The sequence below is a fragment of the Siphateles boraxobius genome, unplaced genomic scaffold (genome assembly GCF_051911475.1).
Source record: "Siphateles boraxobius isolate OS27281-9 unplaced genomic scaffold, OSU_SipBor_1 47, whole genome shotgun sequence".
Taxonomy (NCBI): domain Eukaryota; kingdom Metazoa; phylum Chordata; class Actinopteri; order Cypriniformes; family Leuciscidae; genus Siphateles; species Siphateles boraxobius.
In genome coordinates this window covers 1,793,179-1,865,267 of record NW_027509108.1, presented here as the reverse complement: position 1 = coordinate 1,865,267, position 72,089 = coordinate 1,793,179, and the positions used below count along the sequence as shown (strand labels likewise).

The window sequence follows — 72,089 nt, the reverse complement described above, 5'->3', positions numbered from 1 at the left end:
TTCAGAATAACATTTTTGTAAAGATAAGAAAAGAAAAAGTAAATTTAGTAAGATCACAGTAAATGTGGAGCAGGATGACTAATTAACAAGCCCTTTGCATCCTAGGGTGAGAGCCTACTAAAAAACTAGCCACCTAGCGAAAACGACGCGTGAGATCATAACTAATATCCAAAACACAAATATAGTTCATTGATGTTGAACAGGGAGCATCATTCCAGCAGCGGTTAACTGTAGGGTGAAATAATGAAATCAGTTACTCTGATCATTACAGTGTTGTTAGAATCAATGGTGTTCAACTTAAGGCACTTGGTGAAATCCAAATGAGTCATTAACGTTATCGTATGATATAAAATAGGATTGCGAATTATAAATTGAAATTAAATTTTAAGTAAATAAATGTTGTAAATTGAAAGTGCACTCACAGGTCCAGTTGATCTCTAAACAGTTCTCAGGAACAACAGCATTGTTTGGTTCTCCAGAGCACCAGTTGGTATAGTCATACACCGTTCCATCACTCCACAACCACTCTCCGTCCTAATAAGTCAAGAGAATGAATCCAAAAAGTGCACTATAGACAGACTTTAATCAAAGGCAAAGTTTCTAATGAAGATAGTTTGACTTAAAAGCTGAACTTCATTAAAGCAGAAACTTCAGTTTAGACAAACAAATAGGGATGTTTAGGGCGCACATTCGCACAATTCAACTTACTTGTTCACCATCATGAGCACCAACCCAAGTTCTTGTGGAAGAAGGCAACAGACTCAGCAGGAAATCATTCTCTGGTTGATCATGCACAGATGCGAGATTCCCACCAAGACTTTGACAGTTTCTCTGAAGAGACAGATTTTTTGTCATTTCAAAATCTAAAGTCATTTATGCTTTCTGCCAAAAAGATTAAACATTTTAGTCATTCGGAAACAAAGTCTGCACTAATCGATTATTTGCTCGGTATCAGTTTTCTGTTGCATTTACTTGCAGAAGAGAATTTCACTTTTAATGTAAGTGGGGATGTTTCTTTTTAAAAGTCTTTAATCTTTAACATTTAAATTATTCATTGGATTCAGCAAACTATTTTTATTTTTAAATACAAGCAATTAATACAGCTGTAATTAGATCTAGTATTACTCGGTTGACCCAGTTTTAACCCACACTTAAACTAACCATACCATCAAACCTGTCCCGAACCTTACCTATATCCCACATTAATAGCAGCAAAAGTGTTTTACATCAACAACACGTACATTGTACCAAACTATTTATTTGGATGTAGTTAAAGACACATAATATAAAGAGTTGCCCAAATAATTTTGTTGTAGTCAAGTCACATTTAAATAGCACTTTTTTACAGTTCAGAATGTTTCAAAAGCAGTTTTACAGAGATAAAGGGAAAAAAAATGCAACAGTTGGTTTTCAGAAGAAAATAGCATTACAGTCCAGCTTACGGAAATTCTGTGTGGTTTCATTTTTTTTGTGAAAAGTTATTAATTCGAATACATCCGCTCTGGGGAAAACCCATGATGCAACTAATACATTACCTCTGCTGTGATCCAGGTAACCGACTGAGAGAAGTACTTGAAGCACCGGAGTCCAAAATCTGTCCATTCAAGAGGACATCCTTCTGAATCATTTGTGGATCCAGTAACGTTACCTAAATGTTATGGGGATTTTGTATTTACAGCAAAAGGTGTTTTTATTTTATGCAGCTCATTTCAAAATTGTGTGATTATATGCCAAAAACTACTTTGACACTGAAAATACTTCATTAATCATGCAAATATTAGTACATGGAATCTTGCACATTCCCAAAATGCAGTTAAACTATCAATGGTTTTTATAATGAAATGTTTTGGTTACCTTCTGCATTCCCCATGGAGAAGATAACGAAAAGCAGAAGACGACTTCTCAGCATTGCCATGATGAACCTGAAAACGAACCTAAAAATGAATAATTATGTAAAGTTAAATGTCTGCATTGAAATGCTGCACACTGTGGATTCTCAATGCATTTTAAAAACACAGCAAATTGTAATCAGTAGATTTCTGTTCCAAAAACTCACCTTGCTTTTCAGATTGTAGCCTTCAGATTCTCAGAAAAAGTTTTCGTGAAGTTTCAGAAAGACCTCTGTGTTTATAGCCTACTTTATTTAGTGGGCCTCATTTATCAATCTAACGTAGATCCGAGATCCAAATCATCTTACGACAGGGTTCACGTGTGATTCATGAAACATTCAAATACAGCCAATCCCATCGTACGAATAATCGGCCGTTGATAAATGTGGCTACTGAAAACAATCGTCATTTGAATATCACGCCCATACAAATTCACGGTTTAGAAGCGTAACTTCCTCATTATCTCCACCTGGGATGAACACGCAGCGCCAGCTGAAGCTTGGGCTTTGATCCTATAGGATGGTAAAGGTATTTTATGACGTCCCAATGTGATCACACCTCAGTCCAGTAGATGGCGGTAATGCACAATGATTGCAAGCTTCCAAATAAGTTACCGAAGAAGAAGAAGAAGAAGATTATCTTCTTTAACATACATTTATTTTATAATATTCGGTGACGAAGAGGCTAAAAAAATAAGGAAGCGGTATTTATCTTACCCAATCTTTCCTAAGGCAAAAGAAGTGACATTTAAAATATTGAATGACATATATCCATCTAATTACTTTTTACATGAAAGATTCAATTGGGATAATAATTCATGTGGATTTTGTGAGAACCACTATAAAACCAAACCAATCTCTGTTACCTTAAATTATTAATTATATGTTTATCTCTGTAAAGCTGCTTTGAAACAATCTACATTGTTAAAAGCGCTATATAAATGAGGATGACTTGACTATACTTCCTTCTCTTTGCAGATCCTTGGCATTGTCATCCCCATTTATATTCCCTGGGTACCACTTTTGCTATTTTACTTTATATTATTTTTGTGGTAACACTTTACAATAAGATTCATTAGTTAACATTATTTAATACATTAACTAATATGAACTAACGATGAGGAATACATTTGTTACAGTATTAGTTAATCTTTGTTAATGTTAGTTACATTGTTTGTTCATGTTAGTTCACAGTGCATTAACTAATGTTAACAAATACAACCTTTGATTTTAATAATGTATTAGTAAATGTTGAAGTTAATATTAACTAAGATTAATAAATGCTGTAAAAGTATTGCTCATTCTTAGTTCATGTTAACTAAGGTAGTTAACTAATGAACCTTATTGTAAAGTGTTACCATTTTTGTTTTGCTGTTTATTATTCTCTAACTCTTACTCTAGTCCTCCATCTCTCTCACCTATTTTTTGTTGTTGTTTACTTTATAACTCAAAGGCTCTTTTAAGAGCCACCCGACTTTTTTATTGTACTCGTGTTTTGTTTAAATAAATTTATAAATGAAATAATGAAAAAGGGAAGAAAAAAATTGAAATACACATCTAAATTAAATGAATGAAAAAAAATCATAAATGAAATAATGTGGGAATCATGTTTTAAAAATTGGCAAAATAGGGATGAATTAAAAAAAACATCTGTCAATGACTTGCTGACGTGCACGAAAACCAGCCATGTATTTTGCAGACCTCCTTCCCTGATCTTTGAACGCCGCTGGTTGCAGTTAGTTTGCAATGTCCTCCCTGATGTTTTGTTTTTCCTTATTTATGGTGTCCTTTAAATCTTTTAAAAAAATAAAGTCTTTGTTTCGCTCTATCTCCTCTAAAAGGACATTAATTTTACCTTTTTGAAAGGTATCTTCTCTTGTTTTTTTTCTAGTTTTTTTTTCAGCCATTGTGTCAGTGCCTCCGCCTGTATAGATGCTTTAGACTTGTCTTGATTTCTAATCCACAACAAATGACGATTTTTAGGTTAAACGTTCAGTACGGTTCAATATAAGGTTATATTTCAGCACTTCGCGAATGGACAGCGAAAAAAAAGTGATCATTGCTTGTCACGTGACACAGCGCAACCACAACACAGCGCTGAATGAATGATGATCTGCTTTTATGTAATTTTCCCTTTTTTATTAAAAATATTCACAAATGTATTAGCTATAGCATGAAACACTGATATTCCGATTGTCAAATATGTGCAAGTGGAAGTGTTTTGTTGTTTAAACACCTTTATAACGATCGCGTTAGTTGAGCTGTATGCGCGATGGGCGGCGCCTTGTTAGTTTGTTTCACAGTTCAGAGAATCAGATCTGTTGGATTTACACGTCAATTCCTCCACTTCTCACGAAATGCATGAAAGTAAGTGGCCGGTGAACTAGGAGAAGAATAGGGTCAAATGTAAAGCTACTTACACCATGTGTATCTGATATGAATAAAACGTGTTGTCTTATTATAATGTAAAGGATTATTATTGCCGCTTCCATAAACATCAGTGTGTGTTACAAACTCAAAATCATTGTTTTGCTAGTACTTGTGTGTATTTAAATGTGTCACAAACACTGGTGATTATGTGGAAAGGTCTTTTTAAAGCATTATACCTCACTTTCAACCCAAGAAGTCCCTAAGGGACATTTAAGGAACACCCAGGTTCAGTCATGTGACAATGTGTGCATTTTTGTTGCCATGGTAACATTTCCAAAAAGGTGGCCTGTCTGGTGTGCACATGTTGCAGTGTCAGCAATTTTTTAAAACACTTTTTTTTGTTATTAAAGGTATGTTTCAACCCATGCAACAATTCTAATGTTTTAATATCATATCCTAGATTACACTCTCAGAAAAAAGGTACGAAAGCTGTCACTGGGGCTGTACCTTTTCAAAAGGAACACTTTAGTACCTAAAGGGTGCATATTGGTACCTTAATGGTACATATTAGCACCTAAAATCAGAGGTGGGTAATCCAGGGGTCAGAAAGTAAAAGTCCTGCCATAGTTTATTCCACCCATGAACTCAGTCAGCTGATTTCACTAATTAGTTATATCTCCTGTCTGAATTAGCAAATCCAGGTCAAGTGATTGGAACAAAATACTAAGGAGGACTTTTACTTTCTGAACCTGGACTTTACACCTCTGCATAGCAATGCCACATGTCAGCCAAGAGCAAAGAAATAAACCAGAACTGGACCTTATTGTAGCCAATAATAAACAACTCCACAAACAGCATTACCAGCTTCACTTATTACTAACCAGACTGACTTTATTTCTGTCAGACGTCTACACAAGTTTTTTATTGAGAATTAACAGAGGTTTAACTCTGTTTTTCATTTGAAGTCACCATAACAGTGATTCGTGTTTCCATTAGTTGGGCTCTTAACTCTTATTGTATATTTTGGGTTTTTTTCGCTGCTGTGACAGTGTGTTTGTCAAACACATTTGGAGCAGCAAAGAAAGCAAAAGTAAAATGAGATCAGGTGATGATGGTTACCTGTTGATGGTTTTATAATCTTCATGAAACAGACTGATTCACTGAGATATTTTAATCTAACAATTATTTTTTTCACATCACATAACTTGTGTTACTGCAGCATGAGATAAAGCAATAATATAACAATAAGTTAGAAGACCTTAACTAACATGAGCACAAAAAAGTCAGTTTATAATGACACACACAGACATAAACAATCAGCGTATAAATCTCAACAATGGTGACAATCAAAAGTACTATGCTGCAATGCGTGCTGGATACCACCATAGTACAAAACTCCCAGCATGCATTGCAACATGAATAAATTATGCTGAATTGTCCTATAATTTTGTTTGATTCTAAATATTTGCTATTATTTTTTTCTGTTGTTTTTGTTGTGAATTAGTAGCTTTTCAGTGATGTTCTGAATTAATCTGTTTATCTAAATATTTGTGACTGTCACCATTGTTGAGATTCATGTGCTGATTGTTGATATCTGTGTGTGTCAGCGTAAGCCAAATTTTTTTTTAATTCATTTTTGGTAAAATGTCTAAACTGAATGTTACATTGCTGGACCTCTTGCAGCAGTAATACAGGGTTTGTGATGTGATTATATTAGTCGAACAAGATAATTGTTAGATTATAAAAATCTCAGTATATGAGTCTACTTCATGATGATTATTAAACCATTATTAGGTAACCATCATCACCTGATCTTATTTCACTTTAGCTTCCTTTGCTGTTGCAGATGTGTTTAACAAACACACTGTCACAGCAACCAAAAAAGACAAAAGTATATAAAAAGAGTTAAGAGCCCAACTAATGGAAACACTAATCACTGTTATGGTGACTTCAAATGAAACAGAGTTAAACCTCTGTTAATTCTCAATAAGAACTTCTGTAGAAGTCTGACAGAAATAAAGTAAATCCGGCTAGTAATAAGGGAAGCTGGTAATGCTGTTTGTGTAGTTGTTTAATCCTCCTCTGCTGAGATCTTCACAGATTTAATGTCTTCTTTTCTCTTCCAGTTGATTTCATCTAAGGCTGTAGCTGAAATTACTCCACATTTAATATACACATACTGTATGTTTTGGCTACGATAAGGTCCAGTTCTGGTTTATTTCTTTGCTCTTGGCTGACATGTGGCATTGCTATGCAGAGGTGTAAAGTCCAGGTTTAGAAAGTAAAGTAGTATTAGTATTTTATTCCAATCACCTGGATTTGCTAATTCATACAGGAGATGGAACTAATTAGTGAAATCAGCTCATGGGTGGAATAAACATATGGCAGGACTTTTACTTTCTGACCCCTGGATTACCCACCTCTGATTTCAGGTGCTAATATGTACCATTAAGGTACCAATATGCACCCTTTAGGTACTAAAATGTACCTTTTGAAAAGGTACAGCCCCAGTGACAGCTTCCGTACCCTTTTTTCTGAGAGTGTACACTTGACCTGATCAAGGGGGGGGTGCACCTGGAAGTTTCTCAGAATACAATAGTGGTCAAATACTGAAACTTGAGTCTTATATCTTTTTAATGATGTATAGTTTGTCAAGGTAATAACTTTAATTCTGATAGTAACTTTCAGGGCCGGCGCTAGCCATTTGGGTGCCCTAAGCACCCAAATGTTTACCTCTTCTCTTCTGACCCGCAGTTAGAGCAAAGAGAGACTTGGCGATCGAAGAACAATTAGGAATAAAGTGTTGATAGTAAAAAATCATTCCTAAAAATGACTTGATTCTCCGCGCTGATGGAGTGCAACCATCTTCCTCCATAAGTTGCATCTTGGACATGTTGGAAATAACATCCAACTTCGTGAAGTCCACAGAGACACCATGGCCAGAAATAATATGGCCCAAGAATTTCACTGAATCACGCTATAAATGACACTTTTTGAGACTCAGTTTCAGGAGATGTAACCTAAGCCGCTGAAAAACCATCTCAAGCCTGCTCAAAGCCTCTTGCTATGTGGACGCAAACACAAGTAAATCGTCCAAATAGCAGAGTAAGCTGGTAAAGTTCATATATGCAAAAATGCTAAGCATCATCCGCATGAACGAAGCTGGACTGTTGCACAAGCCTTGAGGCATGTGTTATACTCATGTAGTCTCATAGGAGTAATTAAAGCGGTGTATTTTTCGTCTTGTTCATGCATGGGCAAATTGTAAAATCCGGAGGTCAAGTCCAAAGTGCTGAAGTAATTGTTACCTCCTAAAGCAGCAAGGCAGTCGGACTGGTGAGGGAGTGGGTGAGCATCTTTGAGTGTTCTCGCATTAAGCCACCTGAAGTCCGTACAGATGCGGAGGCTTCCATCCTTCTTCCACACAAGTACCAATGGCGACGCATATTCGCTGATAGATTTTCGAATTATCCCTTGCTCCTCCATTTCGTTTAACACCTGACGCAACTTCTGGTAGTGAGCAGGAGGGATCCTCCGATATGGCAACCGGAAAGGCCTCTCATCTGTAAGTTGGATGCGATGTTCAAAATCCTTAGCCTCACCACAGTCTAAGGGATGCTTAGAGAACACATCATTGTAATTTACCAACAACTGTACAAGTTTCTTTTTGGATGCCTCAGTGACTTTGCAGAAACCGATGTCAATTCCACTTAACCCAACATCTTGCAATCTCAAATCTGAAGCACAATTTGGAGTAGCTTGCATCTCTGAACTAACTTCCTTCATCTTTCCAGTACCCTGGATAACTGGGAAATCTTCTACAGCCGAACAAGGAGAAACATCTGCCAATTTCCAATTCTTCCTCAGAGTGACAGGTTGGTCAGACACATTGGTTATTTTCATAGGTACCCACCTATCACCCCACATGGATGTTATCACACGAGCTACCATGATGTTCCTAGGCATAGTTTTGGAGGTACACAGCAAAATCCCCATTGTTAAATGAACACTCCTGGTGTACATATAGGTCCAACTACAGGGTGTTAAAAATGAACACTGAAGCAGTGTTGAAGTTAATGAGATAATTAAGTGATTAATTAAGTGATGATTGGCCATTAGTGGTGACACCTAATGTTAATAAGCAGAATCATTGAAGGAAAGAGAAAAAACAAGAATGGAATAAAGAGAAACACAATAACTACTGACTTCGAACCTTTACACTTTATTGCACCTATTATTACCAGTGTGACTTTATTTCTGTCATACATCTACAAAAAGTTATTGAGAATCAACAGAAGTTTAGACGGCAATGTTCTATGGAATTTTTCATTTCAAGCCACCATTATGGTGGTCAGTGTTTGTTTTAGTTGGGCTCTTGAACCTTTTCAGTTTTCATTGTTAGTTTTTCTCTGGCTGCTCCAACATTGTGTTTATAAAGCACATTTGTTATTCCATGAGAAACCTGCTAACAATATGTTGTGATGATGAAATTATCATCATGTAATGACCTGATTCACTGATGTCATTCAGAGTCTAAATGTTTGACTATTTGATTGATGTTGAGGTTTAGTATTGGTGATTGTAGCCCTGACATTCTACAGTTTGAGATCCAACAGCAATATGAACAATTTTGAACAATCTTTGTGCACTGGAGCTCTTGTGTTTAGACACACAAAATCAAGAATAAGCATATGAATCACAACAATGGTGACACACAGATCAACTCTGAACATCACAAAACAAGCTATTAAAGTCATAACAAAACAATCGCCAAAAAAACATGCAAACAGGAAAAACAATGAAAATTACAGGACAATTCAGCTGTATAATTTATTCATACTGCAATGCATGATGGGAGCCATGGATGCATTTTGATTGGTAGCTCCCATCATGCACTGCAATATGAATCTTTCGTGTGATTGTCACCATTGTTGAGATTCATATGTAGATTCTTTATATCTGTGTGTGACTTTAAAACCTTCAGATTATTAAAGCACTGCTGGAATTAACCACTATAATGAATATAACTTTTATATAACCAGTTTATAATGCTGGTTGAGTGAATCAGGACACTACAGGACTGTAATTTCATAATTTAAACATAACGATCATGACCTGGGCTGTGTTTCCCAAAAGCATTTTAAGCCTAATTTGATTGTAGAACGATAGCAACAAAAGCTTTGTACGATTAAATTAAGCTTATGGATGCTTTCAGGAAATACAGCCCATGTCATGGTTTCTCTTGCAGTAACACATGTGTTTTATAAACACAGAGTTGGAGCAGGAAGAGAAAAACAATTTTAAAAAGCAAGAAGTCCAGAGTCCAACTAAAGCAAACACTGATCACCATAATGGTGACATGAAACGAAACATTCCATAAAGCATTACCATCTAAACTTCTGTTCAATATAAATAAGAATGTGTGTAGATCTATGACAGAAATACACTGGTAATAATAAGTACAATAATGTGTAATGGCTTCGAAGTCAGTATTTCTTGTGTTTCTCTTTTTTCTGTTCTTGTTGTTTCTCTTTCCTTCAATGATTCCTCTTATTAACATTAGGTGTCACCACTAATGGCCAATCATCACTTAATTAATCACTTAATTATCTCATTAACTTCAACACTGCCTCAGTGTTCGTTTTTAACACCCTGTAGTTGGACCTATATGTACACCGAGAGTGTACATATGTACACTGGGGATTTTGCTGTGTAGTTGGTTCAATGAGAATGGTGCTCCCAAGGGACAATGGAGTGTTGCTAGGCAGTCTTCCCCACACTAAATGCTCTTGTCTAGCAGCAAGAGTGACAGAATGATGGAGCTTTACTGTTCCAATTTTGCTAGGGATCTCATCATGTCGCCAGCGTTTGAGATATGACATTACATCCAAAAAGCGTTCACTGTCCGGGGATAACTGTGTAGCACGTTGCGATATAAAGTCCCAATACTCATCTGTGTTCTTCATTCAATTCACAATATGTTTTATCAAGTTGCTGCCAAGAATTAAATCATCATGTTGTCCTGGAACAACGAGAACTGGAACTCGACAGCTGATACCATACACTTTCATACCAACTTCGTACAAACATTTAGGCTGTGTGGTCCTACCCCCAACACAGACAAGAACGATATTCTCAGGTAGTGATTTTTTGTCCAAGACAACATTTTCAGCCAACAACTTTCGTTCAGCTGTCTCACTGAGGGTACAAGACATGGAGCCAGTGTCAAGCATTCCTCTCATATGGAACTGTTCATTTAAAATCACAGAAGTATAGAAAAGCTCGTCAAAAACCTTTATTGTCTGCATGTTTTGTGCGTATATCACGCAAGTACCATCAAATGCTGTACGGCATGCATTCTCATACTGCAGCTCCAGATCACTTATGAGGGTTTGATCATCACCCACACATCCCCTCTCCAAATGTGGGTCTAATGGTTTAAAGGACCAGATCCTCGTGGTGAGTAGTTTACCTCCAGACTGTCATGACTATTCCACTTTGGGCACTCTCTTTTCCTGTGTTCATGTTCGAAACAGAACAAGCACAAACCGTTTCTTCTACAATGTGCAACTGTAGAGTGGTCCATGCCTCTACACACTTTGCAAGACGTCCTGCTCACATTCCCATAGACAAATGAATCTACAGGTACAGAGGGGGCTTGCATGCTTTGTTTCAGCACACGATCAACCAAACTAAGGGACTGAGTGCAGCTGTCACCTGTCTCACCTGATGGTGTAACTGGCAACCCACCTTGACCTGCTGGCACGTTCGGCTCATTTCCAGGTGTTCCATCATCTGAATTTGTCATTTGGGCATTGGTAGCTACAGTCTTGGCAAAGGCAGAACGATTGGACTGCGCCTTTATTTGTGCTCTTTTCTCAGCCTGATATTCATCAAGACGTTCTTGTATTTCAGCCGCCGTCCACTTATCAGCAGACTTAAACCTCAAAATAACAGACAAAGATTGATCAGGGCAATGTTTAACAAACATTTGTGTCACCTCACAGGTAGGATCCTTAATACTTCTGCCCTGCCTTCTCAAACACTCGTCAGCAACATCAACAGCTTTATTAAGTCGAATCCAATATTCCATTGCATTCTCTCCTACTACAGGTAAAGTGCCATAAAAGTCAGCAAGCGGCATATATGAATATGTCAACTGCTGAAGTGTTGTTTGGGTATGCCTGTGATAATTCTTGGGTTCGTTTCAGGCTTCACACTCAAAAAAATGATGTGTTGGCTTTACTTAACTTTTCTATGTAAACAGGTTCCACAGGTTCCACATAACTGGGTTTCGTTAAACAAACAAAATTTGTTCATGTAACCAACATCATGGAAGTCATTTTAAGCGATCCAATTAAACTCTGAGCTGAGTGTTAAATGAACACTGAAGCAGTGTTAAAGTTAATGAGATACTTAAGTGAATAACTGAGTGATGATTGAGCATTATTTAAGACACCTGATGGTAAGAAGCAGAATCACTGAAGGAGAAAACCGGAATTTAAAGTCACCATTATGGTGATCAGTGTTTGTTTTAGTTGGGCTCTTGACCCCCACTTATTTACTTTATATTTATATAATACAGTATGTGAGCTGAGCAATAATTTATAGAGAAAACACATTAGACAAGCAGAACGCAAGTACGACTTATGACGTCACGGATATGCTAATTGACGTATGATGTCATTTAGCGACTTTTAAGGAAGGCCTTAGCTACTTTCCTTTAAAAAATAGTTGGCAACACTGCGGCACCAATGTGACCGGTCTTCATTTAGCTCTGTATTGTGTCGATAGATGAACGAGACCGGGCAACAGAAATTACTCAGGCCAGATTTTATTCTGCATGAATAAAAGGAAAGATCCAGAACAAGCTCGAGTCTATGGCTTTCTCTCACCGTTCAGCCTCTCTTCAGTCGCATTTACCGCAAACTGCAAAACATTTTACACTTTTAACATCTTTATAAACATGTATTTCAGTTTCTCATATAATCAAATCGTGTTTGTTCAACAGATTTCATAAAAAAATTAAGCATTTTACATAAATTCAAAACAATATTAACAAAAGCATGAAAGAGAATATACCTGCATGAATAAAAGGAAAGATTCAGAACAAGCTCGAGTCTGTGGCTTTCTCTCACCAATCAGCCTGTCAGTGAAAGTCATTATTTTAGCCTTCAGAGCTTGCACACTCATGCTTAATAAATTATCTCCGAAAATACATTTATAACTCATCACATCATTCACACAAACTTCATACATGTTTGAATAAGATTAAAGTGCATTTTATAACAAAATTAGATGTTGTATTACAATAAACAAAGCTCATATTAAACTTTTTAGACGGAGCATCTATTCAACTCACCTCTCTTCAGTCGCATTTACCGCAAACTGAAGGAGAGCAACCGGAACCGGAACATGAGTCTTAAAGAAACCACGCACCGTATTTAACAATACTGCAAAATGACCGTATAACCATAGAACCATGACATCTCAATTAATAGAAATCAAAATTAGAAGAATGAATTAAATAATACAAAATTCTTATGAAAGAATTCAAAAGAATAATGAAAGAAATCCAACAAATGATAAAAAAGGGAGATATTTTGAGTGAAATTAATAAATACATATAACACCCGTTACATCAGGCTATGGCAGACGTCATTTAACCTATTGTAAGTCGATGTACCATCACAAGGGTCTTGGAAATATATTATGAAGGTTGAAAAACTACATAGTGTTACTTTAACCTCCTTTCTGAAACAGGCCCCTGGCTAGCCTAAACCGGTTTATAGGCCCCAGGCCTTATTCTCTTACAGTGCTGTTGTGTTTTCTGTTGTGTTTGTAACTGTGCAAACACAACAGAAACTGTATTTCTTCCATTTTGTCTATGCATGATGACTCATATGCACTTTAAGTACAATTTTAATATATTCATAGCTGGATCCACCACAACTAAAAGTGAAATAACAGGATTTTCTTGTTTATGGGCAAGTCGTGCTTTATTTGAACAATGGAGGGAGAGGGCTCGTTTAATTAGTGCAGTCACGTGATCACACTGTTCATTTTCCTGCTCTCCAAATCTCAGTTTGTTTTATTCCATTCAGCCAGAGAAAGAAGTCGAAATCCAAATGAAAAACTTCACAGGAAAATGACTGGAGCTCATACAACTAACTAAATTAAAATATTGATTTATTCATTTGAAACTTGAAAACATCAGCTACATTCAAATATTTTTTTTTTAATATCCATAAACATAAAACACTGACATAAAACATTAAACAGTAGATTTAGAAGAGGAAGACAAATATATAGTTCTTAAGTAAATAAATAGAAATGTAACTCTTTATTCTTTTTTAAGAAGAAAAATACATCTCATCTCTGAAGTTGTATAGTATTATGCAGAGTTTACACATTACAATGATTTTGTTTCTTTAAAAGTTTTTATAGATTTGGCTTGTTATCCCCACATTTGTGTATTTCTACCTGTTTTTGGGAGACACATTTATATACCTTTGGTCTGACACTTAACCTTTAAAATGGATTTAACTTATTTTTACATTTCAAACCTATTCATTGGAGTATAGCTACTTGCCAGACTAACATAACAAAGCACTAAAACAGAGTAAACATCAGTTGGGCATGGCCCAAAACATAAAGTAGTTCTGCAAGATATTTGTCTTTAGGTGTCAAAATGCAGCCAATGTGTGACGCTGCCATATTGATTTTGTTTTTTTACAGTATGAGTTAGTGTAGAGACACTTCCTGAGTCCGTCTCACACACAAACACAGAGACTCTGAACGAAAAGCACAAACTGCGAGAGACATGATGGCATCAGCATATAAAGGTCAGTCTAATTTAAATAACCTATTGTGGTACAGCTAGTTTAATACCATACTGAGAAATTAATCATATACTGTGCTTTTTGTTGCTAATAATTGACAGCATTAAAAAGTAAATCAGAAAGTAAATAGTGAAGACCCAGCTAACAGCTTATTTTGTTATAAGAACGTTCTCCAAATATTCAGTGTTGGTTCTGGGAAGGTGAAAAATGTCCAGTTTTCTTGACGTTAGAGGAACGTGTTTTAAAAGGTATAATGTTCCTCAAACGTTCTTTAAACGTAATTTTCGATTAAAAATTCAACATGATAGTAATGTTGATTTCTAACAATCCAAGAACATAAAACTGTCCAGTTTCCTGAATGTTACTACACAGCAAAAACTCAAGAGTGTTAAAGACTCAAGAGTGTTAAAGTATTAAAATATGAGTGTTAAATTAACACTAAAGAGTGTTAAAGTTAATGTGCTATTTAAATGATCGATTGAGTGATGATTGAGTATTATTGAAGACACCTGATGATAACAAGCAGAATCACTGAAGAAGAAAAAATCACATTTTAGTCACCATTATGGAGATCAGTGTTTGATTTAGTTGGGCAGTTGACCTTTAAATGTTTTACTTTAGATTTTGTTTGGCTGCTGAACATTAATCATGACAGCCAAATGAACAAAGAGAAAAGGTCATCTGCTGGTGTTGGTTATGTTTTAACATAATCATTATTTCACAATCATTTGACCTGAATCGCTGAACCCATTCAGTCCTAATCTCTGACTTAGATGTATATTGGTCATTACAGCATCACAGTGATTTAACAGCATAAAATCCAGATTTTACAATATAATCCTAAAGATTTCTTAAAAGTTGTTCAGATCAAAAGTCAATGAAAATGGAAGTTTGTTTGGACACACAGACATCAATAATCAGCCTGAGATTCTCAACAATGGTAACAATAATAAAGCATGTTGCAGTGCATTCTGGGTGCCACCAATCAAACTCATTGATAGCTCCCAGTAGGGCTGGGCGATATATCGCACGATATTGTTATGCGCATCTCGTCAGTAAAGCCGGTTCCTTGTTAGTAGTAAATTGCATTCACCTGCTTTCAGATGGAGCGGCATTTACTACAAAGAGCCGTAGTTAACTGACAAGCTGAGCCATATCGCATCAATATCACAGACGTATCGCCAGCGATAATTAATGCGATATGGCTCAGCTTGTCAGTTAACTACGGCTCTTTGTACACAGCAAAAACTCCAGTGTTAAATTAACACTCCTGGGAGTGTATATGAGTCCACTCAAGAGTGTTGAAGTTAATGAGATAATTAAGTGATTAATTGAGTGAAGATTGAGCATTATTGAAGACACCTGAAGTATCACTGAAGGAGAAAATCTCAAATTGTAAGCCACCGTTATGGTGATCATTGGTTGCTTTAGTTGGGCTCTTGACCCTTATATTATTAACTTTAGATTTTGTTTGGCTGATGTATCTGAGTTATAACTGCCAGATAAACAAAGAAAAAAGGGATCAGATGGTATTGGTTAAATTATGACAATCATCATTTGAACTTTATGATTTTGATTTATGTTGTTGGTTTCAGCATAACTGTGATTCTGAAAAAAATATCCAGAATTTTAGCTATAATAAAAAGTATTTCTTAAAAGTTGTTTCTAAAAAAAAATCTTTCTTGTAGGCACTCACAGACTTCAACATTCAGTCTATGCATCTCAACAATGGTGACGAGCAGAATATTCAATTAGGAAAAGTAAATTACATAGAAAATTCAGATCATAATTTATTCATATCGCAATGCTTTATTATTGTCACCATTGTTGAGATTCACAGGCTGATTATTGATTTCTGTGTTTCTAAATAAATTTATTTGAAAGTGTTTTGATCAGAACAATGTTTATTAAATATTTTTGATTATAAGAAATGTAACTATATTCATATATGCTGTAAAATCAAAAAGTTTTGCCAACAAGTTATACCAAACTATTGCAATAAGATTAATTTTCAGATCACAGCATGATTATGCCAGAACACAACCAACACTATGAGATCACACTTTTTTTTGTTCTTTTGACTGTTATAAATAAATAACAGCAGACAAACAAATTTAAAGTGAATGTATAAAGGTTAAGAGCCCAACTAAAGCAAACACTTATCGCCATAACGGTGGCTTACAATTTGAGATTTTCTCCAGTGATTCTGCTTGTTAAGTGTAGGCCTACAACTCTTAGCGGTGGATCACTCGGCTCGTGAGTTGATGAAGAACGCAGCCAGCTGCGAGAACTTAACATCAGGTGTCTTCAATAATGCTCAAACATCACTAAATTAATCACTTAATTATCTCATTAACTTTAACACTCTTGAGTGTTAATTTAACACTGGAGTTTGTGCTGTGTAGTAAATGCCGCACCATCTGAAAGCAGGTGAAGGCGATTTACTACTAATCAAGGAACCGGCTTTACTGATGAGATGCGCATAACAATATCTTGCGAAATATCGCCCAGCCCTAGCTCCCAGCATGCATTGCGGTATGAATGAATTATGATCTGAATTGTCTTAGTAATTTCCTTTTCCTAGTCGAACAATCTTTTTGTTACCATTGTTGAGATTCATACACTGATTCTATATGTCTGTGTGTGCCTGAAAGAAAGAACTTTTTTTTTTTTATCAGAACAACTTTTAAGAAATCATTTAGATTATATTGAACAATCTGGCATTTATACTGTTTAATCTCTTTGATGCTGTAATGACCAATACACATTCAAATGAGAGATTAGGACTGCTTGAGTTCAGTGATTCAGGTCAAATGATTGTGAAAAAATGATTATGTTAAAACATAACACCATCAGGTCTCCTTTTCTCTTTGTTTATCTGGCTGTCATAACTCAGGTACACCAGCCAAACAAAAATCTAAAGTTTAACATATAAAGGTCAACTGCCCAACTAAAGCAAACTCTAATCTCCATAATGGTGACTAAAATGTGATTTTTCTCCTTCAGTGATTCTGTTATCATCAGGTGTCTTCAATAATGCTCAATCATCACTCAATCAATAACTTAAATAGCACATTAACTTTAACACTCTTCAGTGTTAATTTAACACTCATATTTTAACACTTTAACACTCTTGAGTCTTTAACACTCTTGAGTTGTTGCTGTGTAGTAACATTCAGGAAACTGGTTATTTTTATGTTCTTGGACTGATAGAAATCAAGATTACTATCATGTTCAATTTTCTATAGAAAATTACGTTTAAAGAACCTTTGAGGAACATTATACCTTTTAAAACACGTTCCTCTAACGTCAAGAAAACTGGACACTTTTCACGTTCCCAGAACCATCACTGAATATTTGGAGAACGTTCTTATAACAAAACTCTGTTAGCTGGGGATAATCTACATTAGCATCTAGTCGCCATGTTACAACCTTAAATTCTTCTATTCAGTACTACTAATTAATTTTATAAAATGTAATTGTATTCAAGTACAGAGTATCATGATTAAAATACAGCATGATGTTACCAAAATAATGATGAGGAATTGTCATCTGTCTTCTATGCCAAGTTTGAATAACCATCCTTAAACTAAAGGAATGCAACACGACCTGTTAGCGGCTCAAAAAGTTAATTTAGCATCATTCACAAGGTTTGTATTCATACGTCAGTTCTCACAATGTAACATAACCAGAATATCTAAAAATGAATAGTGTCATTATTACATTTATGACACTGTTGATATTTCTAGTGTTTACATGGATGTAAGTGTTGGCTGCTCATCTTTTTCCTGCAACTTGGAGAATAAAAAATGATCATTAACTTTCCACGGCGTAATCATGATCTTACAGATGTGATGCTCTAATTGTGTAAAGGCTGATGATCAATGAAGGCAATGTGATGTACATCAATCAGAAAGTGTAGGTGATGTTCATCAGCTTCATCATTTAAAGCCCCGATGTTACCCACCAAGCCATTAAAAGCCACTTCAGAGCTGGTGGGTAAAGCGTATTCAGCAGTTTCTTTTCAGAAGTTTCTTCCTCGCCAGTCTAATGTCCCTGACACTACCGTTATTAAAAAGGAGCAGTCTCGGTCTTCTACGAGCTCCTCGCAGCACAGAATGCAACAAAAACAAAGCGTCGCCACGTGGGCTCCTCCAAAATCGGGGGGGCCTGGGTGGCGGTCCCAGTCAAAGCCGATTAGAGGCAGGCAAGATCTGATGACTGTCTTCGTCTCTAAGAAAGCTTAGACAAAGAAGAAGTCCTGACCCCAAGGCTATCAGGCTTCTGAGGGTGGTCCCCCCTTGGGGAGACACGGATTTGAGAATGGGGGGCACCCTCTGGGGGGCAACTCTCTGAGGAGAGGGGGTGTATGTTGCGACTATATCTGCTTACCACACTCCTCTGGGTGGTGCATCAATGGGGAGAGATCCTCTTATTACTCGTTTGCTTCGTGGCACCCTGAGGGTGAGGCCTGCACTGCGCTTTAGAGCACAGGCTTGGTATTTGGCCGTTGCTTTGGAGGGCCTGTCTTTGGCTCCCTTCGAGCCAATTGAAGAGGTTTCAGAAAAGGTCATTACACTAAAAACTTTATTTCTCATTGCTATTTCCTCTATCTAGAGAATTGGAGATTTGCAAGCCTTATCGGTTGCTCCTTTGTGCCTGGAATTTGCACAGGGTATGGTGAAAGCCTTTCTTCACCCTAGGCCGGGTTATATTCCTAAGGTCCCAATCGTGCTGCAGGCCTTCTGTCCTCCACCTTTTACTACACCAGATCAGGAAAAAACTTAATCTGCTGTGCCCGGTTCGGGCTTTGGATGCTTATGTTCACAGAGCTGCCCTGTGACGAAATTCGGACCAACTGTCTGTTTCGGGTCACCTAGAAAAGGTTACCCTGCTTCCAAGCAGGTAATGTGAAGTGCACAGCAAAATCCCTAGTGTTAAATGAACACTCCTGGGGCCTCATGTATCAATCTTGCGTACGCACAAAAACTTTGCTTATGCCAGCATTCACGCTCACGGTCGGATGTACTTACAGTGAAATTAACTTGAGAATGTGCGTTCCTCCACGCCAATTTCATGTCTGGCGTACGTACATTTCTAATAGTTTTTGTCCGTTGACGTCTCTTACAGGCAATGAAGTTAAGTTGCAAACATTACACAACGAATTGTTCTACAAGTCTATCGCACTTCCACCTGTGGGAAGCATTGCAATTAATTTGCAATTTATAAAATAATTTGCATATATTGTCACATGAGCCTTATGGGAATATTCTATCAACTATGCAATTAAGTAAGAACATATAAAAGCATATGCAAATTGATACAACCCTTAGTCTATGGCAATGGCAGCTTTGGCCTTATTAGAGGACATTGCTAATGGCAGAATCCGAAGAGAACGAGTTTTTAGGGACCACAATGATTTTCTGGCCCAGGATGAGGACTTGCTTATCAGCCGTTTCAGATTTCCAAGGGCTATCCTCTTGGAGCTCTGTGCGGAGTTGGGTCCGAATCTAAAGAGAGAGACAGCGAGGAGCCACGCAATACCCGTTCCCTTGCAGGTGCTGACAACACTTGGTTTCCTGGCAACTGGTTCTTTCCAAAGGGAACTGGCAGACCGCTCAGGAATAAGCTAGTCGTCTTTGAGCCGCGCAATGCCAGCGGTATGGGTCGGGATCATCCGCATGTCTACCTGGTAAATAAGGTTCCCATATGATGCAGTTGACCAGCCAAACATTAAAACGCAATTTGCAGCGATAGCCGGTTTTTCTAATTTAATCGTACCGATCGACTGCACACACATTAAGGCGCCATCTGAAGACAAAGACTTGCGTTGAATTCATACTAAAACATTGCATACGGACAAAGCTGCGTACGCACATTAAAAATCAGCTGTATGAATCTCTCCGTACGAAGGATCCCACGCATATTCTCTTTGTACATCCCAATTAACGTAAAAATGAGCGCACATGCACGAGCACAACGCCCCACCCAGTCTCCTCCCTTAATTAAATACATTTAAATATGGTAATGAGTCCACTTTGGTAAAAGAAAGGAGTAAGAAAATGGCTAAAGCAAGCGGCAAGAAGCGAAACTTTACAGAAAGTGAATTGGAGGTGCTACTATCGGAGGTAGAAACGAGAAAAAAATATTTGGAACTTTGTCCTCCGGAATTAATAACAAAAGGAAAAAATATGAGTGGGAGAGTTTGGCTGATGCCGTCAATGCGTTGGGATCTGAAAGTCGCACTGTAAATGACCTTAAAAAGAAATGGTCTGATATAAAGGTGGACGTTAAATGGAGAACTGCTGCGCACCGACAAAGTGTGTGCAGAACAGACAGTGGTAAAGGGGTCGATGAACTTACACCTTTTGAGCAGAGAGTTGCCTCAATTATGGGTGAAACTTTACTCTCTGGAGTAGTATCTGCTGCTGTGGGAGACTTGGATTTACTACAGGACTGGCACGAAGGTAACCAATATTATCTCCACATTTATTGAATGTAAATGTTTCCGATTCACATATGCAAATTCTTACATGAGGCCCCCGGTGTACATATAGGTCCAACTACAAGATGTTAAAAATGAACACTGAAGCAGTGTTGAAGTTAATGAGATAATTCAGTGATTAAGTGATGATTGGCCATTAGTGGTGACACCTGATGTTAATAAGCAGAATCATTGAAGGAAAGAGAAACAACAAGAATGGAAAAAAGAGAAACACAAGAACTACTGACTTCGAACCTTTACACATTATTGCACTTATTATTACCAGTGTGACTTTATTTCTGTCATACATCTACAAAAAGTTATTGAGAATCAACAGAAGTTTAGACGGCAATGTTTTATGGAATTTTTCATTTCTGGCCACCATTATGGTGGTCTGTGTTTGTTTTAGTTGGGCTCTTGAACCTTTTCATTTTTTTTGATAGTTTTTCTCTGGCTGCTCCAACAATGTGTTTATAAAGCAAATAAACAGCGGTGAGATTCTACAGTTTGAGATCCAACAGCAGTATGAACAATTTTGAAAAATCTTTGTGCACTGGAGCTCTTTGTTTAGACACGCAAACATCAAGAATCAGCATATGAATCACAACAATGGTGACAATAAACAAACTAGTGACACACAGATCAACTTTGAACATCAGAAAACAAGCTATTAAAGTCATAACAAAACAATAGCAAAAAAAACATGCAAACAGGAAAAACAATGAAAATTACAGGACAATTCAGCTGTATAATTTATTCATACTGCAATGCATGATGGGAGCCATGGATGCATTTTGATTGATGACTCCCATCATGCACTGCAATATGAATCTTTCGTGTGATTGTCACCATTGTTGAGATTCACACGTAGATTCTTGATATCTGTGTGAGATTTTAAAACCTTCAGATTATTAAAGCACTGCTGGAATTAGCTACTGTAATGAATAAAACCTTTGTATAATCAGTTTATAATGCTGGTTGAGTGAATCAGGACACTACAGGCATGTAATTTCATAATTTAAACATGACCATCATGACCTGGGCTGTGTGTCCCAAAAGCATTTTAAGCCTAACTTGATCATAGAACAATAGCAACAACAGGTCTATACGATCATATTAGGCTTATGGATGCTTTCAGGAAACACAGCCCATGTCATGGTTTCTCTTGCAGTGACACATGTGCTTTATAAACATAGAGTTGGAGCAGCCATAGAAAAACTAATGTCAAAAAGCAAAGAGTCCAGAGCCCAACTAAAGCAAACACTGATCGCCATAATGGTGACATGAAACAAAACATTCCATAAAGCATTACCATCTAAACTTCTGTTCAATATATATAAGAATGTGTGTAGATGTATGACAGAAATACACTGGTAATAATAAGTACAATAATGTGTAATGGCTCGAAGTCAGTATTTCTTCTGTTTCTCTTTTTTCTGTGCTTGTTGTTTCTCTTTCCTTCAATGATTCTTCTTATTAACATTAGGTGTCACCACTAATGGCCAATCATCACTTAATTAATCACTTAATTATCTCATTAACTTCAACACTGCTTCAGTGTTCATTTTTAACACCCTGTAGTTGGACCTATATGTACACCGAGAGTGTACATATGTACACTGGAGATTTTGCTGTGTGGGTAGTCGAGGCTATCTCACTTGCTTATGAAGCGGCCGGTCAGCCTTCACCTTTGTCTGTCCGGGCCCATTCTACCAGGAGTATGGCTGCCTCTAAGGCTTTTATTATCGGGGTTTCCCTCCATGACATCTGTGATGTGGCAGGCTGGTCCTCACCGCATACATTTGTTAGATTTTATGACTTGGATCTTGGCTCCACTCCAGGGTCTAGGGTGCTTTCTTCTTAGTGTGCGCAGTGACTTCACACAGAACAGGCCTTTGTTATTATGGCGTAGTGGGTATGGGGTTTCCACCACGTCTCAACGCAGCTCGAGTTCCCTTGAGAGGGAACGTATCAGGTTACGTATGGTTACGTATGTCCCTCCATGAGAGGGAACGAGATGCTGCGTCGCCCTGCCATACTCTCTGCTTGCTTGTGATCGACTTGCTTCGGCTTTTCAGAAGCTAGCGCGGTCTGTTTGCAGGTGTGCTTTATAGTTTCATGGTTAGTGACGTCCCCCTTGACGTCTCGTCTTTCCATTGGACTGATTATACACATGCTTCACGACGCAATCACGCAGGGCTCGCAGGGTCTCGTTCCCTCTCAGGGAACCAGGGTTACATACGTAACATGAGACGTTTGTCTTACATCATATTACTGACGTGATACTCCTTCCAGTGGCGCTGCTCGGCTGGCGACCCGGACACGTGCACTGTCAGTTTGTTGTTCGGGTCGGATTTGGTCTTCATTGTTTAATGTTTTTAAACGTTTTAATGTGTTAGTGTTAAAGTGCTGATCCTAATGAAGGCATTTTTGGTAAAATTCCTACTACTGACTTTGATTGGAGGAAGGATCCTTGCTCTGAATCGTGTAACATCTGCACACTTTGTTGCTGTGTCATCTTTCAGCTATACCAGAGCAGAATTGCTCCTTCTGATGCCTGAAAGAACATTGCCTCCCACGGATTTACCTGTTGATATCAGGAGGAAGAGCACATTTTCAGCGCGAGCCACAAAAAGAGGGAAGAGAGGAGGAATTCGTCTCGGTCTTCGGAACCGTGGTGATAAACCTCCTCTTCGGTCTGTGATTTCTAAGCAATGTGCGGTCCTTAAAGAATAAAATTGAGGAGCTACGCGTGATCACAAGGACATGGCAGGAGTATCGTGGGACATGGGAGGAGTATCGTGAGTCCTGCTTGATGGTGTTCACGGAGACATGGCTTCATCGGGACATCCCTTGCTCTTTGGTTGAATTGGATGGGTTTTCGCTTGTTCATGCAGACAGTAGGGCTGGGCGATATATCGCACGATATGGTTATGCGCATCTCGTCAGTAAAGCCGGTTCCTTGATTAGTAGTAAATCGCCTTCACCTGCTTTCAAATGGAGCGGCATTTACTACAAAGAGCCGTAGTTAACTGACAAGCTGAGCCATATCGCATCAATATCGCGGACGTATCGCCAGCGATAATTAATGCGATATGGCTCAGCTTGTCAGTTAACTACGGCTCTTTGTACACAGCAAAAACTCCAGTGTTAAATTAACACTCCTGGGAGTGTATATGAGTCCCCTCAAGAGTGTTGAAGTTAATGAGATAATTAAGTGATTAATTGAGTAATGATTGAGCATTATTGAAGACACCTAAAGCAGAATCACTGAAGGAGAAAAACTCAAATTGTAAGCCACCGTTATGGCGATCATTGGTTGCTTTAGTTGGTCTCTTGACCATTACATAATTAACTTTAGATTTTGTTTGGCTGTTGTATCTGAGTTATAACTGCCAGATGAACAAAGAAAAAAGTGATCTGATGGTGTTGGTTATATTATGACATTCGGCATTTGAACTTTATGATTCTGATTTATGATGGTGACGATCAGAATATTCAATTAGGAAAAGTAAATTACATAGAAAATTCAGATCATAATTTATTCATATCGCAATGCATGATGGGAGCCATTAATGAGTTGTGATTGGTGGCAGCCACTGCAACATGCATTATTAATGTCACCATTGTTGAGATTCACAGGCTGATTATTGATGTCTGTGTTTCTAAATAAATTTATTTGAAAGTGTTTTGATCAGAACAATGTTTATTAAATATTTTGGATTATAAGAAACATACCTATATTCATATATGCTGTAGAATAAAAAGTTGTTGCCAACAAGATAATCCAAACTATCTCAATAAGATTCATTGTCAGATCACAGCATGATTATGCCAGAACACAACCAACACTATATCAGATCACACTTTTTTTTTGTTCATTTTGACTGTTATAAATAAATAACAGCAGGCAAAACAAATGTAAAGTGAATATTTAAAGGTTAAGACCCCAACTAAAGCAAACACTTATCGTCATAACGGTGGCTTACAATTTGAGATTTTCTCCTTCAGTGATTTTGCTTGTTAACAATAGGTCTCTTCAATAATGCTCAAACATCACTAAATTAATCACTTAATTATCTCATTAACTTTAACCCCTTGAGCCGCAGGGATCCCTGGTGATCCCGAATTTTACATTCAAAAAAATTGTGCATTGTTTTTGAGCTGCTTTATCTCTCTATTAGTAATTGCTAGAGCAATTCTGAGTTTTTCACAGTAAACTGTCAAGTGTTAGCTTTTAAATGATACCTTGGTTTTGTGTATAGTCAGAAGGACTCCTTAGCAACAACCATTTTATTATGGGTATGTCATTTTGCACTCGATTGCCAAAAAGGGGGGCGACTGGTAAGGGGTTTTAACACTCTTGAGTGTTAATTTAAAACTGGAGTTTGTGCTGTGTAGTAAATGCCGCACCATCTGAAAGCAGGTGAAGGCGATTTACTACTAATCAAGGAACCGGCTTTACTGACGAGATGCGCATAACAATGTGAATACTTATTATTGACTTTAGTTCAGCGTTTAATACACTGATTCCCATGTTGTTGACCACAAAGGCTTAAGGAGATAGTTCACCCCAAAATGAAAATTCTGTCAGTAATTACTCTCCCTCATGTTGTTCCAACCCCGTAAGACTTTCATTGATCTTCGGAACACAAATTAAGATATTTTTGATTAAATCTGAGAGCTGGATCACTCCTCCATAGGCTTCTAAGGGATTGAAAGTTGACAGCCCCGAAAAGTTATTAAAGAAATCGTTCAAATAGTCCAAGTGACTACAGTGGCTCAATCTTAAGTTTAACAAGTGTCGAGAATACTTTTTGAGCACAAAAAAAAATAAAAAAAATAACGACTTTATTTATTTATTCATTTCCTTCTCTGTCGGCCTCGAGATTTCACGTAGTGTAATAGCGTAGTGCTTCTGTGTTGCACACGTAGGCTCACTATTGGCTGACGCTGGTGATGTGTGTGATGTTTTTTCTGTTTTTTTTATTTATTTGTGATGTATTAAAAAAAAGAGTCATTGTAATTAATTGCTGTGGTTTCACGGTGGTGGTAATGTAACACTTTTGATTGAGTATTAAACTCTAAACGAGTGAAAATGAATTAGTGAATTAGTGATCCTTAGTAAATGAACAGGCAATATGATTTTGTCATTATAATTATTATAACCGCAAGTATTCATAAACTGTCTGTGTACACAAATGTGACTTGCAAAAACACAGTTCAAGCTGCAAAAGAAAAACTCCTGTTATAGCATCAGAACCCTAACTAAAGCAAACACTGATCTCTATAATGGTAACTTCAAACCAAACATTTTCAATTAAACATCTCAATAACAACTTCTGTAGATGTATGACAGAAATAAAGCCATACTGGTTATTAATAAGTGTAATAATGTGTAATGGCTGGAAGTCAGTAGTAGGTCTTGTGTTTTTCTATTTTCTGTTCTTGTTGTTTCTCTTTCCTTCAGTGATTCTGCTTGTTAACAGCAGGTGTTCATCACTAATGCTCAACAATCAATTACATATTCACTTAATTATCTCACTGAAACACTGTCAATGTTACTTTTTACTCTTTGTAGTGTGGATTTGCCTGTGGGGTTGAAAGGGTTGACAGTGTAAGATAAAAAGACACACCCACAAAATGTATTTCAACAGCAATAAACTGTAAGTCATATCAACAAATCTTGTTTTTTGGGTCACTATTGTGCTGAAGAGTAGAGCCTGTGCTTCAGTCCAGGAGAAGATCTCCAAACATTGATGATACGCTGCATGTTGCTTTATTTAAAAGGCAGTGACTGTGTAGTTGCTGGTCCAATGAAATTTCTTTATTTACAAAAGTTTTATTATGGTTTCAAATGAACTAAGTTCACAGTAATACTTTGCTCACGTTATTAATACATTTTAGTTAAAGGGATGGTAAAACACTATTTCACTTTTCTAACTTTAGCTAGTGTGTAATGTTGCTGTTTGAGCATAAACAACATCTTAAACAAAGTTGTTGTATAGGAGTACATTTGTGAGTCAGCTCAAACTTTAGCATCCTTTGCGCATGCAATAAAATGTCACTCTGTGTGCATCTCACAACAGTTCCTATACGAGCGATTTATAGATTATCATGACAGAATATCCTAATTGAAGATAGTTAACTCCACATCAGCAAAATAAATTCATCAACTAACCATTCAGAGACGTCCTGTTGCATTCTACATGTTGTCACTTCTTCTTGAGTCTCTCCACCTTTGTCTGACTCTGATTTAACATTAAAGGCAGAACAGTTTCTCTGTTTTTTAGTGTGTCTCTGCGTGAGGTAATCGCAGCTACTAACACACAAGAGCTCTTGAAACCCCGCCCTCTCATTTGCATTTAAAGGGCCAGGCACAAAACGGTGCGTTTTTGCAAACCCTCAAAATGTGACAACTTTAACATGCTATATAAAAATATCTGTGGGGTATTTTGTGCTAAAACTTTTAATTACAGTTTTGCCAGTATTTTACTGTAAAAAACCTGGTAAGGTCTAACAGTGCACAAAGGGTCAACAAAATGCGTTTTGTACAAAAACAAAATTAACATCTCAGCACATGAGTAAATAAATGGTTCTGGTGAAATAGCTAAAAATACATGGGTATGAAAAGCAGGCATGTTTAATCATCTAGAGCTCCAGCTAATGACATGAACTGTTTGACAGGTGATGCACATGATCTGAGGATTGAGATGCTGGGAGTCTGTGGAGCTGGAAAGAGTTCAACAGGAAATGCAATACTGGGTCGAGAGGCATTTAAAGAGAGCAGAACCAGAGAGAGTGAGAAACAGAGAGGAAGAGTAGAAGACAGAAACATCTCCATCATCGACACTCCAGGATTCTTCAACACTGAACTGACTGATGAAGAGATGAAGAATGAAATGATGAAGAGTCTGTACCTCTGTTATCCTGGTCCTCACGTCTTCCTGCTCATCATAAACCTGGGAAACTTTGAGGAGGAGCAGAGGAACATCGTGGAGCAAATTCAGGAGATGTTTGGAGCTCAAGCTTTGAAGTTTACAATGATTCTGTTTATTGGAAGAGAAAAAATAACAATTAGAAAATGGAAGCTCGTTATGGATAGTAGAAAGTTTCAGAACCTCATCAAACACTGCAGAGGTAAATATTATGAGCTCAACAGTAAAAGTGAGATTCTTGCAACTCACATCTCAAAGCTTCTAGAGAAGATTGATGAAATCGTCAAACAGAATGATGGCCAGCATTATGACATTTCCATTTACTTAAGAAATCCACTAAAGAGCATAAAAGAAAAGATAACACAAGAGAAAGAAACGAAAGTGCAAGAGACAAAACAAGAGCAGATAGAAATAGTGCGGGAGACGATTCACGTGCACAGTGTAAAGGAAAAGAGCACAAAACATTGTGTGACTAAAAAGAAGGATTCTTTTTCAAAAATAGTGACAAAAATTGAGAGAACTGAATTATATGAAGACAGATTCTCCAGAGTCCTACACGAAAACAGGAATGACGAAGAGGAGGCAGTAAAACAATCAGTAAAATCACAGAGAAACTCTTTTGAAAATATGGGAGAAACAAATACAGTCCAGAACCCAGCAAAATATTGGAAAACAAGCGGAACAGGAAAATGGGACCAGAAGAAACAACATACAGCAAGAGAACAACATCCAACCCAAGCAGGTGAGAACTTGTACTTTATTACACTTTTCCCAAATATCATGACATGTTTCTTGAAAAGTAAATGAAACTTAATCTCTTATTTGTCTGCTCTAAAACTCAGTGTCACAGTCCATACAGAAGAGACATATGAAACTTGGAAAGCACACATATCTCAGGATCGTGATGGTTGGTAAAACTGGAGCTGGAAAGAGCGCAACAGGAAACACCATCCTGGGACGAAAGGAGTTTAAAGAAGAATTTTCTACTGAATCTGTGACTGAGAAATGCCAACAACATCAGCAGACGGTAGAGGGTCGAAACATCTCAGTGATCGACACTCCAGGACTGTGTGACACATCAATCAGTGAAGAACAACTGAAGAATGAATTAGTGAAGTGTGTAGAGATGTCTGTTCCTGGTCCACATGTGTTTCTGCTGGTCATCAGACTGGACGACAGATTCACAAAAGAACAGCAAAACACAATGAAATGGATTCAGGAGAACTTTGGAGAAGAAGCTGCTCAATACACCATCATTCTGTTCACTAGAGGAGATCAGTTAGATACGTCTATAGAGGAGTTTCTGACAAAAAACAAGCAGATTAATGAGCTAGTTAGAAAGTGTAATGGAGGTTATCATGTGTTCAATAACACAGATGAAGAAAATCGATCACAGGTCACTGAACTGCTGGAGAAGATAGAGAAAATGGTGATGGAGAATGGAGGACAGCACTACACTAATGAGATGTACAAGGAAGCTCAGAGGAAAAAAGAGGAAGTAGAGAAAAGGGAGAGAGAGGAAGAAGAGAGAAATAAGGAAGAAGAAGAAAAACAGATAAGGAATGATGAAAGAATGAATAATATTAAAGTTGTGGCATTAGTGGGAACAGGAGTGGCAGTGTGTGCAGGAGCAGCAGTTGCTGGAGGAACACTAAGTCCAGCTTTAATCTCAGGAGCAGCAGTTGCTGGAGTAGCTGGATTAGCTAGAGGACTGGCCTCTGCTGTTAAAGGAGAAACAGTATCTAAAGCTTTAAAGGCAGGAGTCGTAGCTGCTGGGAATACAGTACTAACCTCTGTTAATAGTGGAGCCTCACAACAAAATCCCCAGAGTTAAACTAATTCTGCTCAGAGTACACATGGTCCCACTCTAAAGACTGTTAAAGTAACCCTGAATCAAAGTTAAAGTTAATGAGATAATTAAGGGATTAGCTAAGTGACGATTGAGTATTAGTGATGAACACCTGCTGTTAACAAGCAGAATCACTGAAGGAAAGAGAAACAGAAGAACTACAACTGACTTCCAGTCACAGCCTTAGATGAAATCAACTAAAGATAAAATAAGATATTAAACATTCCAAGATCTCAGCAGAGGAGGATTAAACAACTCCACAAACAGCATTACCAGCTTTACTTATTACTAACCAGACTGACTTTATTTCTGTCAGACGTCAACAGATGTTCTTATTGAGAAGTAAAAGAGGTTTAGTTTTTGATGTTTTATTGAAAATGTTTTGTCACCATTATGTTGATCAGTCTTTCTTTTAGTTTGGCAGTTTGATTTTTGGATTGTTTTGTGTGAGTTTTTGGTCTTTGTAACAGTGATTAACAAAATGCACAAGTTGTTACAAAGGAAGCCATAAATGCATGCTTGTGCATGCTTTTTAAACAACAAAGAAAGTACAATATCACTGCGCATGTATTTTTCTTAAGCATTTCTGGAAGTGCCATTCTTATAATTCAGAGTTGTCAAAACACATTCAGTAGTGTAGACTTTAAAAAAAAAATAAGAAAAGCCATGATTTACCTATTCAGTTAACCTCGAATGATCAGCAAATTCTGTTTACCAGAAATAAAATGCATGTGATATCCTACAATTGTTTGTACTGAACATATCCAGCCACATTTAGTGCAGTTCCTGCGTCCAATTGTTATTTCACTTTCAATCAGTACTGGGTCTGAAGCGTCTGTAGATAGACAACATGATGAGAAGTGTGTATTTACAACCTAAATACTTCAGAGGGTTTACAAAAACTAATATAAATGGTATCAGCAATAAAATAAAAACAGATTTTTATCATGTTTTAGTACGATGTTTACGATATGTTTACTCAATGTAGTGCACAGATTTGAGACTCAGAGTTTAACGCAATCACTTGTGCTTTGGTAGTTTTAATTTAAATATGTGGCATGTTATTTTCTATTAATTATATTTTGAGTGTTGTAATGTGAATTGTAAAGAGATTTTAATCCAATAGATACTTCATACAGCATCCATTGTTCGAAAGCATAAAATATAAGATAAATACCATGAGGTTAACTGAATTTTTTTATAAAGGGCGACCATGGCGACCAATGGGCCAATGGGTGATCTGTTGATTCAATGCTGTTCTGCATTCAAAAGCTTCTCAAAATGTTTTTAACCTCCCTCTTCATTTCTCACAATGTCAAGTAATTGTGGCAGGATGGGCTGTTGCCCCTCCTATTTTCGTAATTTACGGTTTGGCCAATGGACTGTGACCATGGGTGTATAAAAGCATGGGGTGGTAATTTTTTTATTTATTTTTTATTATTTTTGTATTAACTTGTAATACAAGAACCGGAACAAACACCAGAGGAGGAAAAAAAGGAAAAAGAAACATACAAAAATACAAAATATACAATAATAATAATAATAATAATAATAATAATAATAATACAAGAAAAAAAAGGAGATACAATCAATTAGAGCATGTTAGGATAAGAAAATGCGACAATTTTAACGTGGGATTTTGAAGAGAGCACAACAAGACAATGTTTTCCTTGCTTTGGCCTTCTCTGAAACAGAAAACGTTTGAAGGTATTGGTGAAATTCGTTGAGAAAATGTTTGAATAATGGCTTATGATTGGAAGATTTACATTTATGAGTATGAAATTTTGATAGGAGAAGTAATAGATTTATGAAGTAAAATTCTTTCTCAAAGTTTTTCTTCGTATTAGTAAAACTAAATAAAACATGTTCCCAAAATAAAAAAAATTAGGATAAATACAACAGTATTTTAAACATACAGCATTATAAACACACAGTTACAGTAGCCAGAGAAAATCTAATATTAAAAAATTAAGGGTCAAGAGCCCAACTAAAGCAAACCATCATGGTGACTTAAAATACAACTCTTGATTTCATTCAATTGGAAATTAAATAAAGTAAATCTGGTTAGTAATAAGTGAAGCTGGTAATGCTGTTTGAGTTGTTTAATCCTCCTCTGCAGAGATCTTCAGAGATTTAATGTCTTCTTTTCTCTTGATTTAATCTCAGCTGTGGCTGAAGTCAGTTGTAGTTATTGCGTTTCTTTTTCCTTCTGTGATTCTGCTTGTTAAAAGTTAGGGTTCCATGTTAATACAACTCAACATGTTTAGTTTCAGCTTGTGTAAAAACTAAAGTGGTATAAGGCAACGGGTTTCCACACGATTTGCGAGTAAAGTCAACTAATTCGGGTTAAGAGTGTATGAATTAATTTAAATGAGACTTCTCTGACTTTATTTTCAATAAGGTATTTATGCGGCAATAACTAAACTTTTCTCCAGTCCACAATGTTCAAAAAATTGCTCCAATAGGTAATTACATAAGATTTGGTTGCAAAATCTTTCTGAAATAGAGCACGAATGGACCTATTGCTAGAATATGGAACTAGGCAAATCTTGCCCACCATTGTTTGAGTGGGATCAAGAATAGTAGACAAAGTCCTGTCAAAACTTCTAAATAGTGCAATAACACCTGTGGGAATAGGATCAAAAACGATGGCAAATTCTCTAAACGTGACAGGAAAATTTAATTTTTCCAGGACTTCACCATACGTATAGACACACATCTTCATTAAAAAGATCACATACTAATGTAATATTGTTATCATGCCAGTTTTGAAAGAAAAAGGATTTGTTTTTATAGAGAATATAATGATTGTTATAAGAGGGGCATTTTAAGAAGTGTTCCATTCAATTAATTTTAAAAGTGTAATTTAATGTTTTAAAATTTAGAAACTTTAGACCTCCATTTTCATATGTGTTCATCACAACAGTTTTTTATATAGTGGGTACGATTCTTCCAAACAAAATTGAATAAAAGATTATCTATCCTTTTACATGTTTTATTGTCCAAATGTAGAGCTAAAGCTGCATATGTTAATCTAGATCAGGGGTTCTTAACCTTTTTGATGTCGGGGCCCAAATTTTACAGTACAAAGTGGCCCAGGGCCCATTCAAATATTAGCACTGTATTGGTTTATTGATCTCACCATTGGTTTGATTTGTATTCAATAACTAAATGAAATCCACTTGCAGTTTAACAGGTTATTGTGTATGTAAACCTGCACATAGGCTACAACAAGATGCAAAACACACAACAATTCATGGAACAAATCAATCTGCATCAAGAACAAATTTAAAGGCTCAAGTCAGGCATATTAGCCTAACTAGTGCTGCACGATTAATCGTATCGCAATCGCGATGTCAAGCCAATGAGATTATATGACGCAAAATGCTGCGATTTTATATGAAATAAACAAATAGGACTATTAACGCAATTAACGCAGCATCTGTTATTTTTGTCATCCTTTGGCTAGTGTTACATGATCCCGCTCTTATTCGTGCGAATGCTTTTGAACCATTCATGCGCGACAAGACAAAAGAGAATTTGCTGTATCACTTGAATCACTGCCTGTGAATGTCACTGCCTGTGAAAATGTATATAAATAAAAATAAAAACAATAAAATGTGTTGCTAAAATAAATAAATTCATAATAATATTTTTCAAAATAAATAAGTTGTAAATTTAAATTTGAAATAAAGTGCAAATGAAAAAATATAGCTTTATAATCTGCAAAATAATTTGATAATTGTTTCAGCAGTCTACATTTTTGCATGGTAGAACCTGAAGTTGTTCTTCATATCTGTTATAAATGAACAATAACAATCACAACAGTCAAATTTGAACAAGCCACAACTCCCTATTTATGTTCCCCTCTTAATGAGACACTTGGGCCTGCTTCACAGATATTATCAGATCCAGCCTGGGTGGAATGGGGGAAAGGCTCACTCTCAGGGTAGCCTCCAGTGTTGGCATTACTGCCACTAGTGGTGGGATGGTGCATTGTAACGGCTGTTTCACACCGCAAGCGTGAGCGGCGCTTGAGCAGTGCGTCAGCGTAACTACATCGTCACTGCAGCTGCAGACAAGCGAGAGTATTCACACTGGAAGCGTTTGTACAGTGTCACAGTAGCGGCTCCAAAGCTACATATAAGCGAACAATTATTTACAAAGACAACTATACATTTGATTTTAGAAGTAGGTAAACCATATAAATGTCAGTAAACAACAAAACAACCAAGAAAACAGCTCCAATCTTGTCGTTTCAGTCATAGCATATTTTCAATAGGTTTACAAGAATGCAAACTCTGCAGATAAAGCACACACACACACACAAAACCGCACACTCGGGTTTGATTTGGGTTGTGCTAGCCTATGTAGCTGTCTGTGTATTTCATAAACTAAAAGAAAGTTTTTATATAATATTTTCTGGCTATTTTACTTTAGGTTTGTTAGTTTTTTATAATACACCATACTTTCACCCAAACTGAATTTGCCTATATTCCTTGCCTTTTTTGCCTACTCTAGTTCTTGTTAAAACTCACTAGACATGCTTATTCTGTGCATTTTGGGCACTTTTTGTGTGAAATCAAATTTATTTTGTCCATCAAAAGTGTGCTTTCACTTTAATGGAGCGTGAGCAGCACAGCAAAAATAGACTCGGCGCCGAATCCCCCGCTTCACTGCTGTGCACGCGACGCTCCTGCTTGACGCTCACGCGCTGCTCCTGCTCGCAGTGTGAAAGCACTCATTGATTAAGATGCAACCCCAAAAAAATACGCGCTGCTCACGTGCCGCTGACGCTTGCGGTGTGAAGCGGCCGTAACTGTCTCATGGATAACAGTGGTCATTCTGGTGTCTTCAATTGATAACTAGTTTGGTCCCGCGGCCCTCGCGGCCCACAGGTGAAAAACGTAAAGTTTTTTGCGGCCCTCCAGGTGGCGCTCGTGGCCCAAGCGTGGGCTGCGGCCCTATGGTTAAGAATAGGTGGCTTAAAATGACTTCCATGATGTTGAAGTTACATGAACAAATTATGTTTGTTTAACAAAACCCAGTTATGTGGAACCCGTGGAACCTGTTTACATAAAAAAGTTAAGTAAAGCCAACACATCATTTTTTTTAATTAAATATCACACTCTGTAATAGGTAATAACTCACACTTAGATATATTAAGGTATAAACCAGAAGCAATAGAGAATGCATCAATTACCCCTAGAGCTACTGCAACTTGATCATTATTTTTTAAGAAGAGAGTGGTGTCATCGGCCAACTGGCTGATGATCACCTCCCTTCCTGCAATTGAGATAATACAAGGTTGCTTTGCTTGATATGGTCTAGTAAGAGTTGAGCTGCCAATAAGAACAAATAGGGAGAGATTGGACAACCTTGACGTATATCCCTTTTGACATCAAATCTAGAAGTAGTCCCATGTTTTAATTTAATTGAACTGTTGGCATTACAATATAAAGTTCTTCACAGCAAAATCCCCAGTGTTAAATGAACACTCCTGGTGTACATATAGGTCCAACTACAGGGTGTTAAAAATGAACACTGAAGCAGTGTTGAAGTAAATGAGATAATTAAGTGATTAATTAAGTGATGATTGGCCATTAGTGGTGACACCTAATGTTAATAAGCAGAATCATTGAAGGAAAGAGAAACAACAAGAATGGAATAAAGAGAAACACAAGAACTACTGACTTCGAACCTTTACACATTATTGCACTTATTATTACCAGTGTGACTTTATTTCTGTCATACATCTTCAAAAAGTTATTGAGAATCAACAGAAGTTTAGACGGCAATGTTTTATGGAATTTTTCATTTCAAGCCACCATTATGGTGGTCAGTGTTTGTTTTAGTTGGGCTCTTGAACCTTTTCATTTTTTATTGTTAGATTTTCTCTGGCTGCTCCAACATTGTGTTTATAAAGCGTATTTGTTATTCCACGAAAAACCTGTTAACAATATGTTGTGATGATGACATTATCATCATGTAGTGACCTGATTCACTGATGTCATTCAGAGTCTAAATGTTTGACTATTTGATTGATGTTGAGGTTTAGTATTGGTGATTGTAGCCCTGACAATCTACAGTTTGAGATCCAACAGCAATATGAACAATTTTGAAAAATGTTTGTGCACTGGAGCTATTGTGTTTAGACACACAAATATCAAGAATAAGCAAATGAATCACAACAATGGTGACAATAAACAAACTAGTGACACACAGATCAACTCTGAAAGTCACAAAACAAGCTATTAAAGTCATAACAAAACAATAGAAAAAAAAAACATGCAAACAGGAAAAACAATGAAAATTACAGGACAATTCAGCTGTATAATTTATTCATACTGCAATGCATGATGGGAGCCATGGATGCATTTTGATTGGTGGCTCCCATCATGCACTGCAATATGAATCTTTCGTGTGATTGTCACCATTGTTGAGATTCATATGTAGATTCTTTATATCTGTGTGTGACTTTAAAACCTTCAGATTATTAAAGCACTGCTGGAATTAATTACTATAATGAATATAACTTTTATATAATCAGTTTATAATGCTGGTTGAGTGAATCAGGACACTACAGGACTGTAATTTCATAATTTAAACATAACGATCATGACCTGGACTGTGTTTCCCAAAAGCATTTTAAGCCTTACTTGATGGTAGAACAATAGCAACAAAAGGTTTGTACAATCAAATTAAGCTTATGGATGCTTCCAGGAAACACAGTCCATGTCATGGTTTCTCTTACAGTAACACATGTGTTTTATAAACACAGAGCTGGAGCATGAAGAGAAAAACAATTTTAAAAAGCAAGAAGTCCAGAGCCCAACTAAAGCAAACACTGATCACCATAATGGTGACATAAAACGAAACATTCCATAAAGCATTAGCATCTAAACTTCTGTTCAATATAAATAAGAATGTGTGTAGATCTATGACAGAAATACACTGGTAATAATAAGTACAATAATGTGTAATGGCTCGAAGTCAGTATTTCTTGTGTTTCTCTTTTTTATGTTCTTGTTGTTTCTCTTTCCTTCAATGATTCCTCTTATTAACATTAGGTGTCACCACTAATGGCCAATCATCACTTAATTAATCACTTAATTATCTCATTAACTTCAACACTGCCTCAGTGTTCGTTTTTAACACCCTGTAGTTGGACCTATATGTACACCGAGAGTGTACATATGTACACTGGGGATTTTGCTGTGTACCGCATCACTAAAAAAAGAATAAATCCTTTTTTGATTTCGGTATCAAAGTAATAAGACCCTGATTTAAGCTTGGTGGGAGCTGGCCAACACAAAAACTTTCATTAAATACGTTAAATAAAAACGGCGGCAATTTTGGGGCAAAGCACTTGTAAAATTCTCCATTAAACCCATCCGTCCCAGGAGATTTGTTATTTTTTAATCGATCAATTGAATCTGTTATTTCTTTAATACTTAGAGGTTTGACACATGATCTTTATCTTCTGGTAGTACTCTTAGGTTTATATAGAGAGGCAAAAAAGGAGGATGTTGATAGTTCAGAGTAATTAGAGGTATAAAGCTTACTATAGAACATTGAACAAAATTTAGAATTCAGCTTTGAATCAGAGGTAATAGTTTCATTAATACTGATTTTGTGTACAGTATTGTAATTAGCACGTTGTTTTTCCAAGCGGAAAAAAAAGGCAGAATTCTGCTTCCCCTCCTCAAGCCATTTCTTTCTGGAGCGAATATAAGCGCCCTCAGCTTTTCTTTTATAGATCTCGTCTAATTTGATTTTTAATTCTGCCAGACTTAACTGATCTTCATTTGTAAGCATATCTAATCCCTTTTCCATAATAGAAGAAATGCTTGAATTAACATTATCCTCCTCTGCCCTCCCAGCCCGGATATAGGTAGCCTTCTACCAAAAGACCTTAAACATTTAGAGGATTCGTACTTAAATAACTCCCAATTATTCTAATAAGAATTATCTGTAATAGCTTTATTTAGATAGCGATCAAGTAAGCAATTAATTTCTAACTTAACAGTTTCCATTTTTTAAACATGAATTATTGAACTTCCAATAAGACGTTCAGGTGATTCCCTTCTCTAGTGCGAAAAAATTTATTCGTATCAGAATTGCTTTATGGTCTGTCAAAGGAGTCGGGAGAACAGAAACTGAAATATCTTCACTCAAAAAAAGGATGTGTTGGCTTTACTTAACTTTTTTATGTAAAAAGGTTCCACTGGTTCCACATAACTGGGTTTCGTTAAACAAACATAATTTGTTCATGTAACTTCAACATCATGGAAGTCATTTTAAGCGATCCAATTAAACTCTGAGCTGAGTGTTAAATGAACACTGAAGCAGTGTTAAAGTTAATGAGATAATTAAGTGAATAATTGAGTGATGATTAAGCATTATTGAAGACACCTGATGTTAACAAGCAGAATCACTGAAGGAGAAAACCGCAATTTCAGCTCACCATTATGGAGATGAGTGTTTGTTTTAGTTGGGCTCTTCACCCCCACATTATTACCTTTAGATTATGTTTAGCTGCTGTACATGAGTTATAATAGCCAGATGATCAGATACAAAAGGTGATCTTATGATGGGGATTGTGTTTTAGCATAATCATTGTATCATAATCATTTGACCTGAATCACTGACTTCATACAGAAGCCAAATTCTAAGTTAAGTTTACCTAATGGATTATTGCAGCACTGCTGTTGTAGAGCATATAACATATAATTTTTAACCTTTTCAATGAAAACCAAATAGTCAAATCAATAAAAAAGAAACATAAAAAATATTTTGTTCATGTAGGCACACACAGAATTGAAGAATCAGCCTGTGAATCTCAACAATGGTGACATTTATAAATCATGTTGCAGTGCATTCTGGGTGCCACCAATCAAAACTTATTCATGGCTCCCATCATGCATTGCTGCATGAATAAATAATGAGCTTATGTTCAGAGTTAGGGCTGGGCGATATATCGCACGATATTGTTATGCGCATCTCGTCAGTAAAGCCGGTTCCTTGATTAGTAGTAAATCACCTTCACCTGCTTTCAGATGGAGCGGCATTTACTACAAAGAGCCGTAGTTAACTGACAAGCTGAGCCATATCGCATCAATATCGCGGACGCGTATCGCCAGCGATAATTAATGCGATATGGCTCAGCTTGTCAGTTAACTACGGCTCTTTGTACACAGCAAAAACTCCAGTGCTAAATTAACACTCCTGGGAGTGTATATGAGTCCACACTCAAGAGTGTTGAAGTTAATGAGATAATTAAGTGATTAATTTAGTGATGATTGAGCATTGATGAAGACACCTGATGTTAACAAGCAGAATCACTGAAGGAGAAAAACTCAAATTGTAAGCCACCGTTATGGCGATCACTGTTTACTTTAGTAGGACTCTTGACCCTTATATTATTAACTTTAGATTTTGTTTGGCTGATGTATCTGAGTTATAACTGCCAGATGAACAAAAAAAAAGTGATCCGATGGTGTTGGTTATAATATGACAATCATCATTTTATGATTTCGATTTATGTTGTTGGTTATAGCATAACTGTGGTTCTGCAAAAATATCCAGAAATTTAGCTGTAATAAAAAAGATTTCTTAAAAGTTTTTTCTAAAAAAAAAAAATCTCTCTTTTAGGCACTCACAGACTTCAAGATTCAGTCTATGCATCTCAACAACGGTGACGAGCAGAATATTCAATTAGGAAAATTAAATTACATAGAAAATTCAGATCATAATTTATTCATATCGCAATGCATGATGGAACCATTAATGAGTTGTGATTGGTGGCAGCCACTGCAACATGCATTATTAATGTCACCATTGTTGAGATTCACAGGCTGATTATTGATGTCTGTATTTCTAAATAAATATATTTGAATGGGTTTTGATCAATGTTTATTAAATATTTTGGATTATAAGAAACATATCTATATTCATATATGCTGTAGATTCAAAAAGTTGTTGCCAACAAGATAAACCAAACAATCTCAAAGAAGATTCATTTTTCAAATCACAGCGTGATTATGCCAGAACACAACCAACACTATAAGATCACACTTTTTTTTGTTCATTTGACTGTTATAAATAAATAGCAGCAAACAAACAAATATAAAGTGAATGTATAAAGGTTGAGAGCCCAACTAAAGCAAACACTTATCGCCATAACGGTGCCTTACAATTTGAGATTTTCTCCTTCAGTGATTCTGCTTGTTAACATCAGGTGTCTTCAATAATGCTCAAACATCACTAAATTAATTAATTATCTCATTAACTTTAACACTCTTGAGTGTTAATTTAACACTGGAGTTTGTGCTGTGTAGTAAATGCCGCTCCATCTGAAAGCAGGTGATGGTGATTTACTACTAATCAAGGAACCGGCTTTACTGACGAGATGCGCATAACAACATCGTGCGATATATCGCCCAGCCCTAGTTCAGAGGTGATCTGTTTGTCACCATTTCTGAGATTCATACGCTAAATATCGATGTCTGTGTGTGCCTGCATACAAATGTTTTTTTTTTTTTTTTTGATCTGATCATTTGGATTTCTTTGAAAAGGCTAATTAGACTTCTGTATAAGTTTAGTGATTCAGGTCAAATGATTGTGATATAATGATTACATTTAAACACAACTAACATCTACAGATCACATTTTCTATTTGATTATCTGGCTGTTATAACTCAGATACAGCAGTCAGACAAAATTTAAAGTAAATAATGTGGGGGTCAAGAGCCCAACTAAAACAAACACTCATCTCCATAATGGTGACCTGAAATTCCGGTTTTCTGTTTCAGTGATTCTGCTTGTTAACATCAGGTGTCTTCAATAATGCTCAATCATCACTCAATTATTCACTTAATTATCTCATTAACTTTAACACTGCTTCAGTGTTCATTTAACACTCAGCTCAGAGTTTAATTGGATCGCTTAAAATGACTTCCATGATGTTGAAGTTACATGAACAAATTATGTTTGTTTAACGAAACCCAGTTATGTGGAACCAGTGGAACCTGTTTACATAAAAAAGTTAAGTAAAAGCCAACACATCATTGTTTTGAGTGTTCTTTGTTTAAATCCTTTGATATCAACCAGTAATCAATGCGCGAGTAGCTGGATTTTTGTTGGACCAAGTGAATCCTGAATCGTCTGGAAATTTTTCCCTCCAAATATCTATTAACTCATATCTATCCAAAAATAGATTTAATTGCTTAGATGACGGACAATCCTTACCAGGGAGCCAGCGATCAATTTGGTTATTATGAGTAATGTTAAAGTCCCCTCCAACAATAATATATGCACTAGGAAATTTAGACAACCAGTGTTTCATTCTACTTTCTATCAAGTTAAGGAGCCGTGAATTTTCTGCACTGGAGTTGTAGCCGTACATATTTATAACTAAGATCGTAATATTAATAACAGATATAACATGAATAAGGAAATGATCATTACAATCCCCTTCAGAATATAAAACATTGCGATTAAAACGATTCAACAGAGTAATAACACCAGCTGAACATTCAGAACAATCAGAAAACCATACATCACACCCCCATTGCGATCTCCAAAATTTGTTATCCTCGGGAATAGAATGCGATTCTTGTACAAAACAAAAGTCAGTTTTAAATTGCTTGATAAACAAAAAAAGAGCTTTGCGCTTTAACATAGAACCGCCCCGATCGAGTTCGTAGCAAGTTGAGAGTTGTACACATCCGCCATTGCTGCACTGACGAGAATGTCTCCCAAGTGTTGTCAGTGTTGTGTAGCTGGATTTTTTTACAGTCTATGAGCTGGATGTATTAATCCACATAGCTCTATTTATTTACTGGAGCGATAGACCTAACGTTATTGATCATGGCAGTAATGAAAATGAGAGCGCACACTTTATTACAGATAATAGGAGTTGTTTTATACTTGGGACTTTGCGGGTTTGTTAGCGATCTATTCAAGCTTCTTTTTTTTGCGATGGGACCATGCGATGTCATTATAATCACACTGCACGTTTTACATTTATTGTCCACTTGTTGGCACAATAGAGCAAATGAAGCACCATGAAGCTTCGGCACATGAGTGAACCAATTGGATGGAACGCTTCAATGCTTTATGAAGCTTCATCTCACCATCACTATATACAACTAAAAACACCTAATGTGTAATAATGAAAGAATTAAAAACATGCTTTTTACTAAGGTCTTTGCAGTTCCTTTAGAAAACAATAGCATAAATGTATGTGTTAAAATACTTAGCAAGGAGATTGTCACTGTATCAGCTACACAGTTACTGCTTTTAAATAAAGCGACAGGCAGCATAACATCAGTGTTTCTTTGCTCATCTCTGACTGAAGCACAGGCTCTACTCTCCAGCACAATGGTGACCCACAAAACTCATTAAACTAACAGATCTCTCAATATCATCCTGTGCAAAACACATAAAACACTTCAGTTTAATATTTACTCTTCTTATCAGTTATGGACTTCACATAACTTTTTTCTATGAACTTTCACTAATGTTTCAGTGAAATTAACTTACTTTGTTTAATACATCAGACTGTTAAATTTTAGAGTAATTTACTGGCAGCTGGGTTGCCAGTATATTGCTGTTTTTCTACAGTTTTCTGCCGTACATTTAATTTACAGTTGATAACTGTTAAAATACGCTTCACTCTGTTTTTTTTACACATTTAACCCTTTCAACCCCACTGTAATATCTTCAGTTTTAAATGAACACTTGTGTGTCCACACTACAGAGTGTTGGAGTAACACTGAAGCAGTGTTGAAGTTAATGATATAATTCAGTGATTAATCAACTGATGATTGAGCATTAGTGATGCACACCTGATGTTAACAAGCAGAATCACTGAAGGACCACAAGAAGATAAAAAAGCGAAACACAAGAACTACATCTGACTTCAACCACAGAAGACATTAAATCTGTGTAAATCTCAGCAGAGAAGGAATGAACAACTCCACAAACCACATTACCAGCTTACCTTATTACTAACCAGACTGACTTTATTTTTTCATACGTCTACATAAATTCCTATTGAGAATTAACAGAGGTTTAGATGTTTTGTTTCATTTGACGTTACCATTATGAAGATCAGTGTTTGCTTTAGTTGGGCTATTGACCCTTGACTGTAACAATAACTTTTCATTGCCTGCTCTAATTGTATTTTTAAGACACATTTGTTGTGGCAAAAGCAAAGCCAACAAAATTGAGATCAGGTGTTGATGATGATGATGATGACATTATATAATGATTGCGTCTCAGCCTGTGTCTACTCCTTATCAAAAGTGTGTAGATTTTATTACTAAACTGTGAAACTACAGCAAAAGATTAAGCAGTGCTGCACAATCAGTTGAGAAAGATTTTACAACTCAACATTCGCAAAAAAATTTTGAACCATGGCTATTCTTCGACACACACAAACAGAAAGAATCAGCCAATGAATCTCAACAATGGTGACAATCAACAAAAAAGATATCAAATCTGAACATAACAAAATACGCAACTAGAAGTCAACACAAAACCAACAGCAAAAATAAAAGCAAAAAGTAAAAATTAAAGCAAATAACCAGACAATTCAGCTGCATAATTTATTCATGCTGCAATGCATGCTGGGAGTCGTGGCTTTTTTTGGTACCCAACATGCATTGCAGCATACAACTTATGATTTTCACCATTGTTGAGACTCATACGCCGATTATTGATGCCTGTGTGTGTCTGGCTGATTAAGAAGTTCAAAATGTTCTGAGTATAAACTTCTTAAAATCCTTAATATTTTCAGGACATCAAATCCCCGATAAATCTCAACATAAAGTCACAATGACATCAAAATCATAAAAACATAAACAACTTAACAATGTTAGGCAATAAATGAGATCAGTGAAACTGGCCGTTATATGATGATTGTGACTATTGACAGACATTGTCATCCTGTTTTCTTCAGCTGTGTGCCATAGCTAATGTATTTCAAAAGTCACAGTTACAGCGGCCAAAGAAAAACTTATGGCCAAAAGTCAAGGGTCAAGAGCCCAACTAAAACAATCACTGATCACCATTATGCTAACATCAAATGAAAATAAAATGACATCTAAACCTCTGTCACCTTTTAATATGAACTTCTGTAGACGTCTGACAGAAGTAAAGCCAGTCTGGTTAGTAACAAGTGAAGCTGGAAATGCTGTTTGTGGAGTTGTTTAATCCTCTTTTTTTATTTACATCAGAGACTTATTTTACATCTTGTGAAAAGGGGCATAATAGGTCTCCTTTAAGCGAGTCGTGCATGAACTCTCTTATTGCCTTCTCTAGATCTCGGGTGTGTTTTGTGAAGGTATGTTTATTCCAAAAAATATGAGATTATTGCGCATGCTGCTGCACTTAATGTCCAATATAGTTTCTTGCATAATTTGATTTTCTTTGGTGAGTTTTGTGATTTGGGTGAAGAGGTGAGATACGGTTCCTTTTAGTTCAATGTTATCTTGCATTAGAGTTTCGACTTGGGCATGGGAAAATTCGAGACTAGCTTTCAGATCATGGATGTCTATATGAAGAAGTTCGATTATGGCAAGTTTGGAGTTTATGGATGCGAGTACACTGACCTCGACTGTGGTTTCCGCGTCTGTTTCAGTGGATGAATCCCGTTTGCGTATTTTCTTGTTTGGTTTTGACATAATGTCCAGATTGTAGAAATAGCTGTTGATGAAGTTGAACAGGCTGTCCGGGTCTTGGCAAGATTGGTTATCCAGTATGATGAAAGTTGTTTAGACAGATGTGTGAAGTTGATAGTAATCCGGTGTTTGCGTTTGTGTTCAGCGCGCTGCCATGTTAGTTCTCACCCATAGTCTCGCGATAGTCTCAGTCTCGACCATACCTCCTTCACCTCCTTCCGGTTCTGAACCAACACCTCAACTTCTCTCTTCGCTCTGTATCCATCTAAAGCCTGGTTCACACGGCAGGATAATTAGGCCAATTTTAGCCCTAAATTTACCCCTTCCGACAATCTTAAGGATGCTCCGATTATCGTAAAATAATCTGATCAGATATTCCTGCCGTGTGTGGTGTGTTAAGAGTGCTCTCGTCTGCTCGGAAGGATGTCGGGACCGCTCCGATCTCAAATCGGGGATATCCAACATGTTGGATTATTTTGGCCCGATTTCTCCTCGTGTGTGGTGTCCCCCGGGGAAAAATGAGCACGCAGCCTGTGGACTGTGGCGTGTAGCCAATCAAAAAGCGAGGCGACGAGGCGCAGAGGAAGCACCGGGAAACAAAATCAAAACAGCCGGCGGCATGGCACACCAGAAAGTCCGGTGGACGTCGGAGATGGATTCGGTTAAAAACAAACTACAAACTATCGCCACTGCATTCTCTTCGTCCGCCATGATTGTTTACTCTGAAGTCACGTACTGAGTTGAAGCTGGTTGGGGTGTATCCGTGACAGTTGGATTAGAGAACATTTAATTGTGTGAAAAGAGCATTATACAACATGGAAACACAGGGATGGGAATTGAGAACCCGTTTTTCTTCAGAACCGGTGCCCAGTGAACCAATTCTTTGGAACCGTTATGCCTGCTTAAGGATTCTGCTTATCGGTTCCGCTCGTTGCAAAAGTGTCATGACGTCACACACACGCTGTCTTGTTTTGGGTCAGAACGCAGCAAACATGGCATCGAGGCAGAAGCGCTCTAAAGTTTGGTTATATTTTACGCAAAAAGACGACAATATGAGGCGCCGTCTAGGGCTTAAATCAAACTTCATTCACGCACACATATGTGACCGATCACGGAAAGTAGGGACACAAGTCGGTTTTGGGGCATTTTGAGTTATTCACAGATTCTGAAAGTGTAGTCTCAAAGCTTTCCAACGATGTTTAACACATGGAAATCTGATAATATTTGGAGATGTTGTGGCCATTTGAAGGTAGGCACACAAAAAAGCTAAAAGGGGAGAAAACAGCCTCAAAAGATTGTGCAGTTCTCACCTCTCTCTGCTGCTGGGAGTGACAATAGGGCTCATTTACATCTCATTTAGATAAGCCATACCCCCTGTAAAGCTCCCCCCTGTAAAGCTGTAAAGCACAGGGGGGAGCAAAAAGGTCAGGAAAATGTGCCATCAAAGAAAAAAAAAAGTTTGCAAACAGGTAATAAATAAATGTCTCTTAGCATCTACCGATAAAACTGTATAGGCAACTCTTATGTACACTGAATAAAAAATAAGATAAACTCTAGAGAATGTTAAAATCAGAAACAGGATGTGCTATGTGATTTTATATATATATATATATATATATATATATATATATATATATATATGCTGGGCAGTAGCTAATATTAAGAAATATGTTGTGCTTTTACTTTTAAAAATGTTGGTAACGTTACAGTTAATGCTTACAAACATTGAAGATTTTGAATACAGAAGTTACATTTGTAATGGTGTATTTTCATTTAGATGTGGTATTATTATTTGTGCAGTAGCTAAGATTAATTACTGCATAAATTAATTAAGATTATTAAGTAATAAATTCATTTTAAGACAGCATGGAATAGATTGTAGAATATGCTGTTAGCTATAATTTGGATGGTATAGTACCATGAGCCACAATTAAAGTCTTGTGACACTCATGGCAGGCGTTATTGTTGTTGTTGTCGAGTTTCTGCGCGCCGATTGCTTTGGGCCGGGCCTAGTCAAAGTCCAGGGCTGTTTTTTAGTCCCCGTCCGTCCCTACATACAGTATAGGAGTATGCATCAGAATAGATTTTATTGCCATTGTCAATGAAAGGTTTTACAGACTAGGAATTTTCTTCGGTGTACTCATGCAACATGAAACACAAACTTTTGCTAATGATAAAAAATAAGCAATAAACTGGTTGATTGATATATTCTTTTTTTATTTTCCATAAGCAAATCAATCAAACATTGTTTAGAGTGCTTTTCATACAAGAATGTAAAACTAAATTCAGGTGGTTGGTTGATAAAGTGACATTGCAGGTGTTGTAAACAAGAAAAAAGGTCTTTGTGACACAGTCCAAAGAAATTACATTCGCATCCTCTTCTGTGGACTCTTCTGTGTTGTGACCCTTGGCGCTGGGCATGTGATGTCTCTTGCCTCGTCAGCACAGAATGGCCTGATTTTTTCATATAGATAGTTCTGCCTGTCAATTTTCAGTCCAGGTGGGGCCAGGACAGGAAGACTGTCGACAGGGGGCAGATCTGCTCCGTCGCGCAGTAGCTGATATTCGACAGGTTGTGCATCACGGTGACTTTTTGCAAGCACCACACCTGGTCTCTTGGCTTCAAAGCTGTGACAGAAAAAGCACATAAGACATTTTAAACATGGCAAAGTATTTTCTTAGCAACAACATACACATGACAGTTTTTTTATATGTTATATTGTATGTACACAATGTGAAAGTTTCAATTACCTGAAGTGCTGATAACTCTTGATCTGTGGGAGTCTACGGAAGTGGCGAGTCAGATGCTGCTGCCAGTCGAAGGTCTGGACTAAAACTTTGCCCTCTGCCGTTCCAACAAGCTGTGGGATATTGAGGCGACTCACAGGAGAGCTGTTTTCCACAACCTGATGACAAAAAAGAGAAGAGAGGAAGAAAAAAAAAATCTTCAGTTAAATGTTTCATTGAAGCAGAACAGAAAACAGCACTGAAGTCATTAAAGCAAAGTAAAGTTAAAGTACCTCAGCGATGTCTGCCAAAGTGTTGACTCTTGTCTTCATGTAGGCTTGCTTGATGAGTCCAAAGCCACAGTCAGGGGAAAACTTGGTGTGGCCAGCAATAAGGAAGTGGATTTCAATTTTATCGTGAAGCTTGTGTCCAACCCGCCAGGCAAGGTACCAGAGCATGAAGTTGTTCTTGTTCTGCCCACTGCAGTTGTCACAATGAAGATCCACCTCTGTTTCTCCAACTCCAAAGTTGCAGAAGAAATGATGCATGTAGCTGATGACTTCATTGCTTCCCTTAGTAGATGACATGCCTTCATCAATCAGGTAATTCACCTGTTTCTGCAGCCCTTCACATGAAACACCAAATAGGCCACATTTCCGTGGGGTCAGGAAGTACATTGGTCCTGGCTGGAGAGGGTTTGAGGGAAAGTGTAACTGTAGGAGACAGAGGGAGAGAGGGAACTTGGATTAGATTAAATTAAATTTGCATCTATTCATAATTGTCTAATAAAGATAAACCTTACTATATTGATGCTATTCTGCATTTGCACTATTTATTCTCATGCACCAAATCGCCCTTTAAGGGACATTAATGAAGTAAAGTGAAGTAAATGTGTGTGAAATATTACCTGCTGAGCAAAATCAAAACTGTAATGCATCCTAATCTTCTTGCTTGCTGGTAGGGATGGTCCAAAAGACAGGTTAGAGCCAGAGCAAATCTTTCTGCAGGCAGCAGTCATGTCGTTGTACACAGCCCTCTCTTTCTGCACAAGGGAAAGATGATCTTGTTGCTTCTTTACTGCTTCAGACTTTCTATCATCTGGGAGGTTTGCACTTCGTATCAGCTGCTCGTTATTGCTTTGGCACTGCCAGCAGAGATCTGTGCGTGGCCGGCAACTTTTGATGTGTGGGAGAAGTCGGTTCCACAGTGCTTTGAAGCTGGTTTTACAAACTGCACGCTCACCTGAAAAACAGATATTGCTTATGGTTAATTGTATTGTAATTGCTAATAGTGCTCCGCATTATTTCACTTTATAAGCACTCAATTTTAAATCAATGTTTACACATACCAAGCTCCTTAGCAGACTTCACGTAGAGACGCCACACTGAGGCCTTGGACACATGAGTTGGCAGCAACTTCACATGCCAATCCTTATGCCCAGGCTGTCGGCCAGGCAGCATGATGGCATTGTCTTCTGCATAGTTTTTTATGAAGTCCACAACTCTGTTGATATCCTCAGGGCTGATGAACCTGGCTGGTGGACATGGCAGTGAGTGCTTCTTCCTCAAACGTGGTCTTGCCCCATTCTCCTCATAGTGTTTGACTATATCAGCCAGGGTGTCTCTGCCAATGCTGAAAAAAGGGGGGAAAAAAGAAAAAACGTTTAACATCATGGTCTTGCTAACAGGCATCTTGTCACCTATATCAAAATGTATTGTACAAATTATAGGTACTTTTACTTTACTGAAGTAAATTTTATGATGAATACTTTACTTTTACTTACTTTAGAGCTTGTATCTGTACTTCCTGGTTTAGTCTTGTTTTAGTCCTGGTTTAGACCTCACAGTTAGTGGTTAGACCTGGTTCGAGTCAAAGGATTAAAAAAATCCTGTACATTAAACTCTTCATAAATACTTTTACTTTTGACTTATAATGCACATTTTACAGCTACGTATACTTTATACTTTTACTTAAGTAGGAATTTAATCTGATACATTTACGATTACGTTAGTAAATCCTTGGTAAGAATATTAAGTAGTACTTCCTCCACCACTGGCTAAAATTATTAGCATCACAATCAATTCAAGAATGCTAACAGGCAGGTTTACCTGGGATAAGTTAAGTCATTAACACCAGTCAATTCAAGCAATTGAAGCATTATTCAAATTAATAGCAGAAGCTCACATTACCATCTTAAAGCTCATTATAGTAATGGGGGTTTTGGCAAGTGATATGGTGCTAACGATTAGCAGCTAACGTTACAACTAAAACGACAGTCCTGAGCTAGCTAAAAACAATAGGTAGGTATTGGAAGGTCTAAACATGGACTAAACATGAGCTGAACTTAGAATGAACTTAAAACGACAAACTTTGATGTTTATGGAAACTCACCCCATAAGAAACAGAAAAGTATTCTTGCAGATCTCGTTGCCTCCAATGAAATAAGTCGTTCGGGCACACTTTCTCTTTGTCGGGGTCTTCTTTGTGGATGTAACCATCTCCGAAGTTTGCACTGTGCGTCTGTTTGCCTCTAAATGTCCAATAATTCGCATGTCCTGCCACTCTTTTTCCGCAGCTAAAGAATCCAGCCGTATGTTGTACATAATGTCTGGAGAAAGCTTCTGGCTACAAGACTGTCTCCCATGCAGAGAGTTCTCTTTTCTCCTCGTGTAACATTTACAGTCAAAGTTACGGATTTTCCCCATTTCTCTATCTATATCCCCATCAAATGGTACTATCGATATAGCCTCTGATATCTTACGGTCCAACTCGTCTGACGCCAGTCCGATACATTCTTCCTCGTCTTCATCTTCGCTCAGTTGTAGATTAGGGATATTATTCAGTCTTATCATGCCACTTTCATCGTCGCTCAGATCGTCTTCAGAATCAGTGAACGCTTGTTCATAAGCATACGGCTTGTCGAAGAAGTACTTCAAAACATTTTCATTGTAACGGCCACGGTTCAGCTCGTCTGCGACATTCTTTGCGGCGTCCATCTTCATTGAATTTTGATATCAGATAGAGCCGGCTAGAGCGCTGCATAATTAAGTAGCCACGCTGTTGGGGGGCGGGGGCAAAAGCGCCGGCGGCTATTCAGTATGGAAATACACACAGACAATGACACGCCCCTACTGCATGCTAGAATCTCCGAAAAACAAGCCGATTTCAACCTCAAAATGTACGCTTTTGAATATACCAATACTGTTATCTCAAACATGGAGAGGCTTCTTCATGATCTCAACTAACAGATTCTGCAAAAAAGCGGAAATCACCAATTTTGGAAAAAAACGCTTGTTTCTCATTTTGCTCGCAAGTTGTGCTGCCGACTTGTGTCACTGCTTTCCGTGACGGGTCACATATACTGTGAATTAACAGCTCTCAAAGTCGACACTCAGAGGCTGTTTTCAAAATCATACCCTATATTAGGGCTGGGCGATATATCGCATCACATTGTTATGCGCATCTCGTGAGTAAAGTCGGTTCCTTGATTTGTAGTAAAACGCCTTTACTATATAAGATAACAGCATGATTACGCCTGAACACAACCAACACTACTAGATCACACTTCTCTTTGTCCATTTGACTGTTTTGAATCAATAACAGCAGACAAACAAAATTAAGTTTAAAGTATAAGGGTCAAGAGCCCAATTAAAAAGCAAACGCTGATCGCCATAACGGTGGCTTACAATTTGTGATTTTCTCCTTCAGTCATTCTGCTTGTTAACATCAGGTGTCTTCAATAATGCTCCCTGTCCCTAATGCCCGCAAATTAGTTAAATTCTCCCGGAATTTAGAGTGAGCGAGCAAGAGCGTGCATGCATACATGCACAGAGACCAAACCATGTAATGCGTGCATGGCAGTATGGAAAGCCAAAGTATTCATGAACGCCTGGTCAGGCGTCTGATTGCACACTGAACTGTCAAAAGCATGCGTTTCGACAGATTTACCATAAAAGCGCGCATTCTTAACGTGCGCATTGGGGTCACGGAAAACACGTTTTTGACGCACGTTTATCGTAACAAAAATGGGTGTCGAATATGTGTGTTTTGAGTAGGACAAAAAGCACATTATGAACGTGTAAACAGGTAAACATAACAGGCAGTGCAAACGTGTGTGAAATGTACAAACGGGTGAAAAGAACGTGCTCGTTCCCTATAGTGTTCTCGAAATCTCGAAAGTGCTCACTTATTGCAATAAGCAACAAATAGCCAGGCCAAAACGTCTCTATCGCCCTCCGGTGACCGGTCCTAGTATAGCTCATAAACCCCGCCTCCCCATGTTATTCAACGGGACATGAGACCAACTAAACAATTAAATTACACTTCACATATCAATTTTCCAAAGATAGTTTCTGTCATTTACTGTAGTTTATCATGCTTATGTAATTTCAAGTGTTTGTTTTTAAAATAAGTTTGTTTTTAGTTAGTTATTTGATGCTATAAAAACGGCGCTGTGGCATACATGGTTGACTGCTCAGAGAACCTGTCAATCACAGCTAAGTAGTCACTAAAGCACCAACGGACCTATTTAGGGATCTTTGGAGGACTGAGGAGATTGGAGCTTTAAATTTAATATCTAAATTTCTATAATTAATTATTTCACACCGACATAATGGGTTGTTCTGTATCAATACGATTGATTCAGCGAGAGTGAGGGCGGGACGTTGATTTCGCGGCTTTACTTCCTGCTCACTACTTCGCATGTCTGCGCAGACTCAAGTCCCAAGATGTCAGCGCCATATCGGGACAATGCGGCTTCACTTCTCGCCAATGGAAGAGAGCAAAGGGGCGTCGTCCATCTTTTTTTACAGTCTATGGACAAGGCTCATATACTAATGGACAGCCTCCCCCTACTGGACGCATCAGGAACAACAGGGGCGTAAAACTGTCAGGGGCGTATATCTACCGGCTCCTCATGAGGAGAAATGGAAACAATGAGCGCAGTTCACACACATAAACTTAATGAACATACAGCAGTTAATAAAATTCATGTGGAGTTTTTATATTTATAACATATGATACAGTTAGGGTTGCCAACTTTCTGAAATGTAAATAAGGAACGGCCCTCACAGAAGAACATTTTGAAAAATAACCCCTGAAATGATGACTTCTGGTGAATATTGTATGCTATCATACATTATAGCATATTATAATACAAATTATTAGGCCTATATATTTATAGAATAGCAAAGTAGGCCTAATCAATATACAAGACTGAACCACATAGATATATAAAGGCTATCATGATAATTTTGCCAACAATGAACCATGGATTTGTTTAGTTTATAATAAGTTTAATTTTTTACTTAAATACAACATATAACATTCAAAACTCATCGGCTTAGACTGCATTTGGACTTAGACTGCAAAAATAAACAGTTTTCTGTAGCCTTGTGCAAATTAGACTTCTAGAATGTTCTTTCCAGTGCAAAAAATATCATTTTTAATTTAATTAGACAACATTTTAAAGTATTTTATTAGCTAAAATCAATTTCTTTATTCATAAATATGATCTCATTGGTGTAAAATTAGCTCTGCCAATGATCTGACTTATCCTCGTAAGCAAAGAATTTCTTATCTTTATTTACATGGGACGGGTAAGTCCATGGAGACCTCCATGTCGTTCCGCCATCTTGAAAAACTATAATAGCCGAGAGGGACAAAAAGCACTAGCTAACCTCAACGCGTTTTCGCTCAGGTCTGTGAAAGGCGCTTGTCACTCCTCCGCAAATTTGAAAGGCTGCACGGTACTTCAAAATAACGACTTTATTCGACTATTCCTTTTCTTCCTTGTGGGCCTGAGACGAGAGTTCAAGAGATTTCCACGACGCATGCGCGAGAACTGAACAAGTAGTATTAGAAGAACGTCCTCTTCTCAGTTCTCGCGCATGCGTCGTGGAAATCTCTTGAACTCTCGTCTCAGGCCCACAAGGAAGAAAAGGAATAGTCGAATAAAGTCGTTATTTTTGTTTTTTTCCCCGCACAAAAAGTATTCTCGTCGCTTGATAAACTTATAGTTGAGCCACAGTAGTCACATGGAAAATTTAAACATTTTCTTTAATGACTTTCTGGGCCGTCAAGTTTCATTCCCTCAGGCAGCCTATGTAGCAGTGATCCACCTCTCAGATTTAATCAAAAATATGTTCATTTGTGTTCCGAAGATGAACGAAGGTCTTACGGGGTTGGTACAGCATGGGGGTGAGTAATTAATGACTTAATTTTCATTTTTGGGTGAACTAACCCTTTAAACTGTGTTCTGAAGATGAACGGAGGTCTTACGGGCTTGGAACAACATGAGGGTGAGTCATTAATGACATCATTTTCAGGTGAACTAACCCTTTAAGTTCTACATATAAATTGAGTAGATAACCGTGCTTTGATTCAATGCTTTTATTAATTTGAGGAGTGTTTCAGAGAAAATATTGAAAAGAGATATAAATTCAGAAGTGATTGGATTTCAGAATAACATTTTTGTAAAGATGAGTAAAGAAAAAGTAAATTTAGTAAGATCACAGTAAATGTGGAGCAGGATGACTAATTAACAAGCCCTTTGCATCCTAGGGTGAGAACCTACTAAAAAACTAGCCACCTAGCGAGGACCACGTGTGAGATCATAATTAATATCCAAAACACAAATATAGTTCATTGATGTTGAACAGGGAGCATCATTCCAGCAGCGGTTAACTGTAGGGTGAAATAATGAAATCAGTTACTCTGATCATTACAGTGTTGTTAGAATCAATGGTGTTCAACTTAAGGCACTTGGTGAAATCCAAATGAGTCACTTAACGTTACCGTATGATATTAAATTATAGGATTGCAAATTATAAATTGAAAGTAAATTAAGTAAATAAATGTTGTAAATTGAAAGTGCACTCACAGGTCCAGTTGATCTCCAAACAGTTCTCAGGAACAACAGCATTGTTTGGTTCTCCAGAGCACCAGTTGGTATAGTCATACACCGTTCCATCACTCCACAACCACTCTCCGTCCTAATAAGTCAAGAGAATGAATCCAAAAAGTGCACTATAGACAGACTTTAATCAAAGGCAAAGTTTCTAATGAAGATAGTTTGACTTAAAAGCTGAACTTCATTAAAGCAGAAACTTCAGTTTAGACAAACAAATAGGGATGTTTAGGGCGCACATTCGCACAATTTAACTTACTTGTTCACCATCATGAGCACCAACCCAAGTTCTTGTGGAAGAAGGCAACAGACTCAGCAGGAAATCATTCTCTGGTTGATCATGCACAGATGCGAGATTCCCACCAAGACTTTGACAGTTTCTCTGAAGAGACAGATTTTTTGTCATTTCAAAATTTAAAGTCATTTATGCTTTCAGCCAAAAAGATTAAATCTTTTAGTCATTCGGAAACAAAGTCTGCACTAATCGATTATTTGCTCGGTATCAGTTTTCTGTTGCATTTACTTGCAGAAGAGAATTTCACTTTTAATGTAAGTGGGAATGTTTCTTTTTAAAAGTCTTTAATCTTTAACATTTAAATTATTCATTGGATTCAGCAAACTATTTTTATTTTTAAATACAAGCATTTAATACAGCTGTAATTACATCTAGTATTACTCGGTTGACCCAGTTTTAACCCACACTTAAACTAACCATACCATCAAACCTGTCCCGAACCTTACCTATATCCCACATTAATAGCAGCAAAAGTGTTTTACATCAACAATACGTACATTGTACCAAACTATTTATTTGGATGTAGTTAAAGACACCTAATATAAAGAGTTGCCCAAATAATTTTTGTGTAGTCAAGTCACATTTATATAGCACTTTCTTACAGTTCAGAATGTTTCAAAAGCAGTTTTACAGAGATAAAGGGGAAAAAAATGCAACAGTTGGTTTTCAGAAGAAAATAGCATTACAGTCCAGCTTACGGAAATTCTGTGAGGTTTCATTTTTGTTGTGAAAAGTTATTAATTCGAATACATCCACTCTGGGGAAAACCCATGATGTAACTAATACATTACCTCTGCTGTGATCCAGGTAACCGACTGAGAGAAGTACTTGTAGCACCGGAGTCCAAAATCTGTCCATTCAAGTGGGCATCCTTCTGAATCATTTGTGGATCCAGTAACGTTACCTAAATGTTATGGGGATTTTGTATATACAGCAAAAGGTGTTTTTATTTTATGCAGCTCATTTCAAAATTGTGTGATTATATGCCAAAAACTACTTTGACACTGAAAATCCTTCATTAATCATGCAAATATTAGTACATGGAATCTTGTACATTCCCAAAATGCAGTTAAACTATCAAGGGTTTTTATAATTAAATGTTTTGGTTACTTTCTGCATTCCCCATGGAGAAGATAACGAAAAGCAGAAGAAGACTTCTCAGCATTGCCATGATGAACCTGAAATTAACCTAAAAATGAATAATTATGTAAAGTTAAATGTCTGCATTGAAATGCTGCACACTGTGGATTCTCAGTGCATTTTAAAAACACTTCTGGAAAAACATTTCTGTTCCAAAAACTCACCTTGCTTTTCAGATTGTAGCCTTCAGATTCTCAGAGGAAGTTTTCGTGAAGTTTCAGAAAGACCTCTGTGTTTATAGTCTACTTTATTTAGTGGGCCTCATTTATCAATCTAACGTAGATCCGAGATCCAAATCATCTTACGACAGGGTTCACGTGTGATTCATGAAACATTCAAATACAGCCAATCCCATCGTACGAATGATCGGCCGTTGATAAATGTGGCTGCTGAAAACAATCGTCATTTGAATATCACGCCCATACAAATTCACGGTTTAGAAGCGTAACTTCCTCATTATCTTCACCTGAGCTGAACACGTATGGGTCTAGAATTCGGTCACAATTCTGCGCGCGCAAGATCACATTTTGAGGGCGCAAAAGGGCATTTCGCACGGGCGTGAATTGAGTTTTGCGGAGAAATGTTCGTCTCGCAGATAAGAAAATATTTTGAGCGAACGACAATCAATTTTGCATTGAAAATAAGTATTTGGATGTGCGCAGACGTTCTCTTTCGCATGTGCAAAGTTTCACTTTTTTGCTCCTTTCATACCAGCTGTAAACGCTCTCTAAGCGCAGACGGCTCGCTTGCTCAACACAACCCAGCCTTACCATATGCCATAATTCCAGCCAATCAGAGATGAGGCTGCTAAATTCTGATTGGCTGGCTTGAAAACCAATCACAAGACTCCCTGTGTCACCGACTGTGGAAGAGGAAAAATACATGGTGAAGTATGTTTGTTTAATTTGTTTAATGGATTGAACACTTGGATTGAAAAAACATTCACAGCAGAGATGTTCTGTAAAAACAACTATCATACTAAAAAAATACTGTATTTTCTTATATATTATTTTAGGATGGATAGTGTTCACATTGGGATGCAGGCTTGTTCCTCTGATGTACCGTTTTTACACACTTATTTCAATAAAAGGGGAAAAGTCTGTCTGTCGATCTTCATTTCTGAAAATGTGTAACATTTGAGACCCCAGCTCGGTCACATTCATATTTCACTAATGTTAATTACATAACTTGCAATTCAGAAACAATCTATAATTACCACTTGAGGTGTAGCAAACACTGGGACATGCCATTATGTACAGTATAGTACGATTTGATTTTGATTAAAAATAATCTAAAAAATAAACTGTGGTCGTCGAGTGGTAGACATTTGAACTTAAATTGAAGTGTTCAATCCATTAAACAAATTAAACATAAACATAAACATCTTCCACCATGTATTTTTCCTCTTCCACAGTCGGTGACACAGGGAGTCTTGTGATTGGTTTTCAAGCCAGCCAATCAGAATTTAGCAGCCTCATCTCTGATTGGCTGGAATTATGGCATATGGTAAGGCTGGGTTGTGTTGAGCAAGCGAGCCGTCTGCGCTTAGAGAGCGTTTACAGCTGGTATGAAAGGAGCAAGAAAGTGAAACTTTGCACATGCGAAAGAGAACGTCTGCGCACATCCAAATACTTATTTTAAATGCAAAATTGATTTTCGTTCGCTCAAAATATTTTCTTATCTGCGAGACGAACATTTCTCCGCAAAACTCAGTTCATGCGCGTGCAAAATGGCCTTTTGCACGCTCAAAATGTGATCTTGCGCGCGCAGAATTGTGACCGAAATCTAATCCCATAAACACGCAGCGCCAGCTGAAGCTTGGGCTTTGATCCTATAGGATGGTAAAGGTATTTTATGACAGTCCAGTAGATGGCGGTAATGCACAATGATTGCAAGCTGCCAAATAAAATCTACCGAAGAATAAGATTATCTTCACCTGGGATGTTCCCATGACAACGCAGCACGGTGTCCATCAGCTGTACTTAAGACAGACATGTCTTATTAGGCTTGTTCGACTTGAACTGGCGCTGCACAGACCGATCGGTTGATGACATCAAAGTACCGCGAGAGCGATTCAAAAGCATAAGGAGCCGTCTGCTCTCTAATCGCTCTCGCGGTACTTTGATGTCATCAACCGATCGGTCTGTGCAACGCTGGTTCAAGTCGAACAAGCCTATTATTGCTGTTGACACCAAGTACACCTGGCTGCCGCCTGCAGATCGGGGCGGGGCTGCACCTGGGGCGCGTCTCATTGGTTAGTGGCAAAATGATGTCGTCGATAGAGGCGGGGCCGCGCCAACGCTTCTCTGGTTAGTGGCACAGTAATGACGTCAACGCCACGGTATACAGGAAATGTGTTTGAAAACAATGCAGTCTTTAAAACTCATGTGCTATATCGCGCTGATAGCGCATGCATCGTATTCGCGCTAAAAGGGTACAGTAATGACGTCGATGCGTCTTCAAAACGCATGCGCAAATTTGAAATACTTTAATAAAATGATAAAGTATTAAAAAAACTCTAAAGTAATAATGAAAGCAGCAAAAAGGAGTAGAGCGCATATACATAGTTTTAACTATGTCTGATCTAAGGTAAACTTATAAGGAATTACAGAGTATATATTGTGTAATATCTGTGTAGTATTTTACAAGTTTTTCACATTCTGTTGCACTTCACTGTGTAAATTACAAAACTACTGTAAACATTAATGGCACCTTATATATTTCTTATTTGAATCATTCCTCTGTAATAGTTCTTGTTTATTTTTGTGCATTATATAAGTTATTATAAAACATTTATTCCAATAAAGTAGTTTGAAGTTAAACCAATAAAGTACATTGTCAATCTCTTTATCCCATGCATGCCAACTCAAAAAAACAAACTCATACCAGTGATAACTTTTATTTCATAACAAGTATAATTGTGTAAAGAGATATGCACACATACAGATAATCACGTACACTCACACACGTACGTACATTCACACACGTATGTACACTCACAGGTAGACTCACACATGCATGTACACACATACACACACGTACACTCACACACGTACACTCACACACGCGTACACTCACACACGTACACTCACACACACACGTACACTCACACACGTACGTACACTCACACACACGCACATACATTCACACACACGTAAACTCACACACGCGTACACTCACACGCGTACACTCACACACGTACACTCACACACGTACACTCACACACGTACACTCACACACGTACGTACACTCGTACTGACACACACACGTACACTCACACACGCGTACACTCACACACGTACACTCACACACACACGTACACTCACACACGTACACTCACACACACACGTACACTCACACACGTACACACTCACACACGTACACACTCACACACGCGTACACTCACACACGCGTACACTCACAAACGTACACACACACACACACACGTACGTACACTCACACACGCGTACACTCACACACGTACACTCACACACACACGTACACTCACACACGTACGTACACTCACACACACGCACATACATTCACACACACGTAAACTCACACACGCGTACACTCACACGCGTACACTCACACACGTACACTCACACACGTACACTCACACACGTACACTCACACACGTACGTACACTCGTACTGACACACACACGTACACTCACACACGCGTACACTCACACACGTACACTCACACACACACGTACACTCACACACGTACACTCACACACACACGTACACTCACACACGTACACACTCACACACGTACACACTCACACACGCGTACACTCACACACGCGTACACTCACAAACGTACACACACACACACACACGTACGTACACTCACACACACGCACATACATTCACACACACGTACACTCACACACGCGTACACTCACACACGTACACTCAGACGTACGTACACTCACACACACACTCACGCACACTCACACACACACGTACACACTCACACGTACACACAAACGCACGTACACCTACATACAAAAACACTCTCACACATACGTACACTCACGCACACTCACACACACGTACACTCACGCACACTCACACACATGTACACTCACGCACACTCACACACACGTACAATCTACTCAGCTTGAAATTCCCCTCCATCATTGAAAAAACAATCAACCGAGCAATAGCCCTCAACCTCCTTCTCGGAAAAAAATCCACACAGGACTCCTATTCTGCCATCACACACACACACACACACACACACACACACACACACACACACACACACACACACACACACACACACACACACACACACACACAGGACTCCTATTCTGCCATCACACACACACACACACACACACACACACAGGACTCCTCTTCGCCATCACACACACACAGACACACACACACACACACACACACACACACACACACACACACACACACACACACACACACACACACACAGACACACACACACACACACACACACACACACACACACACACACACACACACACACACACACACACACACAGGACTCCTCTTCTGCCATCACACACACACACACACACAGGACTCCTATTCTGCCATCACACACACACACACACACACACACACACACACACACACACACACACACAGGACTCCTCTTCGCCATCACACACACACACAGACACACACACACACACACAGGACTCCTCTTCGCCATCACACACACACACACACACACACACACAAACACACACACAGGACTCCTATTCTGCCATCACACACACACACACACACACACACACACACACACACACACACACACACACACACACACAGGACTCCTATTCTGCCATCACACACACACACACACACACACACACACACACACACACACACACACACACACACAGGACTCCTCTTCGCCATCACACACACACAGACACACACACACACACACACACACACAGACACACACACAGGACTCCTCTTCGCCATCACACACACACACACACAAACACACACACACACACACACACAGGACTTCTCTTCGCCATCACACACACACAGACACACACACACACACACACACACACACACACACACACACACACACACACACACACACACACACACAGGACTCCTCTTCGCCATCACACACACACACACACACACACACACACACACAAACACACACACACACACACACACACACACACACACACACACACACACACACACACACACACACACACACACACACAGGACTCCTCTTCTGCCATCAAACACACACACACACACACACACACAGGACTCCTCTTCTGCCATCACCACAGACCCAGGTGGGCAGTCCTTGTGTATTTCAGTGCGGCTCATCGAGTAAGGCACCTGGAACTCTTGCCTATATTCTCTGGAAAATGCACTCCAGTTCACAACACCTAATTTAAATAAAATACAGAACAAACAATATTGAATCATTTTGAATAAAGGCATTAACATAGTACAGAGTCATACAAGGAATTTCTTTTTTATACATTTTAAACATATTATAGGAAAATGTTAAACAAGATATACTTGAGTGTTGTTGGCTTTGTCTGTAAAGTACCTAAGAGACTTACTTTGTTTATGAACAACATAAACTAGTTAAAAAAAGTTTGTCAAGACAAACTGTAGTTTGGCTTGAGAAAGCCTATCCTAAAAGTTTGAAAAAAATTTAAAAGCTTGAAGTTCGAAGGTTTTCAGTTTGAATATCAAAGTAGTTTTGAAGCTGAAAGTTTTGAAGGCAATACAGTTTATCAGACACAGACAGATAGACATGACAGATAGGTAGAGATAGATAGACAGACAGAGATAGAAGGATAGATAGATTAGGATAGAAAATGATTTTTGATGTGGTAAAACATTCTTCATTAATGGTGAGGCAATACCAACAGTTTCTCAGAAGCCAGTGAAGAGTCTAGGGAGATGGTACGATGGGGATCTAAAGGACACAGTTCGAGTGGGAGAAGTTAGACGACAAGCAGTGGAAGGGTTGAAGAGCATAAACAGCTGTGCTCTACCAGGCAAACTAAAACTCTGGTGCTTTCAGTTTGGTCTACTGCCAAGGTTGCTGTGGCCTCTGACTGTGAACGAGGTTTCTTCGACAACAGTGGATAAGCTGGAAGCGTTAATAAGTTCATACATCAGGAAATGGTTGGGAGTTCCACGCTGCCTCAGCAGAGTGGGACTTTGTAGTAAAGGAGTATTGCAGCTGCCAGTCTCTGCTTTAACCGAGGAGTTTAAGTGTGCCAAGGTCAGACTGGAAATGACTTTAGCAGAGTCACGCGACAAATGTGTAAGGAAGGCAGCCCCTGTGGTAAAAACTGGTAGAAAGTGGTCAGCAAAGAAATCTGTAGTAGAGGCAAAGGCTGACCTTCAAATTGGGGATATCGTGGGACAGGTACAGCATGAAAGAGGGGGTTTTGGGCTCAGTTTAGCTCCTCCTAAATGGCACAAGGCAGGCCCAGCTCAAAGGAGGAAGCTGGTAGTCAACGAGGTGCGAAAGCAGGAGGAGAGGATGAGATGTATAAAGGCCATTTCCCAGGCCAAGCAGGGAGAGTGGATGAGATGGGAGAGTGTGGAACAACGAAAAATGGGCTGGCAAGACCTTTGGTCAATGGAAGAGAGTAGGATCAGTTTCCTTATTAGGTCAACATATGATGTTCCCCCATCACCGCAGAACCTAAACCTCTGGGTAGGAGAGGATCCCTCTTGTCCTTTGTGTTCATCACCTGCCACATTAAGGCACATTTTGACAGGATGTAAGGTGGCTCTTAGCCAAGGTCGGTTTACTTGGCGCCATGACCAAGTATTGCGATGTTTGGCTTTAGCATTGGAAGGCAAGCGTAGTATGACCAATAAATTGCCGCCTGTTCTAGCAAAACATTACACGCAGAAGACAATATTCCTCCGCCCAGGCGAGCAACCACCAAGAAAAGGTGCTAACACCAATTCTCGCCCAGGACAACTGGAAGCTGCTAGGGACTGGAAGATGCTGGTTGACCTTGATCAACGGCTTATTTTTCCCCCTGAGATTGCCACCACTAACCTACGGCCATATATTGTTTTGTGGTCTGGATCAGCACGCATTGTTCAACTGATAGAGTTAACAGTGCCATGGGAGGATGCGGTAGATGAGGCATATGAGAGGAAGAAACTGCGGTATGCTCATCTGGCCACTAAAGCAGAACAGCGAGGATGGAGAGTCCAGGTTTATCCAGTGGAAGTGGGTTGTCGTGGTTTTGTGGCACACTCTACAACCCGGTTCCTCCCAGACGTCGGATTCAGTGGTCAAGAGTTGCGTCGCACAGTAAAGAACTTATCTGAAGCAGCAGAAAGGAGCAGCAACTGGCTGTGGTTGAGACGGAAAGATTCTAGCTGGCTGTGTACAGGCCGCCATGCTACGGTTTCGTAGAATTCTTGAAAACTTGAAAGGTCTGTTGGTTTATTTGTATAGGCTGTATAGTATTAACAGTCATTACGTTCCTGTGTATATTGCGTGAATGACGGGTGGTTGGGCAGATATTGTGTTTTGTGGTAGGCGGTATGCCATACGGAACCGTTGCCACTGAAACTGCATATTAACGCACCAGTGGGGCTCGACAGCCTTAGTCAAACGGGTTGGCGCGTATGGTTGGGTTGCGGAGAGATTGTGAGATTGTGGTTAGGTCTCAGCAGCAGGAGGGAAGTAGAGGTCAGTAAGCTGGGCTGAGTTGAGTGGGGGACGGAGGGGGGTGACTCTAGGACGCCAGAGTCACTGTCGAGCCCTCTTGAGGTGTCGTGGGCTAGTCGACGAAACACTGAGGACGGAAGGTGCCCACTTGAAGACCCTAGAGATGTTCCCTACTCCGCTCAATCCAGAGGGTTGTTATGGGGGGACCGCACTGTGGTTGCAGCCGTTGTGTGTGCTGACGCGCAATACACTGTATTAACACCAGACAGAAGATTCACGTCACTAGATGGAAAGAAGCGTAAATGGATGGAGAAGCATAGGTTACTGTAAAGCTACGTCTTAGTTGGTGATTATCTTGGCGAAAGCCAAGTACAAATCAGCATGAAGTTTTAACATCTACTCTCGTGTAATGGAAATCAGCTGTGGCATGCTGGTGGACTGGCAGAATGGGCACTTACTACTGTAGTCTTTTAAATACTGCTCATACTCGCCCTTGCTTAACACAGTTGTGTGCATTTTTGCGGGTGGCTCTTAATAGAGCCTTTGAGTTATAAAGTAAACAACAACAAAAAATAGGTGAGAGAGATGGAGGACTAGAGTAAGAGTTAGAGAATAATTAACAGCAAAACAAAAATGGTAACACTTTACAATAAGGTTCATTAGTTAACATTAACTACCTTAGTACCCTCTGGGGTCCTTCATTTCAGGGTCACACTTCGGGACCAAATGGTCTGGAAGGGTTTGATTCATATTTATTAAAAGAAAATCATATATATATTTTTTTTACTTGTTTTTTATAAAAAATTTTCTTTTATTTTTTGGTGTTTTGAGAAAATTGTATGATTTATAATTAATATTTATGCAATAATTATGACCCATTTTTTCCCATTGAATATAATAGAATTTTTTTATAAATATGTATTTTTTTATTATTATTTTTTTTTAAAGCTGTATTTCATTTTAGAGTCAAGCCTAGGCCTCATGAAAACAATTTTTGAAATGAGATGGATGCCATCTGCTGGACACACTGAGCATTTTTATCACGCAATAGCACATTTTTACCACTAGTGGATTTACAGCTCTCTGTAGAAAGGGTTCAGAATTCTTGTGAGTTTTGCACATCTTTGACAATTTTTTTCAGGTTGTTGATTTTAAAATATAATAACAGATTCTCAAAGACTATTTTTTGTCTTTTTTTTTGTTTGTTTGTTTGGTTTAAAGGGTAACTTGAACTGCCAGTTTTACTTTATAATACAGTCAAACCTGAACATTGCATTAGAAAGAGAACAAATGGAAAGCATTTTGTTACCCAATGTTTAATTCTAACTTAATTCTAACATAATAAAATCAATTCTTTCAGTCTTAACATATTTTTATTAATCTTTCACAATAAACATTTTGAATTTAATGAACAGTATTCAATGAACAGTAACTGAAAATTTAATGAACAAAATCAGTGAACAGTAACTGAAAATTCAATGAACAAAATCAATGAACAGTAACTGGTAACATCAAATAATGATCAAAAAACTAAAATAAGTAGTAATAGCAAAAGTATAATAATTATCAAACAGTAAATTAAAGAAATAAAAAAGTATATTTACATATAAAAGTATATAAAAGTATATAAAAACTATATTTACAGTAACTGGTAACATCAAATAATGATCAAAAAACTAAAATAAGTAGTAATAGCAAAAGTATAATAATTATCAAACAATAAATTAAACAGGTGCTGCAATAGGCTTACTAGGGGAGGATTCCATCCTTTGATCTAATCTCTCTCTCTCTCTCTCTCTGTGTGTGTGTGTGTGTGTGTGTGTGTGTGTCAACAGATGCTGTGATTGGCTTCTTGTTTTTATAAACAGGTACTGCAATAGGCCTAGATGTTACTAGGAAAGAATTTCATCCTTAGAAATTACTCCAGTGTCTCTCCTTTATTTGATTCATTGATTCGATTTCACATATTTTCACATTTCTCTGTTACAGTTTCACATTACCCTATGTCTGTTTGTGTGTGTGAGTGTGTCTATTTTACAACCTTGATGGCTTACAGACTCATGCTTTCATTGCTGTGCACTTTATGTCTTACATTGATGAATAATTGCTTTTATTTCAGACATTTCCCAAAATTAGCTTTCATTTGTGTGTGTTTGTGTGAGTGCGTGTGTGTATGTGTGTGTGTCTGTTTTGCACTCTTGATGTTTTAGAGATTCACCCCTTCACTGTTGAGTCCTTTTTTCTGCATCCTGGCTGATTTGTAGATTGTATGCAAAAAAAAAAAAAAACTCTGACAATTTCCCATTCATTTCCTATGGGGGTCATTTTTGACCAAAGAGCAGAAGTGTGACGACCACTTAGCATGCTTGGATCATGACCTCAATATTTTTTGTGTGTTCACATACCTAATACCATAAAAGTCGCCTAGTTTCGTAACATTCCGATGAAGCTGTGATTTTTAAAAATTCAAAACATATTTATGTAATCTGAATTTATTAGTGTGTTTGTGTATAAAAGTGTGTGTGTGTGTGTGTGTGTGTGTGTGTGTGTGTGTGTGTGTGTGTGTGTGTGTGTGTGTGTGTGTGTGTGTGTGGATGTGTCTGTTTTGTACTCTTGATGTTTTATAGATTCACCCCTTCACTGTTGTGTGCTTTTTTTCTGGATCGTGGCTGATTTGTTGATTGTACGCACAAAACAACTCTGTATTGTCACATTTTTGTCAATTTCCCATTCATTTCCTATGGCGGGTCCATTTGGACCCGAAGACCCTGAGTGTGACCATTTTTTTGACAACCACTTAGACTATTCAAATCCTGTCCCCAATTTTTTGGGGTGTTCATATACCAAGTACCAACAAAGTCACCAAATTTCGGACCATTCCGATGAAGCTATGATTTTACACATTTTTTTATTTAAATTCTTCGGGTCCATTTGGTCCGAAGAACCCCAGAGGGTATGAACTAAGAATGAGCAATTCTTTTACAGCATTTATTAATCTTAGTTAATATTAACTTCAACATTTACTAATACATTATTAAAATCAAAGGTTGTATTTGTTAACATTAGTTAATGCACTGTGAACTAACATGAACAAACAATGTAAGTAACATTAACAAAGATTAACTAATACTGTAACAAATGTATTCCTCATCGTTAGTTCATATTAGTTAATGCATTAAATAATGTTAACTAATGAATCTTATTGTAAAGTGTTACCACAAAAATAATATAAAGTAAAATAGCAAAAGTGGTACCCAGGGAATATAAATGGGGATGACAATGCCAAGGATCTGCAAAGAGAAGGAAGTATAGTCAAGTCATCCTCATTTATATAGCGCTTTTAACAATGTAGATTGTTTCAAAGCAGCTTTACAGAGATAAACATATAATTTAAGGTAACAGAGATTGGTTTGGTTTTATAGTGGTTCTCACAAAATCCACATGAATTATTATCCCAATTGAATCTTTCATGTAAAAAGTAATTAGATGGATAAATGTCATTCAATATTTTAAATGTCACTTCTTTTGCCTTAGGAAAGATTGGGTAAGATAAATACCGCTTCCTTATTTTTTTAGCCTCTTCGTCACTGAATATTATAAAATAAATGTATGTTAAAGAAGATAATCTTCTTCTTCTTCGGTAGCTTATTTGGCAGCTTGCAATCATTGTGCATTACCGCCATCTACTGGACTGAGGTGTGATAACATTGGGACGTCATAAAATACCTTTACCATCCTATAGGATCAAAGCCCAAGCTTCAGCTGGCGCTGCGTGTTCATCCCAGGTGGAGATAATGAGGAAGTTACGCTTCTAAACCGTGAATTTGTATGGGCGTGATATTCAAATGACGATTGTTTTCAGCAGCCACATTTATCAACGGCCAATTATTCGTACGATGTGATTGGCTGTATTTGAATGTTTCATGAATCACACGTGAACCCTGTCGTAAGATGATTTGGATCTCGGATCTACGTTAGATTGATAAATGAGGCCCACTAAATAAAGTAGGCTATAAACACAGAGGTCTTTCTGAAACTTCACGAAAACTTCCTCTGAGAATCTGAAGGTTACAATCTGAAAAGCAAGGTGAGTTTTTGGAACAGAAATCTACTAAATAAAATTTGCTGTGTTTTTAAAATGCATTGAGAATCCACAGTGTGCAGCATTTCAATGCAGACATTTAACTTTACATAATTATTCATTTTTAGGTTCATTTTCAGGTTCATCATGGCAATGCTGAGAAGTCTTCTGCTGCTTTTCGTTATCTTCTCCATGGGGAATGCAGAAAGTAACCAAAACATTTAATTATAAAAACCCTTGATAGTTTAACTGCATTTTGGGAATGTACAAGATTCCATGTACTAATATTTGCATGATTAATGAAGGATTTTCAGTGTCAAAGTACACTTAGTTTTTGGTATAAATCACACAATTTTGAAGTGAGCTACATAAAATAAAAACACTTTTTGCTGTAAATATTACAAAATGATTATCTTCACTGCATATATTTATAACAACACGAAATATAAAACACAACCCTGCTTTTTGTTTTCATTTTAAAAATATGAAACATTTTTGATCAGTAAAACGGACATTTAACAAACAGAGTCAGGGTGGTGTCATTTTATTTTATTATAACGTTACATGTACATGCAGTGGAGAATGTATCGTAAAATAATATATAAAAAGTTTTAATGATCAATAATATCTAGTATAAAAGTAGGCTATAAGAAGCTATACAATGAAATCAAACATAAGTCCGCTCTCTATAGGCTACACAGTTAAAGTTAAACAGCCTAAATATATAAAGTTATGGAACTTCACTTTGCCCTCAGCCAAAACGAGCTACATAAAATGGAAACACTTATTGCTGTACATATTACAAAATCCCCATAACATTTAGGTAACGTTACTGGATCCACAAATGATTCAGAAGGATGCCCACTTGAATGGACAGATTTTGGACTCCGGTGCTACAAGTACTTCTCTCAGTCGGTTACCTGGATCACAGCAGAGGTAATGTATTAGTTACATCATGGGTTTTCTCCAGAGTGGATATATATGTATATTAGAATTAATAACTTTTTACAACAAAAATGAAACCTCACAGAATTTCCGTAAGCTGGACTGTAATGCTATTTTCTTCTGGAAACAAACTTTGTTGCAATTTTTTTTTCTTCCTTCCTCTCTGTAAAACTGCTTTTGAAACATTCTGAACTGTAAGAAAGTGCTATATAAATGTGACTTGACTACAACAAAGTTATTTGGGCAACTCTTTATATTCGGTGTCTTTAACTACATCCAAATAAATAGTTTGGTACAATGTACGTGTTGATGTAAAACACTTTTGCTGCTATTAATGTGGGATATAGGTAAGGTTCGGGACAGGTTTGATGGTATGGTTAGTTTAAGTGTGGGTTAAAACTGGGTCAACCGAGTAATACTAGATCTAATTACAGCTGTATTAAATGCTTGCATTTAAAAATAAAATAAAAATAGTTTGCTGAATCCAATGATTAATTTAAATGTTACAGATTAAAGACTCTTAATAAGAAACATTCCCACTTACATTAAAAGTGAAATTCTCTTCTGCAAATAAATGCAACAGAAAACCGATACCGAGCAAATAATCGATTAGTGCCGACTTTGTTTCCAAATGACTAAAATGGTTAATCTTTTTAGCAGAAAGCATAAATGACTTTAGATTTTGAAGTGACAAATCTGTCTCTTCAGAGAAACTGTCAAACTCTTGGTGGGAATCTCGCATCTGTGCATGATCAACCAGAGAATGATTTCCTGCTGAGTCTGTTGCCTTCTTCCACAAGAACTTGGGTTGGTGCTCATGATGGTGAACAAGTAAGTTAAATTGTGCACCCTAAAGATCCCTATTTGTTTGTCTAAACCGAAGTTTCTGCTTTAATCAAAGGCAAAGTTTCTAATGAAGATAGTTTGACTTAAATTTTGGATTCATTCTCTTGACTTATTAGGACGGAGAGTGGTTGTGGAGTGATGGAACGGTGTATGACTATACCAACTGGTGCTCTGGAGAACCAAACAATGCTGTTGTTCCTGAGAACTGTTTAGAGATCAACTGGACCTGTGAGTGCACTTTCAATTTATAATTTGCAATACTATAATTTTATATCATACGGTAACGTTAAGTGACTCATTTGGATTTCACCAAGTGCCTTAAGTTGAACACCATTGATTCTAACAACACTGTAATGATCAGAGTAACTGATTTCATTATTTCACCCTACAGGTAACCGCTGCTGGAATGATGCTCCCTGTTCAACATCAATGAACTATATTTGTGTTTTGGATATTAATTATGATCTCACGCGTGGTCCTCGCTAGGTGGTTAGTTTTTTAGTAGGTTCTCACCCTAGGATGCAAAGGGCTTGTTAATTAGTCATCCTGCTCCACATTTAATGTGATCTTACTAAATTTACCTTTTCTTTTCTTATCTTTACAAAAATGTTATTCTGAAATCCAATCACTTCTGAATTTATATCTCTTTTCAATATTTTCTCTGAAACACTCCTCAAATTAATAAAAGCATTGAATCAAAGCATGTACATTGTGGACTATCAAATAAATCTATATTGCTTAGCAAGGTTTGAGGATATGGTTAGTAGAATGGCATTTAATGATATCAGGGAAGGGGTTTAAGCAAGCGGCTTCATAGACAAACACTAGAAGACATTTGTTGAAGCAAATTTGCATTTTATCCAGGGCTCGTTTTGGTTTGGGTCTTATAAAATGTGCATCATGATGCTGGAATTCACCATGATCTTTACATTTATTCATTTAGCTGACGCTTCTATCCAAAGCGACTTACAATTGCTATACACGTCAGAGGTCGCACGCCTCTGGAGCATCACCACCCACATGGTCTTCTGGCTCAAGTCCAAAACCCCATGGTAATGTTACACTCTATACATGTGACATTCAACAAATACCAATGTAGTCCATAACTATGGTTAATGATTACAATGACACCATGTACAACATCATAAACTGTTCAGGTGAATAGTTAATTCAGTTACATTGTGAAAAGGAATACAATGAAAACACATTATCTTAGATGCAGATTGAAATAAGCATATTTCATGTACTCTTAATTTACAATCAAGCGCATGAAACACTGATTAACAGAACAGCCGCTAGGACTTAGACCAGAGAACAAGGTCGGGTCGCAGGTTGGTTGTTACAATCTCTGGAGGGAAAATGAGCTTCTGATCTAGATCGACTCGCATCTGCCAGTCCCTGGCTACACTCAGAATCAGAAAGAGCTTTATTGCCAAGTGTGCTTGCACACAGAAGGAATTATTCTTGGTACTGAGGCTTCCAGTGCACATATACAAATACAACAAGAAACATAGTAATACAAATTATAAGAATAAAAATATGAGAATGAAAGTATAAGGTCACAGTTGGGTTTAGTCAGAATAAACATTTACAGATTACGAACATATTTACAGTGTTTTGAATATTATAAATAAATCTACATATAAGTATCACCTGAGTTGTGGGATATTGCACTAAACAGTGGGAGTATTGCACTTACAGGCATATGCCTTGGGAGGAGTGTTAACTGTTCAGGAGGGAAATGGCCTGTGGGAAGAAACTGTTCCTGTGCCGAGATGTTCTTGTGGCCAGTGATCTGAGTCTCCGTCTTGACGGTAACAGTTCAAACAGGAGGTGTCCAGGGCGAGTGGAGTCTGTGATGATTTTACCTGCTCTCTTCCTCACTCTGGAAGAGTACAGGTCCTGGAGGGATGGCAGGGGGGCACCAATGATCCTCTCCGCAGTCCGGACTGTCCGTTGTAGTCTCCTGATGTCTGTGTAAGCCTGCGCTCGATCGGCCCAAACTCCGGCATCCAATCAGCACGGAAGGTCTCTGCGTGTTACTGTCTTTTCTCGCGGCAAAGTATTTTTGGTTAAATTCAATACCATTTCTTATATTTATTTTCTCGTTATTTGATCTGACTCCATAAATGAAAAGTTTTTAATGATATCTGTGCAAGTGTGAGTGAATGTGTTACTAGTTATTAGTAGTTAATACCATTTAGCTTGTGTCAAAAGGATTTATGACCCTATGATTGACAGGTTGGGGGGGGGCTAACCTTTGCCCTTCCGGTGTCCCTCCGCTGTAGGGATTAACCTTTGCCCTCATTAGTGATCGACAAGCCCGCACGGAATCTGCGCCCGCAGAAACTTCCGCAGATTGTACCCGTCATTGACAAGTAGGCTACAACCTGCGCGCGCGTGATTGTGAGGGGTAGTAGGCTGCACTGATTGGTGTTTCGTTTCATTCATGAGAGAGTGAATGCTAAAATGTCTAAAATAAAACTGAACGTGGAGGAACTAAAGAAACGTCACTTGTCTGCAAAAATCACGGCACAGGAGAGAGCAAAAGAATTTACAAACGATTTTTATGAGGATGGGGGAGTAATGTTTTGTAAAGCCTGTCAACACTCCGTGATTACCTGAGGCGACAGACGGCACTGGAGCATCTCAAATCCACTCGCCACAAGAGTAGAGAAGCTCTTGGTAAGTTTTATTTAAAGTTAGATTTTCTTTGTGTTGAAAAGTAATGAAAAGTGTCATTATCCAATCTATCATGATGAGAACAGTGCTGGGTGGTGTGTATTTTTGCTACTATTTGCTATCGCAATACCGGCCCAAAGCTGAAATAACTAACGTTAGGCTACTGTCTCACTCCCGATTATAGTATCAAATCGCTATATTGACTAGTGTCTGTGAATATTATGGACTACTATTAAAGTCTGATTCCTCTGCGAGTCTCTGTAAACGAGAGCCGCAGATTTTTGTATATATAGTATATTTCTGTGATAATTTCATCATGTTAAACAAACTTTTATTTTGAAGGGGTTCTGACACTGTATCTGACACTCAGAACCCTATCAAAATTAAAAGTTCGGTTTAATGTGATGAAATTATCACAGAAATATACTATTGTACAATCGAACTTACTTCTCAAAGTAATAACAATAGGCTAATAATAATAATATATTTATTTATTTAATATTTTTTATACCAAAAATCAAACCATTTCACATTATTTCATTTAACCAGTAAACATGTGTTGTGCAGCACTTGTATTAGTTTATTTGATTACAAACATTTTGATAATAAATTTGTATGTATGCTATGTTTTTATAATATATGTACTCCTGGCATAAAAATAAGCCAATATAAAGGCTAAGAAAAAAAGAAAAGATCAACTAACACCAGCTTCTTAA

At 37.7% G+C, this 72,089-nt stretch overlaps 5 protein-coding genes and 1 long non-coding RNA gene across 6 annotated transcripts; 2 read left to right on the top strand and 4 right to left on the bottom strand.

The window, feature by feature from the left end:
• Positions 1 to 133: 133 nt before the first annotated feature.
• Positions 134 to 1,922, bottom strand: LOC143710487 (ladderlectin-like). Its single transcript, XM_077201432.1, has 5 exons — positions 1,855 to 1,922; positions 1,536 to 1,648; positions 709 to 831; positions 423 to 534; positions 134 to 228 (listed from the first exon to the last, which is right to left on the bottom strand). The coding sequence occupies exons 1-5, from the start codon at positions 1,913 to 1,915 to the stop codon at positions 134 to 136; spliced, it is 504 nt and encodes a 167-aa protein (XP_077057547.1). The 5' UTR covers positions 1,916 to 1,922.
• Positions 1,923 to 13,992: 12,070 nt separating this feature from the next.
• Positions 13,993 to 30,895, top strand: LOC143710413 (GTPase IMAP family member 8-like). The gene is made up of 3 exons (XM_077201363.1): positions 13,993 to 14,103; positions 27,272 to 28,264; positions 28,365 to 30,895. The coding sequence occupies exons 1-3, from the start codon at positions 14,082 to 14,084 to the stop codon at positions 29,354 to 29,356; spliced, it is 2,007 nt and encodes a 668-aa protein (XP_077057478.1). The 5' UTR covers positions 13,993 to 14,081; the 3' UTR covers positions 29,357 to 30,895.
• Positions 30,896 to 46,421: 15,526 nt separating this feature from the next.
• Positions 46,422 to 48,286, bottom strand: LOC143710507 (uncharacterized). The gene is made up of 5 exons (XM_077201449.1): positions 48,134 to 48,286; positions 47,693 to 48,027; positions 47,079 to 47,498; positions 46,810 to 46,964; positions 46,422 to 46,686 (listed from the first exon to the last, which is right to left on the bottom strand). Exons 1-5 carry the CDS (start codon positions 48,243 to 48,245, stop codon positions 46,422 to 46,424), a joined length of 1,287 nt encoding a protein of 428 aa, XP_077057564.1. The 5' UTR covers positions 48,246 to 48,286.
• Positions 48,287 to 53,374: 5,088 nt separating this feature from the next.
• LOC143710506 (ladderlectin-like) lies at positions 53,375 to 55,435 on the bottom strand. The gene is made up of 6 exons (XM_077201448.1): positions 55,292 to 55,435; positions 55,098 to 55,176; positions 54,779 to 54,891; positions 53,952 to 54,074; positions 53,666 to 53,777; positions 53,375 to 53,469 (listed from the first exon to the last, which is right to left on the bottom strand). The coding sequence occupies exons 2-6, from the start codon at positions 55,156 to 55,158 to the stop codon at positions 53,375 to 53,377; spliced, it is 504 nt and encodes a 167-aa protein (XP_077057563.1). The 5' UTR covers positions 55,159 to 55,176; positions 55,292 to 55,435.
• A 3,753-nt stretch (positions 55,436 to 59,188) lies between these two features.
• LOC143710474 (uncharacterized) lies at positions 59,189 to 63,448 on the bottom strand. Its single transcript, XR_013194568.1, has 4 exons — positions 63,278 to 63,448; positions 60,400 to 60,546; positions 59,624 to 59,703; positions 59,189 to 59,346 (listed from the first exon to the last, which is right to left on the bottom strand). It is a non-coding gene; the product is annotated as an uncharacterized LOC143710474 (long non-coding RNA).
• A 3,567-nt stretch (positions 63,449 to 67,015) lies between these two features.
• Positions 67,016 to 69,177, top strand: LOC143710504 (ladderlectin-like). Its single transcript, XM_077201447.1, has 5 exons — positions 67,016 to 67,108; positions 67,724 to 67,836; positions 68,554 to 68,676; positions 68,808 to 68,919; positions 69,083 to 69,177. The coding sequence occupies exons 1-5, from the start codon at positions 67,048 to 67,050 to the stop codon at positions 69,175 to 69,177; spliced, it is 504 nt and encodes a 167-aa protein (XP_077057562.1). The 5' UTR covers positions 67,016 to 67,047.
• The last annotated feature ends 2,912 nt before the right edge of the window (positions 69,178 to 72,089 follow it).

Bases quoted from the DNA above. Each gene is read 5' to 3' on its own strand.
- LOC143710504 (XM_077201447.1), top strand. From the start codon at position 67,048: ATGGCAATGCTGAGAAGTCTTCTGCTGCTTTTCGTTATCTTCTCCATG. The intron at 67,109-67,723 runs GTAACCAAAACA...CATAACATTTAG, and splicing joins CTCCATGGGGAATGCAGAAA to GTAACGTTACTGGATCCACA. The intron at 67,837-68,553 runs GTAATGTATTAG...CTGTCTCTTCAG, and splicing joins TTACCTGGATCACAGCAGAG to AGAAACTGTCAAACTCTTGG.
- LOC143710487 (XM_077201432.1), bottom strand. From the start codon at position 1,915: ATGGCAATGCTGAGAAGTCGTCTTCTGCTTTTCGTTATCTTCTCCATG. The intron at 1,649-1,854 runs GTAACCAAAACA...CATAACATTTAG, and splicing joins CTCCATGGGGAATGCAGAAG to GTAACGTTACTGGATCCACA. The intron at 832-1,535 runs GTAATGTATTAG...CTGTCTCTTCAG, and splicing joins TTACCTGGATCACAGCAGAG to AGAAACTGTCAAAGTCTTGG.
- LOC143710506 (XM_077201448.1), bottom strand. From the start codon at position 55,158: ATGGCAATGCTGAGAAGTCTTCTTCTGCTTTTCGTTATCTTCTCCATG. The intron at 54,075-54,778 runs GTAATGTATTAG...CTGTCTCTTCAG, and splicing joins TTACCTGGATCACAGCAGAG to AGAAACTGTCAAAGTCTTGG. The intron at 53,470-53,665 runs GTGAGTGCACTT...TTCACCCTACAG, and splicing joins TTTGGAGATCAACTGGACCT to TTAACCGCTGCTGGAATGAT.
- LOC143710413 (XM_077201363.1), top strand. From the start codon at position 14,082: ATGATGGCATCAGCATATAAAG. The intron at 14,104-27,271 runs GTCAGTCTAATT...ACTGTTTGACAG, and splicing joins GATGGCATCAGCATATAAAG to GTGATGCACATGATCTGAGG. The intron at 28,265-28,364 runs GTGAGAACTTGT...TCTAAAACTCAG, and splicing joins ACAACATCCAACCCAAGCAG to TGTCACAGTCCATACAGAAG.
- LOC143710507 (XM_077201449.1), bottom strand. From the start codon at position 48,245: ATGCTGCCTGGCCGACAGCCTGGGCATAAGGATTGGCATGTGAAGTTG. The intron at 48,028-48,133 runs GTATGTGTAAAC...TCTGTTTTTCAG, and splicing joins GAAGTCTGCTAAGGAGCTTG to GTGAGCGTGCAGTTTGTAAA. The intron at 46,687-46,809 runs GTAATTGAAACT...TTTCTGTCACAG, and splicing joins AAGAGTTATCAGCACTTCAG to CTTTGAAGCCAAGAGACCAG.